Below are 55,264 nucleotides of genomic sequence, written 5' to 3'. Positions count from 1 at the left end.
CAGCATCTGCAGTTCCTACTATCTCTTATATGAAATCAAGTTCATTATTTGTTCCTTTCAGAATAAAAGTGATAGAAAAGCAAATTGGATAGAAAGTGAATGATAATTGGTTCAAAGAGTGTTCCAGGAAGGAGTTTAAAATCTGGGGTTTTCTGGCAATTATGAAGAAATCTAATTTCCTTTTCAAAGACACACACTTGACTGAATTATTGCTTTGTAATTTTCAGGCAGCCATCTGTCTTCTCCTTTGCATTAGATGAATGATGGTTCCTATCTTAAGTATGCATGCTGACAAGAAAAAACTGTTGATAGAAAGAAAATATAAAACCCACATTACAAATCGTACCTTTCCTTATGCTTGGTATTTTAATATTTGTACATAAGTTACTTGCCTAGAACAAAGAACATTTCTCAAAGGGTATGACCAATATACAGGATATCAGGGTATGGATTAGGTGGAAATGAACCAGGATAGTACATAATCTTTGAGTTAGTGCTGAGATTATGTTCTCTGTCTTTTTACTTTGGAGAAGCATTGGCTTGGGAGGGACATAGTAAAGGTTTTAAAATGATGAAATATTGGGATAGATCCAATTAGTTTGGCTATTTGAAACAGCAAGAGATGTTAGCCCTGGAAATCAAACACATAGGGCTACTGTTAACTCAGAAATGACTGGGCAGCGGGAAGGCTCCTCTGAGGCTCAGGGACCAGGAGGAAAGGGGTTTCCCAAAGTCATATAGTTTTTTTTAACATGGCTTCTCTCTTTTCTCAAAGGGTTGTGAGTCGTTGTCATTGCCACAAGGAGCTGTGCGGACAGAGTCCTTGTGTATATTTAAGCCTGAGATAATTAGGTTCTTGATCACTAGGGAATTCAAAGTTTATGGGAAAAGGGCAGGAAAGTGGACAGGAGGAATGTTGGATCAGCTATGATCCTATTGAATGGCAGAGCAGGCTTGAGAGGCTGAATGGCCTACTCCTGTTTCTTTTTTTAATCATAGAATCCCTACAGTGTGGAAACAGGCCCTTCGGCCCAACAAGTCCACACCGCCCCTCAGAGCATCCCACCCAGACCCATCCCCCTAATCCACACATCCCTGAATACCACGGGCAATTTAGCATGGCCAATCCACCTAGCCTGCACATCTTTGGACTGTGGGAGGAGACCAGAGCACCCGGAGGAAACCCAAGCAGACATGGGGAGAATGGACAAACTTCACACAGATAGTCGCCCGAGAGTGGAATCAAACCCAGGTCCCTGGCGCTGTGAGGCAGCAGTACTAACCACTGTGCTGCCGTGCCATCCCAAATTTCTTATGGTCTTGTGGTCTTATACCTTGACTTAACAGTATTTCTATTTTTAACTAGAGTTGACAGAGTTTGTATAGCCCAGTTAACAGATCAACACACACCACCATTTGCTCATCTACCTGCATGAACACACAGATCACCACCCAGCCCCAGTGATCAAATTCTTTTGACAATTGGAATCTTCCCCTTCCCCATTCAATCTGATGGCCTCTGTAATCAGCTGTCCTGACCACCATAACCTGCCCAATGATCCCTCCCACTACCGACTACCTTTCCAGTTCCCATTTGAAAACCACAAATGAATCTGCCTCCACCACATTCTTAGGTAGCATTATCCGGAGCCCACCATCTCAAGAAAACTCTTCCTGGTGTTGCATTTGCTTCTGCAGCCAATCACCATAAGTTCGTAGTCTTTTACTCTCGATCCTTCCACCAATGGAACCAATTTATCTTTGCCCACAATGGGTGCATTGCTCATGATTTTGAGCATCTCAACTCAATTTCCTCTCAACCTTCCTCTCTAATCCCCGCTTCTCCAAACTGTCCACATAGAGGGAATTCCTTATCCATGGAAACATTCTTATGAATCTTTCTGTACCATCTCTGAAGACTTTCCATTTTTCCTAAAACAAGACACCCAGAATTGGACATTATCCAATTGAGGCCCAGCCAGATTTTTTTTAAAGGTGCATTGTAACTTCTTTGCTTTCAAGTTCAATGCTTCTATTTATTAAATCCAAAATCCTGTATGTTCTAACTTTCTAACCTTTCCTGCCAACTGCAATGATTTGTGAACATATTTTCCCGAGTGTCTCTTGTTCTGCATCCATTTTAGTATTGGGTCGAGGCCCGAAACGTCAGCCTCTCTGCTCCTATGATGCTGCTTGGCCTGCTGTGTTCATCCAGCCCTGCACCTTGTTGTCTCGGATTCTCCAGCATCTGCAGTTCCTACTCTCTCTTAGTATTATAATTTGTTGGTTTATATTTCCTTTTAATTTTCTTTTCAAAATGTTCACTTACCTTATCTGTCACTGACCATATGTCTACAAATTACCCAGCCTACATCTTTTTTCATGCAAAAGTTATGTTCACAGTTCAGAATATTTAATGTCATATGCAAATTTTGAAAGATGTGCCTCATTCACTAAAGTCTAAACTATTAAAATATACCAAGATAAATAGTGGTTCAAGTGCTGACACATGGGGGACTCAACTGTATATTTTTCTCCAGACAAAAAAATCATTAACCTCCTTTGTATTTCTTGTCACTTTCCTGTTCAACCAACTTTGAATTTATGCTGCAACTGTCTCTTTTATTCCATCAAGTTTATTATTTTACACTTTATCAAAAGTCTTTTGGAACTCCATGCACGTTACATTAACAGCTTCAGCCTCATCAACCTTATCACTTCATCAAAAAAAACTCATAAAAATTAAACACAATTTACTTTTAAGAAATCTAGCTTTCCTTAATTAATAGGTGAGGTGATGGCTGAGTGTATTATTGCTGGACCGTTAACCCAGAGACCTAGGTTATGTTCTGGGGACCCAGGTTTGAATCCTGCCATGGCAGATGGTAGAATTTGAATTCAATAAACATCTGGATCTAAGAGTCTAATGGTGACCATGAAGCCAGTGTCAATTGTCAGGAAAACCCATCTGGTTCACTAATGTCCTTTGGGGAAGGAAATCTGCTGCCCTTACCTGGTCTGACCTACATTTGACTCCAGACCCACAGCAATGTGGTTGACACTTAACTGCCCTCTGGGCAATTGGGATGCTGTCTGGCCAGCGATGCCCTCATCCTGTGATGAACGAAGAAAAAGAAAATCCACATATGCCCAAATGGCTGTTAATTTTATCCTGATTAATGTTTCTGAAAGTTTTCCCAGCACTGAAGTTAAATTAGCTGGTTTTTAGATGCTGGATGTATCCTTACATGCTCTTGTGAACAAATGTGTCACATTCTTATTGTTCTGGCACCACCTCTGTACTTCAGATATATTAGGATATTATGATCAGTACGTCCACAAGTCCCATCTTTATTTCCATCAGGTTCCTTAGATGCAACCCTTCTGGTGCTGGTGACTCATCAACTTCAAGGAAAGATAAACTTTCTAATATCTCATCCAGTATCTCAACGACTACCTCATTCACTGTGATTACAGCAATGCCTTCTTTGATGAAGTTGCAAAATATTCACTTCACAATTCAGCTGTAGTTTCTGTATCAATCAGGAGATCTCATTTTTTAATAGATCCTGTTTTTGTCTCTAGTCAGCCTTCTAACCTCTGACCTGTCATTAAAATATTTGGATTCCCTTTAATGTTTGTGGCTGTTCTTTCCTCATACACTTTCTTTTGCCTCTCTATTTCACTTCTCAACATGCCACTTGGCAAACAATCTGTTAATCAGCTAGCTGTAGCTGGGATACCAACTGAAAAAAAACAAAAAGTACTGGATTCTGGAGGTTTGAAACGAATACAGAAATTGATGGCAAAACTCAGCAGTTCTGTCAGCGTCTGTGGAAATAAAAAGTAAAGTTAACATTTCAATTCTCCAGTTCTGATGAAGAGTCACTGGACTCAAAGTATTAACTGCGTAAATCTTCCTACAAATGCTACCAGACCTGCTGAATTTTGCCAGCAATTTTTGTCTTGGTTTTGTGAAGAAAATTAAAGATGGCATCCTGATCTCAAAACAGCAGTTCCCTGACCACTCCTACCCCATTTTCTCCCTGCCTCAGAGCAAATATTTACTTGTTTTATGATTTAAAATTCCCTCCACTAAATTGGTTGGTATTTCTAAGGTTAGATTAGGTTAAATCCTGTTGGTTTTTTTTGTATCAGTATTTTATGATCTTTGTAACAAACTTTAGAGATATGTGATAGGAAAAATATTATTAAAGTCCTTTGAAGAGGAACCTTGACATGTTTCAGAAAAGAGAAAATTGCTTTATTGCTTTAAGCAGTGACAACGTTATTGTTGAATGGAAGTAAGAATACAGGAGGTAGGGCGACTGTTCATGTGGACGTTAAACACCAGTACAGAATGGTAGATTGAATGTCAGTTTCCTTGTTGTGACTTCTATATAATTTGATTATTGAGGTAGAAGTCTCATAGAGTTCTTCTGAGCAGGCAAATACTTTTTATTCTCTTTAATTTTCAGCAGCAAGCATGTTTAGAAGATTTATTTAAGATAGGAAATTGAAATACACAAATAAAAGAAATCGTTATGTTCTTTATATATGATTCCTAAAGGATTGTGACAGAAAATAATGCAGTAACTGGTGAAGACAAAGGCTTCTAGTAGATATTAGGTATATCTAAGTGAAAAAAGAATCCCTCAAATGAAAGTAAAAAACGTTTTCAATGCTTAAAGAATCAGTTAAAGACATCTAAAATAAGTATAGTGAGTAATTACAAATCAATCTTATTGATTGCTGCAGTTTGTGAATTGGCAAATTCTAATATATATCTATGTCAGTAAAACAAAAAACAAAATCAGCAATATGATCGAGCATTTTTGGTATTTCAGTTGATGTATTGTTAGCCCAGCTTTTATCAGTAACAGCCGAGTCTAGCTCTTTGTAATTTGAAACAACTTGTTTTAAGTCTTTTCTACTTGCATTTCGTGTTCACATTCTCACATTTGCATGAATTCTCCAGTGCATGGAGTTAAAATGAGAAATTTAAACATTAGTATTAAAATCAAATCAGAAGTTTAATGAACCACTGAGTATTGCTTGTAATCAAAAATTATCTTTGATTCATTTAAATGTAAATAACCAGATTTCTTTCAGAAAATAGCAATTTGGGATTCAGTTTATGGGCTTCAAGATGTGTTTAAGGATAGCATATTTGTGAGGAAAAGCTGTGTTTGAAGCTATGTATCTCACAACTCCCCACTGTTGGGGTTTTCCTTGTGTCATGTCTCAGTCAATTGTAGACTAATTGATAAAGATTGCTTCTGCAACCAGCAGCATGTGAGGTGGTGGACTGGATTCACATTGATCTTTCCATCCACAAATTGCTATGTTCAATAGTTCCTATGAAAGTTGCATCATAATTTAGTGTGGATGTAAATACCTATATAAAATATTAAAGGCCATGCAAAATATGCATTCTTCCTGCAAATGTAGCACTTTCTTAGAATCAAACTTTTCTCATCAGTTACTGTTATAATTTGTTACTATTTTTAGCTCAATTTCTTTTACATACCTATGGCCGACTCAGTCTTGCCTTCAAAGCTATTATCTTTTAAGTTTATACTAAATGATTAATAGTGCATTCACATTTCTTTCAGCTGATTGCTTGACACACAAATGAATTTCTTTTCAAGCAAGTTTTTGCCATGTTCTTGGGTATTGTAGAAATACGTTTACCTGGGATTGACTGATATCTCAAATTTCTGAAAAAAAACTTCCAGTTCCTTTCTACTGGCATTCAGATCCTTAATTACTATTAATTATCAATTTATAGAATTATTTTCTTAAGAATTAACATTTACAGTATTAAAACCATAACTTAGCTTTAATGGAACCATTACGGCCTCAAAATGTTAACATTAGCAGATGTGCAGGTGAACATCTGCTTGATGTGGAAAGTCTTCTTGGGGCCTGGGATGGGGGTGAGGGAGGAGGTGTGGGGACAGGTTTGGGACAAATAAACCTCTCCCTTACTGAGGACAAACGGTCAGTTCTCAGTAAAGGGCTCACCTTTGTCCCCCTCCATCCACACATCAACGAATACCGGTCACATTTGGCCATTGAGCAGTTTTTCCGCCGCCTCCGCCTCCACGCTTACTTCTTCAACCGTGAACCTAACCCTCGCTCTACTGACCCCTTCTCCCGCCTCCAACACACCCCCTCCTCCTGGACACCACCCCAAGGCCTCCTACTCTCCCTCGACCTCTTCATCTCCAAGTGCTGTCGTGACATCAATTGCCGCAACCTCTCCACCCCTCTCACCCACTCCACCCTCTCCCCCACAGAACGTGCAGCCCTCCGCTCCCTCCGCTCCAATCCCAACCTCACCATAAGCCCCGCGGACAAGGGAGGCGCAGTTGTAGTATGGCGCACTGACCTCTACATTGCCAAGGCCAGACGGCAAGTCTCCGACACCTCCTCCTACCGCCCCCTCGATCATGACCCCACCCCCGAGCACCAAACCATCATCTCCCAAACCATCCACAACCTCATCACCTCAGGTGACCTCCCACCCACGGCCTCCAACCTCATCGTTCCCCAACCCCGCACCGCCTGCTTCTATCTCCTTCCCAAAATCCACAAACCTGACTGCCCTGGTCGACCCATTGTCTCCGCCTGCTCCTGCCCCACCGAACTTATCTCCACCTATCTTGACTCCATTTTCTCCCCCTTGGTCCAGGAACTCCCTACCTACGTCCGTGACACCACCCACGCCCTCCACCTCCTCCAAAACTTCCAATTCCCCGGTCCCCAACACCTCATCTTTACCATGGACGTCCAGTCCCTATACACCTGCATTCCCCATACAGATGGCCTAAAGGCCCTCTGCTTCTTCCTGTCCCGCAGGCCCGACCAGTCCCCCTCCACTGACACCCTCATCCGCTTAGCCAAACTCGTCCTCACCCTCAACAACTTCTCTTTCAATTCCTCCCACTTCCTACAGACAAAGGGGGTGGCCATGGGTACCCGCATGGGCCCAAGCTATGCCTACCTCTTTGTAGGTTACGTGGAACAATCCCTCTTCTGTACCTACACTGGCCCTAAACCCCACCTCTTCCTCCGTTACATTGATGACTGTATCGACGCCGCTTCGTGCTCCCACGAGGAGCTCGAACAGTTCATCCACTTCACCAACACCTTCCACCCCAACCTTAAGTTCACCTGGACCATCTCTAACACCTCCCTCACCTTCCTGGACCTCTCTGTCTCCATCTCGGGCAACCACCTAGAAACTGATATCCATTTCAAGCCCATCGACTCCCACAGCTACCTAGAATACACCTCCTCCCACCCACCTTCCTGCAAAAATGCATCCCCTATTCCCAATTCCTTCGCCTCCACCGCATCTGCTCCCAGGATGAGGCATTCCACTCCCGTACATCTCAGATGTTCTCGTTTTTCAAGGACCGCTACTTCCCCCCCTCAGTGGTCGAGAACGCCCTCGACCGTATCTCCCGCATTTCCCGCAACTTATCCCTCACACCCCGTCCCCACAATAACAACCCAAAAAGAATCCCCCTCATCCCCACGTACCACCCCACCAACCTCCGGATCCAACGCATCATCCTCCGACACTTCCGCCATCTGCAATCCGACCCCACCACCAAAGACATTTTCCCTCCCCACCCTTACCTGCTTTCCAGAGGGACCACTCTCCCTGTGACTCCCTTGTCCGCTCCACACTCCCCTCCAGCCCCACCACACCCGGCACTTTTCCCTGCAACCACAGGAAGTGCTACACCTGCCCCTACACCTCCTCCCTCACCGCCATCCCAGGCCCCAAGAAGACTTTCCACATCAAGCAGATGTTCACCTGCACATCTGCTAATGTGGTATACTGCATCCGCTGTACCCGTTGTGGCCTCCTCTACATCGGGGAAACCTTGGGGACCGCTTTGCAGAACACCTATGCTTGGTTCGCAATAAACAACTGCACCTCCCAGTCGCGAACCATTTCAACTCCCCCTCCCATTCCTCAGACGACATGTCCATCCTGGGCCTCCTGCAGTGCCACAACGATGCCACCCGAAGGTTGCAGGAACAGCAACTCATATTCCGCTTGGGAACCCTGCAGCCCAATGGCATCAATGTGGATTTCACAAGCTTCAAAATCTCCCCTCCCCCTACCGCATCCCAAAACCAGCCCAGCTCGTCCCCACCTCCCTAACCTGTCCTTCCTCCCACCTCTCCCCTCCTCACGCCTCAAGCCCCACCCCCATCTCCTACCTATTAACCTCATCCCGCCCCCTTGACCTGTCCGTCCTCCCTGGACTGACCTATCTCCTCCCTACCTCCCTACCTACACTCACCTTTACTGGCTCCATCCCCGCCTCTTTGACCTGTCTGTTTCCTCTCCACCTATCTTCTCCTCTATCCATCTTCTATCCGCCTCCCCCTCTCTCCCTATTTATTTCAGAGCCCCCTTCCCCTCCCCCTTTTCTGATGAAGGGTCTAGGCCCGAAATGTCAGCCTTCCTGCTCCTATGATGCTGCTTGGCCTGCTGTGTTCATCCAGCTCTACACCTTGTTATCTCAGATTTTCCAGCATCTGCAGTTCCTACTATCTCTGGCTTTTTCTGGAGTCGAGTCCCATTTAGCATGGAAAGTAGAGTCCTATGGTGGAGAAATAACATGGAAGCTTGACAGAGGATGGAAATAATGACTTTCATTGTCCTGATGTTCAGTCAGAGGTACTTTTATCAATCAATCACTTGGTATCAGGGTAGATGTGAAAACATGGTGAAGTGAGATGATGGATAAGTTGGAGCTGGGAATAGAATTTCTTTCAGTGTGAGATGAGATGCAAGAGGCAACATGACCAATGAAGTTAAAATGAAAGCTGCTGCCATGACTAAAACAAATAGTTTTTCGTAACCAAGCTTTTGGACACCATCTGAATTAAATGTGCAAACATTATTAATTGAAGTAAACATTTTTCTTTGCAATGCAATAAATAAGATTCTTTTGTTCACTGAGTTGACAATGTTTGCCAGGAACATAGCACAATGCACTCACTTTTATTTATGTGGAGAATATATGGTTTATTTTAAAGACTTGGATGTTAAATGTCAGCTGTCAATTATAGAAGGATTTAATGAGGTTCTTGTGCAGTGGTAGTGTCCTGATCTCTGGATCAGGAGAGCTGAGTTCGGATCTCACTGAGATGTGTAGCGACATCTGTGAGTAGGTTGATTTTAAAAAAAATCCTAGAAGAATTTAATACAGTCAGTATACTGGTTTCTCAAATTTGTCTTTTGTAGTTCGCATCAATTTATAACTAAGGTGAAAAAATATTTTTGCTCATGCTGATTAATGGAATTTTCTATATTTTCCACATCCCACATGAGCATTAAGAACTTACAGTTTTTTGGGAGGGGTCAGTTAGCTCAGGCTGGACAGCTGGTTTTCAATGCAGAGTAATGCCATCAGCATGTGTTCAATACCCATCGCAGCTGAGGTTATTATGAAGGCCTTTCCTTGCCTGAGCTATGGTGACCCTTGGGTAAACCACCATTAGTTATCTCTCCCACTGCAGCCCTATCGTTTAGTGGGACCGTGGTGATCCTACCATTTAGAGACAACACTGGTTAGGCACTAATTAAAATTTTCAGTTCATTACTCCAATAATCCAATTTTACTTCAACTTCTTCAGGATACCGTGTGATAGTCATTCTTCTTTTGGAATGGCCGATGGATCGTAGAAATCTACAGCAATGAAGGAGGCCATTTGGCCTATCATGTTTGTGCAGGCAGTTTGAAAGAGGAGTTATGCTTAGATGTACTCTGTTTTTTTGTCTGCAAATCAGTCAGTACCTCATGGTCAAATATCTATACGACAACCTTCCAAAATTATTCAGGGAACAAACCTCTATCACCTCTTCGGGTACAGCATTCAGATCCTCACAACTCTCTAAATGAAAAAAAATTCTAATTTCCTTGCTAAATCTGTTTCCAATATTTATGAATCTATGACTTCAAGCTATTATCCATTACCCAATAACCATTTACTTACTATTTATTTCACAAAAATCTCTCACCATCTTGAAAACATCTTTTAGTCCAAAGAATTCCATGCAATTGATTTCTGGGATGAGGGGTTTGTCTTACGAGGAGGATTCGGGCAGGCTGGGCTCATATTCATTGGAGTTCAGAAGAAATATAATATGCTGAGGGGACCTAACTGGATGGGTCTTGGAAGGATGTTTCATCTTGTGGGAGAAATTAGAACTCGGGGACACAGTTTAAAAATAAGGGGTCTCCCATTAAAGTGGGGTTGAGGATTTTTTTCTCTCACAGAGGCCATAAGCCAGTGGATTTCCTTTCCCCAGAGAACAGTGGAGGCGGGATCATTGAGTGGCAGAGGAAGATAGATTCTTGACTAACAAGGGATCAACGGTATTGACAGTCAGCAGAAAAGTGGATTTGAGGGCACAATCCAATCAGCCACAATCTTTTTGAATGGCAGAACAATGACCTACTTCAGTTCCTAATTAGTACGTATGCACTAAGTCTTCTTTTATCACTCCCTAAAAGTTTGATAAGAGGAGGACGCAAAGAGACTGCAAAAGAATATACACAATTTAATTCCACAGGCTCACCACTCTCTGGGTGAAGAAATTTCTCTTCATCTCAGTCTTAAATAGTTTACCCATACATAGGAGATGGGAGAGTTACCTGGACACTGTGTTTCAGTCACAACTCTTAGATTAATTACTGGTTACCCTGCAGTAAGAAGGATATTATTAAATTGGAGTGGGTTCAGAAAAGATTTGCCAAGATATTGCCCGGACCGGAGGGTTTAAGTTGTAAGAAGAGGCTGTATAGGCTGGGTATTTTTTCACTGGAGCATAGGAGGTTGAGGAGTGACCTTACAGAGGCTTATAAAATCATGAGGGGCATAGGTAAGGTGAATAGCAAAGATATTTTCCGTGGGGTGGTGGAATTCAAAACTAGGGAGCATATTTTTAAGAAGAAAGATTTATAAGGGATGTGAGGGTGATTTGTATGTGGAATGAACTGCCAGACGAACTGGTATATGCAGGTAGAGTTACAACATACGAAAGATATTTGGATAGGTACACGAATAGGAAAGGTTCAGGGGGATATGGACCAAACACAGACAAGTGGAACTAGTTTAGCTTGGCATGGACAAGTTGGACCAAAGGGTCTGTTTCCATGCTATATAACTCTATGATGAAATTAATGGGCAGTAACATAGCAATTGGGATGTCATTTGGGGTAATTGTGTAGTTATCCTTTTGGATGGAAAATAGAAAAGTAGAATTTTAGGTTAGCTTTTGTTATAAAAGGAATAGAGTATAGAAATAAAAAAACTCTTAGAACAATTATTTAAAGCCATGGTGAGACCACATATAAAAAATGTGTATCATTTTGGTCTCTTACCTTATAAGGATATATTCATCGAAGAGAAAGCACAACAAAGATTCACTAGACTGATTACTAGGATGATGGAATTGTCACATTAGGTAATACTGAGTAGACTAGGCCTTGAGTTTCAAAGATTGAGAGCTGATCTCATTATAAATTATAATATTTTTAAGGGCACAACAAGCTAAATACTAGGTACTTGTTTCCCCTAACGTGAGAATGAAGCACAAGGGAACACAGTTTCAGAATAACATTTAGGACTAACACAAAGAAATATATCTTAATATAATGATTGTAGGTTTTCAGAATTTGCTACCTCAGAGACCTGTGAATACTCAGTTTTTGAGAATATATAGATGTTACCATTAAGAGAAGTAAGTTATGGACAATGTGCCAGAAGGTAAAGCACAAGATCAGCCATGATCAGCTGAGTGGTGGAGCTGTCTTGAAAGCTGAATAGCTGATTCCTGCTGCTATGTCTTATTTTCTTTTGTCCTTATTCCTGGTGACATCCTGGCAAACTTCCTCTACATTCTTTGAATGCCTTTACATTTTTCCTGAAGTGCGGTTACCAGAATTGGGCACAATACATCCAGCTAAGATCTAACTAGTGATTTTTAAGTTCCTACTGTGATGTTAGCATTTATATCACATTCCTCTGTTCGTAAACCCATGTGTTCATATGCCCTTTTAAGCTCATCATCAACATGCTCCAACTCCGTTAAGGATATGTGTATGGAGTTAACAATGTCTCTTTGCTCATCTACACCATTCAAAAATATGGTTTGTTGTCTTTCCATTTTAGTCCTAACAAAGCACATCACTTCACACTTCTCCACTTTGAACTCCATTAGACATACTTCTGTCCATTTTATCATTTCTATGCCAATCTAAAGTCTGTAACTATCCTCATTATGATTTAGTTTGTTAAGTTCAATATCATCGGCAAACTTTATAATACTAATTCATACCTCAAACCCTAGATTGTTTCCCAAAAATGACTAATGGGCCCAAAACTAATTATTGGGGAATACAACAGCAAATATCATCTGGAAAAGATCTATCTACATCTACCCTTTTCTTCCTTTTACTGAGCTAAATTTACATCAATTGTTCTTGTTTGATTGTTTGATTAGATTGTTCATATGCTTCCATCTTCTTAATAAGCCTTCTGTATGGCACTTTGTAAATCCCTTCCGAAACATTTAAATCTACATCACCTTCCACATTGCCTTCATAAACCTTCTCTGTCACCTCAATGAATTCAGTCAAGTTAATTGGTAAGAAATTACAGTTAACAAATCCATGTTGGCTCTCCTTGATTAACACATGCCTTTCCAAATAGAAGTTAATTTCATTCCAGATAATGGTTTCAATAACTTCTTTACCCAGCCAATGAGAAATGAAGGATTCCTCTGTAATTTTTATCTTTGCTTCTTTCAGCAATTTATGATTAGATTGCATTCCAACTGCATCCTTACTATTAATATTATTATTAATGCCCTTATCATAACTTCAGTGTCCTTTCGTGTGACTTTCACATCATCTGCTTTCTTTGTATAGACTCATTTAATATCTTTGTCATGTCCTTTGCCTTCATATAAAGATTTTCGTGCAACATTTTCCCTGGTAAAGTCACTTACATTTTAAATGTTTACAAAAATGTTTTGTGGCTCAATTTAGTGTTGTCTGCTAATTGATTCTCATAACCACCCTTTGTATCCTCTATACACTTGTAAAATACCCTCTTGTACTTTTATTTAAATTTCCCCCTGTATATTCTTACTTAATCTTCCTGGTTACTCACTGAATTTTGCTCCTGACATTTGGTGCAAGTCTCACTTTTGTTTACTTTGGCATTTATTTCCTTTGTCTTCGAGGTCAAATTATATTTGGATGCTCTAGCATTTAGTTTTTCAAGGAAGATGCCTTCTATCTGAGCTATCTATCTCCTGAATGCTTTCCATTAGTGCCGTACCCTGAAACTGTCTTTTCCAACCTCTCCTGTATTAGGCTTCTTAATTTGAAAATATCTCTTCTCAAATCGAACTCTTTGTATTAGAGATAGCCTATCTATAATTATTTTATGTCAAATGCTGTGGACACCTTTTGCTAGACGACCTCTTATTTCATTTTCTCAACTTGATTTCACATGACCAAATCAAAAATTCCTAAGCATGTATCAGACAATCTTGTCCTTCACTTCCCTTCACAGTGTCTTTTTCCTAATCTAAACTAGGGTAATTAAAAACTCCCAAGATTACTACTCTATTTTTATTACATGCTTTTGAAATTTGCTGATTAATTTTCTCATCTATTTTCTCAATATTCCGGACTTTATAGAAAATCCCCATTAATGTAACATTTCCCCTTCCTTTCTTCAACTGGAGTCTAGTATACTCAGCCCTAGAGCTATTTATTAAATCCCCTTTATTTAGATCTGTAACACGATTCTTAATCAATATTGTCTCTCCTACCCAAAAACCTTTTACCTTCTCTATCATTTCTGAATGCTTGGTAGTAAGCAGAAATGTTAGGAATTTATTCCTAGCCTTTATTTCAGCCATTAATCCTCATCAGATCCCCATCCACTAAGCATATCTGATATTAAAAACAAATAGCCTTATGTAGGGACCAGCTAGAGCCATTGGTGAAATGCCCTAAACATTTTTTCATCTAGAGATTTATACTTCACCCCAACAACTTCCCTGTCATAATCTTATTTTTTATCAACGCACTGCGAACCATCACTTCCTTCATTCCTAACCTTCTCAAGAATTTCCAAATCACTGATTCCAGAAATCTCCAATTCCATGTACTTTTACCCCTCTGTCTAATTGTCAGGCTGTTTATGCTCACCCAGTAACAGATAAATTACCTCCAACTGATTAGGAATATTAAAGCCACCATCTTTGTTCCCTGCCTTCCTTCCTCCTGGCAACTGTCTGAGACTGAAATAGATTTTTGCAAATTTGGGGCCATTTTTAAGCTCAATATGTGACTCGAATCCACACCATCACTAGGAGCACCTACTTCTATAATTCCCTGCCTCAGCTCATTTGCTGCTGAAACCCTTATCTAAGCCTTTGATAAATCCAAACTTGACAATTCTGCTACTGTCCTCTTCCTTTGTAAACTTAAGGTTCCAATGACACTTGACCGACCACCCCCAAGCTTCGTAGCATGTAGATTTATCGTGACAATTGTGACAAGAATGTGTAGCAAAATCTGCTCTGCTCTCTGTGACCTAACTCGCACCAAGTTCCAGCTACTATCACGTCTGTGTTCGCAAGTTGTCATGGGCTCATGGTTAAGCAATAGTCTTAATTTTGAAATTCTCACCCTTGCCTTCAGAACCCTCAGTGACCTTTCTAAATAAAACATTCATATGATCCTCTGTGGGCTACAACCTGACCCCGTCTCCACAGTGAACATGATACTCTACCCCTGTATCTGCCCATTGCACCCAGAAGCTCTCACTAGTGTTCTCTGTTGGATGTGTCAGATGGCCCATCCTTATACTGTTTCCATGCCAGCCGTGTTCTGTCAATTCCATATGGCACTCTAACACCACATGCTGCGTTAATAGTTTCTGAAAGACACTATTTCCTTGCAGCTGACTTAAATCAGTGACTGAAGACAGTTAATGGATGATCCCTCACCATGTCTGTGTGTAGCCGGATGAGCTTTATATAACATGGTGATCCAGGCAAACAGGGAAGTTTAAATAGAGTCAGAATCTTGTGCTGATTTTTGTCAGCAAATAAAAAGGACCAAACATGCTTTAAGCGAATGGTTTATGTGGATGTAACAGGGGAGACCACCATGTAGAGATCATTTCACTGGACTAGTAATTCAGAACACCATGTTGATGCTGCAGGGAAAAGGATTCAAATCCAATCATGGCAGATGGTGAAATTTGAATTGAATAAAAATCTACAAAACAAAGCTAACCTAATGGTGACCAATATGTTGATTGTCAAAAAAAAATCCATCTGACTCATTAATGTCCTTGGAGGAAGGAAATCTGTGGCCCTTCCCTGGTCTGGCCTACAGTTAACTCCAACCTCGTACCAATGTAATTGTTTCTCACTGTTCTCTGGGCAATTAGGGATGAGTAATAAATGGGAGCTTAGCCAGCGACACCCACATCCCATGGATGAATTTAAAAATGTCCAGGTAATGTCCTTGTTCTAAGTCATAACTCTTTAATTTCTTGACACTTTGTCTTGTTGCTTCTGAGGACACTTTAGAATGATATAGATACATATGCTGCTGGAGGGATAGAAGAAAACAATTTGGTGAGAAAATATTTAAATGGAAATATTGCCTTTAAAATGCTGACTGGACCATTGGCACCTGAACTTTTTTAATGTCATCATCAACCATTCCCTAATCAAAACGATTGGCAAGTGACCTTTTGTGGTGACTTTACTGATGACACCCAGTAAAAATCCCAGCAGTTCGGAAGGAAAGATCTTACAACATAAGAACAAAGCTTCATATCTGGCTCAATTCCTCTCCCCCCAGAGCCCCACCTCCCCAATGCCAACACACAAACATAGCACCCAGAACAAACATCTCTGTAAGGCTGTTTCTGGTAGTATTAAATTTCTGCTTTCTTGAGGTCCAAGCTAACATCTTTTGACGTATATAAGATTAGTATATTTTGGAATTACTGCTTTAAATGAAGACCTGATCGAAAGTTTACCTCACAGCAGGATGGCTTCTTTGTCAGATAGCATCGGAGGACTTGGATTATTTTGCTGAGAAGATGGTGCGACAAATGTACACCGAGAGAAAATGCCAGCGGGCTCTAGGTTTGCCATGGGTTCACTCAAGTTTCCCACGGCCCCAGGAAGGGGTTAGAGGTATTTAGTTTTAAAAAATTGCCTGTAGCCTGCCCATTTACTTCTAAACTGAAAGAGAACCAGGATCAGTGATAGCTATTTAGCAATTCTACTGAGATGTAAGGCTAATTTGTTTCACATCTCCATGGGGACGAAGTCGGGGAAAGTTATTTTTAAGATCAAGTGATCCATTTCTTTACAAACCAAATAATATCCTGGACAGACACCTGAAGTTCTGTGCAATCAGCGGTGAGAAAAGATTGCTTAACTTTGAAGGATACCACAAGCAGATGTAGAAAGAGTCAGCCTTAATTCAAATAGAAGCACCCTGCAGCCTTCTATGGATTCTGTGAGATTTGGTCTGACATAAGCAGAGGGAAAAATAATTATCAGAGTCTTTTCTGTTGGTTGTGGATTTAAAGAAGTCTCTGAAAACTGAGAAAAACTGATACAGTCAATTAACATAATTTTTGGAAAAATTGTGGCACAGGGAACTCAGTGGAAGCTGGAAGCTACTGTGAACTGCTTGCCAGAAGGATTGTAATGCCATGCAGAGTGCAATGGGTGAGAAATATATAATGCAATGCCACCTTCTGTAACTTAAAGTATAAGTTGCCTAATGAAAGCAAAGTTGAGTCAATAGTTTTTTTTCGTCATTTGCTACAGTAAAAGTTTTAAAATGAGTTATCTTACAAGATTATTCTTGCAGCTATTAACTAGAAGTTAGAATTTCTTTTTAAAAAGTAATCAGTGTCTACAGCAATTATAAACTTCAATTAACTTTCAGACCTCTTCCCCGCAACATGTCCTCTGATGGCCCTAATGCATACCGAGCTACGGTAAATGCAGGGTTGAGTTTCAAATACAAGGTTGTGATGGGTATTTTCTTTGCGTATAACTTTGAGGCCTGGATCTTTTTGACATGTTGAGTGGGCCGGCGGATATACTGAAAGGACATGAAACATCCCTTTGGAGATGGGACAACTGGCCCATGTTTGGCCAACTGGCCAATTAGATTTTCACAGACCAGATGCCCAGCCAATTTTGTGGGATAACAGACAGCGAGTTGACAACTCTACCATTCCCTCAGTAGGTGAGGCCGAATGGGATTTATCTGCACCCCTGTAGGAAACCCTGGGCTGGCCAGAGCCCTCGAGATCTCAGATCACCAGAGTGGAGTTGCCCAGTTCATCTCAGGCGATGAGCATAGCACTCAGCAGGCTCCTTCCATATCAACTGTGGATATTGGGGTTGTGCCAAAGCCTAGTGTTAGGAAACATGAATTGAAAAATTCAAATGGCAATGGTGACTGTTCTTTCTATGAATATTATAAGTCATGTGTAAATACATGTTTGGATCACTATACTTATGCATGTTGAATGATCTGTATGTTGGGAGTTGTACAAACTAATAAGTTCTTTTAAAGGCTTAACTCTTCATTGACTATCAATAATGGCACCGTTTATTGTGTGGCCTTGGAAGTAGTGGTACCTGCGTAGCTTTCTAATTGAGGAATCTTTGTAAGGTTTGGATCCTGGTTATCAAACCAGTATATGGTGTTTATCATCCACCAGAAGCTGTTGTTTAAACATTCAAAGCTGGGCCATTCTATTTATTGCAGGTGCGCACATAGAGCTCTGGACCAGGCCTCACTAGCTTGTGCAGCATGTGTCACTGAGATATGTGCAACTTCCTTCCGAATCACAAATTTGCATGGCTTTGACAAAACCATGCATATAGGTTTTCACATTCCAATGGCCTCCAGCCATTTTCTTTCTGGGTGCTAAATGTCATGGGAATGTTGGTTGACATGAATGAAATCTGCTGTATCTCCTGGCACTTCCAGCATGACATTTACTGAAGAGGACAGCACCTTGCAGGGGACTCACTTTTGTTGGAGTCAAGTTTCAATGTGGGTGTCATGGGGAACCTGGTGCATTGCTCCATTGTCCTGGTATCTGCAGGAATAATAGCACTGGGCATTCCCTCAGGGTCACCAGGCTCCTCCGCTTCTTACTCCAGAGATCTGCAGCTCCTCCATTTCCTGCTCACAAATTGCTCATGTCTTTGCTGCACGTGTTTTTGTAGGAGACAGCAGATCACAACGAGCCAGAGACTATCTGTAGTGCATCGTGCAGCCCTCCACCCAATCAGTCCAGACAGAGGATTGTCATCTTCCACAATCCAGTGGTTCAGTTGTTGCCCTTGTTGAGGCAGAGGCAGCTTTGCACTTCTCCTTACTGGGCTTGCTTGTTCCACGCAGGTATCATGAGAAGGTCTTCTTTGGATATCCCATGTCCCATGTAGAGGGGAGCCATCCCTGTAGTTGCTGAGCAAACAGTTCCAGCACCTGAGAGTCAGTTGGGATGTAAAAAACAAGCATACACTTGCAGGATTCAATTCCAGTGACCGAAAACCAGCTACAAATTGAGAAAGTTAATGAGTGTGCAGAGGAACTCATAGCCCAATATATGGGGAATGATTTGCCCCTTATAACTGTTGAAATTCATTAACGTTACCCAAACCCACAAGTCCAGCTGCCTGGATCTTAGGATCAATGATGAATCTCATAAAATTAATTTGAGCTGTTCTGAACAGGGCACTGGTGATCTCCCTGATGTATTTGTGAGTGGCTGACTCCAAGATGCCACACATGCCATCAGTGAAATCCTGGAATGATCCAGTGACACAGAAATTCAATGCTGCTCTTACTTTTAAAGCAAATGGCATCAAATTACTTCCCAGACCACAAGAACCTAGGTCTTCCTGAAGTAGCTGACATAGGCGAGTAACAGAATCCCTTGATATCATCAGCCATCTCCTACATTGGCTCCACCTCCAGTTTATTTAATTAAATGCATTGCTTGACATCTCACTGGTCCCTGATTTCCATCATCCTAAACAGCCTGGCCCTTTGCTTGCATCCCTTTTGCTATTCTGGTCATTGTTGCGTCTGGTCCTGGCCTTCCAAATTGCCGTTTCCTGTCCAGGTGGACCAGAGCTTAGAGAAGCACTCGGTCCACTTGATGCATCTTGTCTGTTTGAGCTGAACTGCTCATACAAAGGAGGCAAAAATCTGGTCAGCACAATCCTTAGGGACCTCCCTTCTGACTTGAGTGTTTTCAATTAGTGTTAAGCCCTGTGCTTTGTTTCAGCCAAACCCTGGCCTCCACAGCACTGTGTACATCTCTATCCTTGACCTACACTGCAGATCTTCATGTTATTCCAGCTCAGTCCCTGGATACTCCAACATTGACCTCAGAGGTAGAAGTCAATCGTCTTGCATACTCATTCAGTCACCTTTAACCCATGCTGCGTAATCCTTACCTTGGCTTTGTTGACCTTTGAGTTAGCATCACCATGCTAGATTAACTTTCATTTATTATCGATTTGCCTCAACAGCCCATCTTTGGGAATCTGGATTGCACCTCCCCCATCCTCCATTGTCCTTGACCTGCTACCTACCATTATCGAACCTTCCATCGTGACACATCACTTGTCCTCCGTTACAATCAACTCTTAAGACCCCATTATTTATCTTCCCTTTACACCCTAGGATCTCACCCACGATCATGCTTGGCCTACTGTCCGTGGGACATGACACACCCTTTGAAATTCAGCTTCTTCCCTCTGCCACTGTGACACCGTAGGTGCGCCATGAAACCTCCAACCCTCTTTGGTCTGTTCTGTGTTGATCCGCTTGCATTGCCACCAATGGCTGCTCTGTTGTGGGTTAACAAAGCTCCCATTGAATGAAAAGGCCTCCTACTCAGTTCAATATCACTAGAAAGACTACCTCACCTGCTGAGCACCACCTTTAACCAGTTCTGAGTCTGAAGGCATGTTTCGCTTTTGCTGCAGAGTTAATTGCAGAGGAATTATTTAATCTGCTGCAATGGTGTTTTAATAAGTGTTCATCAAATGCTGATATATTAAAACTAGTCTCCCGCCACTGTCATCAAGAAATCCTGATCAACTACAGTTATAATTCTCTGCTTTAAAAATTCTAACTCTCCCCACCTTCACCATTAAATGCACACACCTGCCTTGTTTCCTGCTGCCGCTAGCAGCACAAACTTCCGGCTACAGAATATTATGGCAAACCCTATTAACTCTAAGCGCAATTGTGGACCATTAAGCCACAGCCATTCTTTTTTGTTGTTGTTGTTGTGACACTTTAACTAATAACTCTGAACTTAGCTTGGAGGAAAGATTTTATATTAAATCCAAGGACAAATAAACCCTTGATGTGGATCTGTTTCTTACAAAAGTTTTATTTTAAAAAAATCACTTCTGCTGTTTGTTCCAGCAGATTCAAAGTGATATTTACGACTTATTAATATCTTAAATTAACTAAAACAAAGAACTGTGGATGCTGGAAATCTGGTAACAGAAACAGAAATTGCTAGAGAAACTCAGCAGGTTTGGCAGCATCTGTGGAGAGAGAACAGAGTTGACATTTCAGGCCCAGTCACCCTTCTTCAGAACTGAAAATATGTCGTCCCTAAAATTCATTGAAGCGGGGCTGCAGAGGGATTAAATTAAGACCTTTGCTGAGTACAGAACAGTCAGCATCAGAGACTGGAAGGTCAGAAGTGATAGTAAATAACCAACAAGAGGTGAGCTTATGAGAAGGGATGGAGACAGAGGGAAGGGGAGGGAAGGAAGGTTTCAGATGGGCATGGATACATCCGAGTTGTTGCAGCTTGTGCTCCTTATTGCCTGAAAGGAAGAGAAAAAGTTTCTTGTATTAACGTCAAATGAGCCAGAGAATGAAGTGGAACTGTGGGGTAGGGCAGCTCTGGGATAGTATGAGGCAGTGCTGATGGAGAGAGAGGTTGAGAGTGTGCATATGATGACGCATGACACTGAGTGTGGATCTCAGAATACAATGAGAACAGCTGTCTGAAGAATATTGTACACCACAGAGATTCCTGTGATCCTGGCTGGATTTGAAACACCAAGGCTGAAACTTCAGCTGGAATCCACATGGAATGAGTCAGAGCTGTAAACTGTCACTGAGGTCAGTTCTCAAGAAGGGACACTGGATCTGAAATTTTTCTTCTGCTTTTTCTCCACAGATGTTGCCAGACCTGCTGAGTTTCTCCAGCAATTTCTGCTTTAGTCTGAAATTAACTATCTTGATTTGATCCTAAGGACTGTAGTCTGTTGTCAGGAAAGGATAATCAGGGATATTATTCATTGGAGAGAATTCCTTATCATCTCTGGTTATCCTACTTCAGTTTCATTTTAAATTCAAAAATTAATGTTAGCTTTAATTTAATTCACTTTGATACTGTAATTGGCCTAAGGATATTACAGTATGTTACTACTAAGACTTGAATGATCAATTAAACTAATGCCTTAACAACCTATACAGTAACTCAGGATTATAGAATCATAGAGCTGTACAGCATGGAAACAGACTCCTCGGTCCAACTTGTCCATGCCAACCAGGTATCCTCAATTAATCTAGTCCCATTTGATGGCATTTGGCCCATGTCCCTCTAAACCCTTCCTATTCAATACCCATCCAGATACCTTTTAAATGTTGTAATTGTACCAGCCTCACCACTTCCTCTGGCAGCTCATTCCATAAATGCATGAAAACTATGCCCCTTAGGTCCCATTTAAAGTTTACCCCTCACCTTGAACCTATGCCCTCTAGATTTGGACACCTCCAACCTGGGAAAAAGACCTTGGCTATTGACCCTATTCATGCCCCTCAAGATTTCATAAATCTCAATAAGGTCACCCCTCAGCCTACGACACTCCAGGGAAAATAGCCCCAGCCTATTCAGCCTCTCCCTATATCTCAAATCTTTCCTGAACCCTTTCAAGTTTCACAACATCCTTCCTATATCAGGGAGACCAGAATTGCATGCAATATTCCAAAAGTGGCCTAACCATGTCCTGCACAGTCGCAACATGACCTCCCAACTCCTATACTCAATGCACTGACCAATAAAGGCAAGCATACCAAACACCTTCTTCACTATTCTGTCTACCTGCAACTCCACTTTCAGGGAACTACTGAAATACCAAGTGATAGTGCATGATACTGGAAAATACACGGAAGCCAAAAAGTGTTATTCAATTGAATTACCTTTGTGCAAACCATTTTTACTAATGTTATTGATGTCAAAACTTCCAAAATAAATGGCATTGGACAAGTTTAAGTTAATAGACCACAAATACAGGTGCGCCTTAAGGGAAACCAATCATATTGAATGGTCTCTAAAAGTGCAATTACAGCTCTTATTTGTATGCAGAAGGGGTTTATGTTGTGACCAATATACAGTTTTTTGATGACTTTACCAAAATGACACTCCTAGCTAGTAATGAGCTTCCACTCCTGCCCAACATAGTAGAGGTTTGGGCAGGGGCCACTTTGCACCCAAGCAATGGCTGTTATTGCAGCCAAGTTTCTTGGCCTACATGTCTCATCAAAAATATTTAAAGATATATTCTAGTCTGATCTCCTTTGGGCCACATAGTTATTCTAACTGCAGACCCCATGTTGCAGTTGGTGTTAAATAATTTTCCTATGGATTGAATAAATAATGCAATTTATTTCAAGTTCCTTCTTAACTCTGGCAAAAAAATGCGACCGAAATGAAGTTAATAACGCTATTTTATGGTATTTAGAACTTCATAGACCAGGATGAAAGGGAACATTCCCAGATAGGATGTGGGAGGAAAGAATGTAGAGAAAAGTGTTAGGTATTTGCATTTCAGTCTCCTAAGATGCTATTTAAAAAGTGAGAGTGTCAGAGAAAATAACCCAAACTCAGTGTTGGGGCTAGGGTCTTTTAGAAGCAATTGGAAATAGCTCTTCATTTTCAAGTCGTGTGGGGTAGTAAACAGCATAAAAATGCTTAATGCCTCAGCACCTCTGATCTGAAACTATGCAGAAAGAAGATGCTGCTAAAAATAAAATCAACAATACATGTTAAGGCCCTCAAGGTGCTGTTCCAACAGCTTTTAATGGAGCTTATGGATATAACCAACTGTAAATTTAATTGGCATGATGTGTTTTCATGTTCAAATAATTTTACCATGTATGTGGAGCTATTTATCAGTATAAAATATTGTATGTTAAAGTTGCTTCAAACTTATGAAAGGAGCACTTATGTTTGAAAATGTCACTGCATCCCATGCAATGGTTACTTACCACAGTAGTTTAACTGTAATTTGGTGAACTAATTATAATCAAAACAAACCTAGCTTATTCTCAGAAAGTGAGAAAAGGCATTTATCACCTCAGCTGATTGTAAGCTCAATAAAGTATATTATTTTACAAATTAAAAATTGTTAGCAGCGCAGGTAAATATCACATTTTATAAACACAGTTCTCCATTGTACATCTAAGATTTCTTAGGCAGATTTCACAAGCCTGTTTCTTAAGAAAATGGGTCTTGTTTATAAAAATCACGTGTCAATTCTTTTGCAGTAAGAAATCTATTTTCAGGCTCTGCACAAGCCTGTTTGGAGTTTTATAACGACTATTCTAAGTGTGGTCTGCTGATACTGAGAGGGCCTGTAAACAGTATGACAACAGAATTAGTTTTATGCAAAATAACAGGTGGTTTAAGATAAAGAGATAGCAGAAAATATTTTGCTTTGGATTTACCAGGGAGTTATAACAGGTGAACATGACATTAAATGATGAGTAATGAGGGAAGTGCATTTGATTTTTTTTTAAAGGATGTATTAAATAAACTATTCAGCCTCAAAGTAAATAAAATCCCTGGTTTGTATGGATTATCTCTGTTCATTTTAAATAATTTAGTAAATTATTAGGAGGGAAATTTGTTAGAAAACAAGCTTTGTGCTGTGGACTGGAAGATAGCTATCTATATATCCAGATTTATATATCAAATCCCTACAGTGCAGATAGAGGCCATTTGGCTCATCGTGTATGCAGTGACCCTCTGAAGGGTATCCTGGCACTGTGAGGCAACAGTGCTAACTACTGTACCACCGTATCATTCTATAAATGTACAGATATATAAAAGAGCGGGAAGACAACATGTCTAGAAAATTAGAGATCAGCCAGCTTTATATAAGCAGTAGGAAAAATAATGGAATCCCTACTTAGAATAGAATAAGGTGTAGAAATGAAAAATATAACAATTAATGCATGAATATCAAAAGGGAAAATCTTACTTGACCAGCCTGATTGAATGTTTTGAGCCCAGAAAATATACATGATATTGCAATAAATATAATTTGCTCAGAGATAGTAAGAAGAACTGCTGATGCTTGGGTCAGAGATAACACGGTGTGGAGCTGGAAATTTCTGAAGAACGGTCCCGACCCGAAACGTCAGCCTTCCTGCTCCTCTGATGCTGCCTGGCCTGCTGTGTTCCTGCAGCTCCACTCTGTGTTATCTCTAAATATAATTGGCCTGGTTTTTCAAATGACCTTAGATAAGATATTCCATAATAAACTGATTGATAAGATTAGAGAGTGTATAGTTAGAGATAAGTAGCAAAATGGATTGCTAACTGGCTTTAAGATGTTGAGTGGGGAAGATTTGAGTGATAAAGAAGGGCTGTATAGGCTAGGACCTTTTCACTGGAGCATAGGAAGTTGTGAGGTGACCTTATAGAGGTTTATAAAATCATGAACAGTAGAGATAGGGTTAATGGTCTGCGTCTTTTACTTAGGGGAATTTCAAGACATGAGGGGCATATTTTTAAGGTGAGAGGAGAGAGATTTAAAAAAGACATGCGGGGCAAATCTTTTACACAGAGTGGTTCGCATGATTTTGAAATGTCTCTGGAATACTAGTTCCCATTCTACTGTCAAGAGGCTGCCTTTCTTCCCAGGTTGTGTTTAGGTCACCACTGGGCACCTGCTGTTCAGAGTTGGAAAGAGCCCTTAATAAATCCCATTATAAAAGTGTTCTCTTTATATGCCGTCTGCCATCAGACCTGCTTGGCTTGGGATGGGGCCATTTTTGAATGCCGCAAAAGACTGCAGAATACCAAGCCATACTCCAGTTCTAAGTTTTCAAGCTTTCAAGGGGAGAGACTATTTCCACTGACTGGGAGTCAAGAATGAATGGGTAAAATCTAAAGATTAAAACCAGACATAGTGGACTGAATTTTCCCAAAAATTGGCAGCGTGCCAATTTTGGCAAGTACCCTCCCACAACTTGCACTGTGAAAGGCACTTCCTGTTGGGCAGTTCTTGACTTGGTGGATGGCTTGGCTATAAAAATGGCAGTGGGTAATCCTGGCACTGGTGAGTACTTCAGCCACTGGCAAGAGGGAAGACAGTGTGAGTGAGGCACCGTACAGGCATGGTGCATAGCTAGTGAGGTGGGCTGTGGTGAATAACATGAAAAAAAACTCGAGATTTTCTCGAGGAGTGAGGGGAACGAAAAAATTCTCCTGAGGGCGCACAAATGACACTTCTTTGCAAATACAAATGTCACATTCATTAATACAACGCTATTTGAGAACGAAACTACAGGTTATGCATACTTAGCATCATCCCATCGGAGAACCCTGTCTAAGGGAGTGATACTCTTTCCCTGATGCCCAGGGTAGTCTCACACCTTCTCATTGAACAATGTGGGGCTATCAGCTACTGGAAAGTTTTCAAATGATTGAAAATGTTCACTTCTGCTCAGCAACAGCAAAAGTGAAGAAAAATCAAATAAACAAAAGCTGTATTTGATTTGGAGAATATGCAGGGACTGCTTGCCTCTCAAGCGCCAACAATTTTACAGTCAACAAATGAGTGATCACTGCACCCAGCTCACATCTATTGGAAATGGGAGTCAATTAAGTCCTGTTGGACTTAGTGTGCCTGACACTACAGTGCTCTATCATGCAGAAGGTAATGTTCCTCTTGCTCATTGTCCTCCTCAGAAGAGTACTGCTAATCTCCAAGCTCTTTAGTGGCCATCATATCCCCTCTGTGGCTGCTCCTGTTGTACACTCTGTCTAGAGTGCCAGACCTCTTGTCCCATCTCTACCCCCGACATCAACGAAAAAAGCAATGTTGCAGATAGAAGCATGTTGGTGAGTACTTTCAGTTCAAGAGTAGAGAAAATCTGGGCCTTTGTGCAGCCTATGAGATCTTGGATTGTCTTTGTGAACTGTGACCTGCAGGGACCATTTTTAAGGTCACCTGTGATCACTTCCAATTCCCAGAGATGACTGTGATCAAACTACAGTGAGCAATGACATGACAAGGTTGATTGTGACCAGGCCTTGTATCCCACACAGTTGGACACTGCATCCACTTCATACATGGGGTACTATGATTACCAATGACCTCAAGCTTCAAGTGAAAGTGCCAGATCAATGCATTTGCCCTTTGAAGGGCCTCACATGAATCACAAGTAGAACCTGTGTTCAGAAAGAAAAGGACATTTATTCCACACCAGGTGCAGTTGCAACTATTTTTCATTTCCATTGCATATGTATAATTTGCATGAGTATGGAAGGCAGGTCATTGTTTGACATAGTGAGTCACAGTCTCAGTCGAGTAATCATGAGGCCCTCCCAAACCTCCATGTGTTTTTGCTTCCCCACACTCCCCGTCAAAGCACATGTTCTACATGTTCCCACGCACCTCTGTCAATTATCACTTCTCCCAACATCAGTTCCTGAGCATCGGCCGTACCACTCAGTCAAGCTAACCATCAAGCTGCACTTCCCCAATGAGGCCAGGATGGCCATGACTGATGACCCTCTGTCCTGTATTAACCCATGTCCTCCAGTGCATTATAGTCCCCCTTTTTCTGTTGAGATTCCCTTTTTGTCCTTTCTGTGTCCCAGCAAGCTGCCTCAAATTGTCAGAACTAACTTCCCCAAGTTTCCTACCACAGCAATAGCTTCTGATAGCCTGCCTTGGCTTTCATTGAACTGACTCCCAGGATTGACCATGGCTTGACCCCTCACCTATTTGAACAGACAACCCCAACTATTCAGTGACTGGGCCTTTGACTGACCTCCGTAAAGCTCCCCAGCTGACTTATCAGTAATCCACAGACCTGTCATGAGGCACTTGCCATGTGGGATAATCATACAGCAAATCCCATTGGGTTTACATGCGGATGCTCCCTTGTCCTCAGAGACTCTGTATGGTTTGATTTGAATGATTTATTGTCCCTTGTATTTTGCAAATAAATACAGTGAAAAGTATAATATGTGGTCACGCTCCGGCCGTTTCCCTTGGAGGGATCTAGCACCATTAAAGAGGGGCCCAGCAAGAAGGAATGTCTCTGCCCTTGCTGTGATCTAGATAAGGACCACAATTGGATTAATTTCTATCAGGCCACCTGAATGTGGCCAAGGCAGTGTTGCCATTGGTTATTGGCAAATAGACAGGCAGGCTGCTGCTGTTACTAAATTCTTCTCAATTAACATCTTTGAAGTGCAGAGACTAGCTTTATGTAAACTTACTGTGAAAGACAATAATGGATTCTATCTGTCCACTATTGGGGAGATCAAAACAAGGACTTTGTTGAAGAACATTTGTTTAAATGATTGTCCTGTCCTCAGTCCTGAATGTAGTGTATAAATTTATATCCATTATCACTCATTTTACATGTGATTTTCACACATCAACAATAATATCACAAAGAAAAAAAATCAATCTATTCATATTATTTGGCACTGCATGTGAATATGTTCCTTCCCTATGAAATAGAAGCAGCCTTTCTAAGATCTAAGCTGATATTCTGTCCCTCATGATTTGGCTAATTGAAAGTCTATTATATTTTGACAAGCTGACTTGCAGGAAGCTTTAAAGTTCATATTGTCTCACCTGACAATTGGCAACAGGAAGTTGAAGAGACAATTGAGACTTGAGCAGTGGAAGGGTTTAACTGAAATTCACAGAGTATGTAGATGACAGTTTATCTCCTTACTGGATACTGTTAATGTTAATATTGCCAGCATCAATTGCAGTGCTCTACTTGGTATTCATGAGAGGTGGAAATCAATTTTAAGTACTAGAGGGAGTTTGTCATGTTGAATCTGGATGCAATTAGACCTCTACTACTTAGCATATGGTTTAAACTGCATTGAGACTTACAACTGAGGTATGGATTTAGACTTGTTGCCATGAGGATCTAAGGGTCAGTAGTATTGTTAGGCACGATGATGGCCTTTTCCTTTTGATGGCACACTGTAGAAGCAGGACTGGACTGCTGCCTGCTCCTTTGACACTCTCATAAACCCAATGCATTTTCATGCATTGGGGAGGTAATTTTGCCTGTGAGGCAGATTTTTATCAGGAGTTCTGCCACGAAGAAGGAGCTTGCAAGTTCTGGAAACTGGAGCAAGGAAAGCTGTTGGTGGAATAGACCCGTGCTGCAATATCAAACCTGAAGGCAAGCAAATGCAGAAAAGAGTTTTAAAGATAGAGAAACATAGTTCTTTTGTAGGCCTCATCCTTCATTAACATAACACGGGGCCTTACCAGTCATTGGACATTTTCTAGCAAATAGCTAGAGAGGGCAGTGAAAATAATGGCAGATGGGAGGAAAATGGAGCAGAAAACTGCGGTCTGTCTATTTAAATTCAGGGAAGGGAAAGCCAACAGTAGTCCCAGAGGAATGGAAGGTCACTGGCCAGATACCATGTGGTATTACAGAGTGAAATCCAGACCTCTGTACATATTTCAGAAACTTTGGTTAAAAATAAATTTCCTAAAGTTTGCTCTGGTTAAATTTTAATCAAGAAACTTTGTGATATAATTCTTACACAAATTATGTTTTTTTTAAAGCAAAGAGAACCTGGAAACACCTGATGATGATGGCTGTACATTGGTACGAAGTACTGAAGGTATAAATTATTCCTTTTTAAGCCTCATCCATCTATGATACAATAAAGTAAAGAGCTGCCCATGGTAAATATTGATATTGTTCTGAATTTACCCAGACACAGCCCAGCAGGAAAGTAGAGAGACAGTTTTGGAAACATCTGTGCAATTGAATACCGAAAACATGTATGATGATAATTCAGAACAAAAAGAAGAAAGAAGTAAACAACTGGACACACAGGTATGAAATAGTCATTCACTGCTCTTTGTGTATTACATTTTGATCCAATTTTACCTTTTTCTCCTTCCCCCAGACATGATCTGTTGTTTTCAGCAAGGAAAGTTGACAAAGGAGTCATTACCTCTTCAACTGCTCAGGCCTAGATTTTCACAGCAGAATTGGTGGTCTCAATGCTGGGAATTCTTTCCCCATTTCCAGCATCAGCTATTTTTGCTGGGGCAGGATAAGTGCGCAGATAGCAATCCCACACCATGTACCCAACATGGCCAGCTCCATTACATGCTTAGGCATATCCCAATTCCCACCCCATACACAATAATCGAGGAAATGGGCCAGCTTCTGGATGAATCAAAGTTCACAACCCCTTAGAGGAGTCGTGACCCATAGTCGGGATTTGGGAAATTTATAAGGGCTATGTTGAAAAGGTCTTACATATGCTCTTCTTTCATAATAAACAAAATGCCTGGCCGTCTGCTTCTACTGAAACATTTCTCAGCTGGCCTCATTATGAATGTTTGGCTGAACTCCAAGACACTCAAACTCATCAGCTCAGCAAGGTGTCCTGTTTTGGCAACCAAGAGAAGTGTTTACTTTTGCTTGATTGCCATCTTTATGTGGTTATAATAAATTATTTTTATTGTGCTCTTCTCTCAATGTTGAAGATTTATTTGGATAATATTAAAGAAATATGAAGTGCTTAAAGCTTCTGTTACTAATACTAAATTTGGCTTACCTGATTGACACATTTACAGAAGGTGCAGATACAGTAGATTTTTATCAAAGAAGATTGTCAAATTGGTGTTTTGTTTCTCAGCATTTCAATACTTGCCATTGTTATTATGTGGACAATGATTCTCCACGTAGAGCAACATTGGTGAATGGGTGTGTAGGGAGCATGGAGGACACATTGGGAGCAATGTGAGTGAGTGGGGGTGAGGGTGGGTGAGGGCTAAAGGATATAATCACTTTTAATGCAATTGGAACAAAGCCCCAGATAACTGAAGAGCCCTTTCTAACCAACTTGACTTGGCACCTGCCATCCATGTGGCTGCCTACAACCTACTTGCTGGGTCAGTGGAATTGACTGTATCCTGTCCCAACCTTTCCTGAATGAAGAATGGAAATAATGGTACCTTCTAAAGTGAAACAGATCTGTCGAGTCAGAAAACCTGGCCAGCTCAAGCTACCCACCTCGGTAGCAAAAATCTAGCCACCAGTTTCTCCGCAACAAAGTGATACGTATCTTGTTTCACCTGATGTTATTCCTGAAAATGTCATAACCCAGACTGAAATTTGGTTTGAAAGATTTTTTTTTAATTTAACAAAGTGATCTTACACTGAAATGCAAACATGCAATGATTGAAATTCAAATTTAACAATAAAATATAACTTTATTAGACAAAAGAAATGAAGATAAAATAGAGGAAAACAAACTATTTACACAAAGTTAAAGATTTTGAACAAAGAGTGAAATACAATCCCATATATTCCAAAAAAGCACTCATTTAACATACTCACACCACAGGTTAGTTCTCTTCTGTGTTGTATCTGGGGAGCTAAATGTAAAAAACACAGAGTATACTGAAAAAACTCAGCATGTCTGGCAGCATCTGTGGAGAGAGAAAAACAGTGTTAACATTTCAAGTCCAGTATGACCCTTCTTCTGAGCTTAATTTTACTGCGGCTTTAATTCTCCCTTTTGAAAATCTGATCATCTCTTCCTAGAACCTTCATAAAGCTAAGCTTTGACTTTCTCAGCATGATGTAAGAATTAGAAATGGATTAGCTTTGTTGTCACATTTACTCAAATGAGTACAGTGAAAAGTGTATAAGTCATCACTTATGGAGCCATCTAATGTACCTAGGTACAAATTCTTAAATTACAAATTCTTAGGGGAAAAAAATTAGAAAAATAAAGAAATAAAACATCCAGCAGAATTATAATCAAACACTTCTGGTCTAGAACTTCTAAACTAAACATGTTACACTGAGATAACCAATTTCTTAAGAGTTCTAAACTTCCTTCTTTTCTCAGGAGCAACTGTTTTACACTTTCATCTTCAGCCAAGACTTCTGCAAACTGCCCAAGCTATAACTGGAAAGCTCTGGGGGTCTCTCATAAACTCCAAAAAAATCCAGAATCCTTTTACAGCTGAATGTACTACACTGTTTATTTTATTTTCTTGTATTCTCTCCTAATGTAAACAAAAAACAATTATTCCCCAGGAAGTCTCTCCAATACTGTATTTAAAAGAAATCACCGTGACTACAGAAATATTTACAAGTTAATCATTAAACCCCCTTAAACACAGATAGATCTTATATACCATTACTTTAAAATTCAAAAATACACTGTAACTGATATTAAAATATATGTCAATCGCACAACTTACATCACAGTGGGCAATCCATGACTGTGAAACTTTCCTATAAAATAGTGAAACACATTAAATGTCATTAATAACAGCTGTTTGTTGAGGTTTTTCAAGTGACATTCAACTGTACTAGGGGTCCAAACAAAGTGAAGATTTTTATCTACTATATGCACATGGAAATACAGCTCGAGAGAGACTGTTCAGTAAGTGAAGATTTCTTTACATCTTACACACCATAGTCCCCCATTTGTCACATGACCATAAACAGTAGAAGACATGATAGCGTTGATGTCTTATTTGGAGGCTGGACCGGTCCTGAGTTAAGTTAAATGCTTAAGTTCTGATGAACAGTCATCTTGAAATATTAACTTGGCTTTCTATCCACAGATGCTGCCAGACCAGCTGTGTTTCTCCAGCAATATCTGTTTATGTTTCAGATCTCCAGTATCTGCAGTTCTTTGTTTTGAGTTAAATGCTTTCCATTTTAATGCTAATCAGGTTCTGCTGTAGCAATGCCCATTGAAGTTTGTAAACAGGTTCCCATTTGCAGTAATTGTCTCTCTTTACTGTTAACGAGTTTCTATATTTAGATACATTATCATGGGCTTGACTCTTCGTGTAGCTAAATGGCTCATGTCTGTGTAGCAGTGTCTGTGCAATTTTGGATTAAGCTTACTTTGGATATGTATTGTTTTACCTTTAAAGCCTCAACTCAGGATCACCCTCGGGCAACCCTCACAGCCTGTGTGGACATTTATATATTTCTCTAGTTGTCTGATTAATTCCTGATTAATAGGCACCCACAATTCCTTCCCTTTCTGAGGCTGTGACCAAGGAAGCCACTATTATTGGTGGTTCTTGGTCCTGGCCCTAGTTTCCAGTGGCCAGTCAGTAAATTAGATTCTAACAGCTAAACTATGTACTTCCCTATGAAACCGCTGCCTGTTTTCCTGCCAGCCTTCAGATAGCATTTTTACCTGGACTCATTGGCATCCATACAGGCAGTGAGCTTCACATTCAGTAGTCTAACCAATATTAACAAGTGCATCACTACAAATACATGGGAATCAATTCTAATCTAAGGATCAGTATCCACCCTAATACCACAGTCCCAAACAGACTGCCATCACTATGCATCTTTCAGTTCAGCTTCACTGGGATTTACTTCCCCTTGGGAAGCAGGTATCTCAGCAAATCCTTGTTAGATCATTGCTTATCTTAATCCATTCCCAACAGGGAGTGCAGATGCTAGTTATCACCGCATGTCTGATTATCAGTGGGGCCCCAGGGATAAAAGCCGAAACTCACGTGTTATTCACTGGATAATGAATATGACTGCACTGGTATGAGTTTCACTAGTGGGCACAAAGTAATCTCCTTCCTCTTCCATCTATGTCATTGGTTCATGGAAAGTGCTGGGCAAAATGGTACGATTTAGGGTGGTATTAAAACTGTACTCATCCCTATCCATAATGAGTGTGGACATTCTCTATACTCAAGCACCAACCTGTATGTTTGGACATGTAAAACTCCTTTATTGCAATCTATTCTCTCCTTGATCTCTGTATTCTTAACTGTTTTGCTGTCATGATGATTTAATTCACATTGAATTTAAAATTCCATTTGAGCATTGCTTTGCTCAAAATCGTTTAGAAGTCAACAAGCTTCTTATAGCTAACAATTGTAATTTATTAATAAACACTGATTTGCACTAAAAATTGTTCCAGCAATTGAAAATCCTAATTTTAAAACCAAATGTTAAAAATGAATCAGTGAGATTTCTCTGTGCTGCTCATGTCCTTTAACACTTCACATTCCTGACTGCAAGTAGCATCACTTGAGTTCTTATAGAACAGGTATTGTTGGATCCATTGTCAACTGACTTGATTCCTCAGAATTGTGGTTGCCAAACATATCAGTAATATTACAGTTTCCATGATCCTGAAAAGAGAGAGCATGGTGGGCACTGGTTGTCACCCATTAGTCCTTATTATCCTTTGTGTTCCCATACTTTTTGATCTGTGACCAGTGTTTCAACTGCCTTTCCTTTCCATATCCCAGTGCAATGTCACTGGGTACCAGGAGCCTTACATTAAAATGCCAAGCCTGATTTTGCAAGGAGGACCTAGCCATTCCTCAATTTTCCTGAGATGGTTGCAAATAGGATAATAATCAATCAGCCTTTGCTTTGGCTACTGCAACTTCCTGGTGCCATGATGAGGTTTCAAGTTATTTTTTTGAGTTGGATATGACCTCCCTCTGAGGTAATGTGCATTCTTGCCTGCTGCAGCCAATCATGTAATAGTGCACTGTTCCAAATGCAAACCTACTTTACAAGTATATATCGATTTGCTTTCCTTCCCCTTTCGGGCTTTAGCTGTGCTACAAATTCTGTGACCTGGCCAACTAGCTTTTAAAAATGATTATCTAAGACCAAACAATGTTCAGGATACTCGGTTTGTTCAAAGTATACATTGTTTGAATAACTCACTGTAATTATTTCATGAAAGCAGACTGTGTGTTTCTTGGGACTCCCTAGGCTACTGGGTTCTCTGGGAGTTGACCACATTGAAATTGCTTGTTATTTAACTTTACTATGAGAATTTGAAATTTAAATATGTAGAGAGCTTCATCCGGAGTTGTCACAGTGTCTTTTAATGTTAAAATCACTCCGTCATTCTTAACAATAACTTGAATTATTAAATCTAGATATTTACCCTTGGTTCTGTGTCTTACTGGTAGGCCTTCAGATTAATTGTCAAGTTTCTCCAAACTGAGTTTCTTTCTTTTCTTTGGAATTCAGATCACTTGAAATATTGTTTCTAAATCCCAATTAGCAACGTCTGATATTAAAATAAATTTCCCCTAGTCTTTTGAGATCTATGGCAGAAACCAGAATCTTTAAACTATGCAGCACAACTTTAACTCAGAGGTCTGTACAATCCAATGTAGAATCTGTTATAATTACTTTAAAAATTAAAACTTAATATACTCCTCCTTTAATCTAAATCATAAATCACTCTTCAAGTGCACACAAAAAGTTTGTTTGGCCAGAAAATAGCACCTGCTCTTAAGAAGAAGAAAACAGAAAGAAATAAATTATGACACAAACAGCAATAAAACCATATACAAAACAAACATAAGGTGTCAAACTAACACAAGGTGTCAAACTACAACTACTTTTATGTGACATAGATTCTGGCTTGGAACCCACACAATTCCAGGGCTGCTTGCCCAGTGTATCTCTTTCTCACTTATTCCAGAACAGAACAAAGAATAGTTTTAACAGTGTTACAAATTCATTAGCAGCCTTTCACAGAATCAGGCCAATATTCTAAACTAGTTAATTTTTGATTCCTTTGCTGATGTCCAGGTCTGCATGATATTCAGGTCTGCATTTCATCCCAGGCCTTGAGCCCTTCTGTTTCCCTCTGATTGGACTGACTAAGCTTCTGGTGGCCAGCAACAAATCATTCGCTTCTGTCTCATCAAAACCATGGGCAGTTGCACCTTCGGGTCAATCTGAAATGTGACCACATAGCTCTTGCCCTTGTGTCAGTTTCCCATTGTTAAGTCTGGCTTCTCCAGTTTTTTGGAAGTGAATGGGGACACAAATTCCTTTCCAAGCCCTGTCATCTGTCCTGGATACAGAGCCCTTTTCCCCCTTTGTGGAATGTGGAATACGTAACGAGTTCTAGTCCAAAACACTATCAACAAAATTCATTCTGTTATTAATTTCAAAAAACATGTATCAAGGAACAAAATGAGTCATCTGTAATAACATAATTCCTATTATATGCACTTTCATACATACATTAAGTGTATGTTGTCGTCCCTCAGACTCATGGCAAGAACCTGCATATGGAGTCTTTAATGTAGTTTCCGACAATAATATGGTTCTGCTAGTATGCTACCTCCTTTTGAAGTATTGGTAAGCAAACAGTTGAGCAGCCCCTTTAAACAGGTTTTGTTATTGCAAATAAAACCAAAAACATTAAAGGAAACATACTGTATTAAAATGTTGAAGTTGGGAGTGATGATGCACTTCAGCCAGTGTGGGTCCTGCTGGTCACTTAAGGCTTCAAGGGTTTCATTGACTTAGGAGAAAATATGTAATCAGAATTCTATCCACTCCCCTTGTTTATAATATGATCAAACATTCAACATTTGATGTTCCTGTTCACTTAACTCTTTGTCCAACAGCACCTTAGCAAAAAAAATTCTTCAAATGTGGGATCACAATTTTTGTTTTTTAAAGCCACACGGATCATCTTCTGTTTTGATGCCAAATGTTATTAGGCATTCATCTGCTCACACTGCTAAGTGTTTACAGATTTTTTTTGAAAGTTACTCTACTTATCAAGCATGCTGGTTATCCAAAGTTTTTATGACATCCTTTCACTTAGTGGGTATGCTGCATGTATCTCATCAAAGTCATAACAATCAGGGTCTAAGGCCTGATCACTGGGGGCACTTTATTCATCACTACTTGCCAATTAGAACAATTATCAATGATAAATGCCCTCTGTTTTCTATTATCTGAACAATTAAATTTTGAACTGCCTGAATTATAACAGATCTTGAAATAACAGGCAATGACCCATTTGGAGCCCAGTGGGTAATAACAACATGTGACAAAATGCAGGAAACGGCTGTGACTAATTAAATTATGGATAAAATAAACAAAATAAAATAGAAATTTATTGGAAGTATGTTATATCAGATACCTCATTTTGTTTTTTGATACACGTTTTGTGAAATAAACCTTAATATTTTTAAAGAAGGAATGAATTCTTCTGGTAGTGTTTTGGACTGGAACTCATTATGTATTTTATTACCTTGAAACTTCTTGATTTGTAATGTGATATATTGGGGATGGGGAATATGATATTGGAAGTCAGCCCTCCACAATTTTAGATGTAGAAGCAGGCAATTGTGTTGTATGTGGGAGAACAGATATTTCTGCGGATTTGTCATGATAATGTACTAAAAAGATTTATAGAAATCTCATTTTTGCATTAGTTTCAAAACTCTATGTTAATCTGCATAACATATACCGCAGATGGTTGGGTTCTGTTGAATCAGATAACTTGAAGTTTATTTATAGCACTATTTATATAACTATTTACGAGGCTACAATATTACAGACCTTACACATATAATCTGGGTTCTATGCTTACTAATGCTATCGTACATTACATAAAACCACGTGACTACATTGGCTGTATTACACAAAAAGAGTGACTGAAGGTGAGACAGATATCTATAAACTGGAATGTTACACAACATTACATTGTGTGACTATCTTGAATTACAGATCTGGCTGGTCTGGAAGCTATGGCATTACATAATATTCCACTTCTTTCCGTTTAAAGAATGGGAAGCTTTTCTCAATAAGATGTACAAGGATGCATTTTTTATAATTCTCTCTATACATTCAGATCATGCTTCAGTAGATGTATGACACAATCAGAGCTAGGCCTTCGATAGTTATCCTGACTTGGTGGTGTATCTTTGTTTCTGGGTGTCCTATCTGTCATTTTGGATAATTGCGTATCATTTATTATAGCTGTTTGGTTACTTTCCAGCATGACATCTTCTCAATCCAAGTCATCATCCTTTGTAACAGTGGTTGATTATATGCAGTAACTGGAAGAGGTACTGGATAGGCTGGGACTTTTTTTTCCTGGATCATCAGAGGCTGAGGGGTGATCTTATCGAGATTTATTAAATCATGAGGGCATATATAAGGTGAATAGCCAAGGTCTTTTCCCTAGGCTAGGGGAGTCTAAAACTAGAGGACGCAGGTTTAAGTTGAGAGGAGAAAGATTTAAAAAGGACCTGAGGGCCAATTTGTTCACACAGATAGCGGAGCATGTATGGAATGAGCTGCCAGAGGAAGTGGTAGAGGCGAGTACAGTTATAACATTTAAGAGACATTTGGACAGGTCATGAATCAGAAGGCTTTAGAGGAATATGGTCCAAATGCAGGCAAATTAGGTTTGGGATATCTGATCGATATGGATGAGTTGGGCCGAGGGTCTGCTTCTATGCTGTATGACTCTACGACTCTGTGATTGGATATGTCACCTATTTCTTTGCAGCAGGTGACCACTGTGTATGAATGTAACGTGACCTGGGCTGGACACAATGTCAGAATACCTTCTCACAAACCCAAGTACTTGTATGAAAGTCTCAAACTCAGCAGCTTTGTCCTCATTCAAGTTAGGACAGCTGTCTGTACAGTCATTGATTTATGCATGTGCTTGTACCATTTTCTCTTTTCTTTCCAACAATGTGTCATGCACATATGATTAGGTGGTCAGATTGTAGAAGGGATGAAATGTAAGGATCTGTCTCCTGAACATGAGAGCCTCTGATGATGACAAACTGGTGACTAGAGGAGCAGCATGTAGAATTAACATAGCTATCTGAAAATCTTGACAAGTCGCTTTACATTGAATGACCATGGACGTTTCAGCATGAACGGTGTGTTCTCTGCAACCAATTTGCTGTATATAGTGAGTAGAAGAGGTAATATGTTGACACATCTTGGAAAGATGCACAAGTATACTATGAAATATTGTCAGGCACAATTTGCTGAGGTACACTGAACAAGCTGAATATAATGGTCAACGTGCCAAAGCTGATTCATCAATCAAAAGGAAATTTGATGAAATAGTCGGTCACTAGAAGGTGATTGTGTCCTTTGACATGGAAAATATCAGTCACAATCTTCTACAGTTGTTCAGAAGGAATCTCATTTAAAAGGAAAGGTTCTCTTGATTGTTGAGGTTGATGGAATGGAAATGTGGCACAGTGGCTCAGTTGTTAACACAGATGCCTCACAGCATCAGGGACCCAGGTTCAATTCCAGCCTTGGGTGACTGTCTGTGTGGAGTTTGCATGTTCTCCCCATGACTGTGTGGGTTTCCTCTGTGTGCTCCAAATTCCTCCCACAGTCCAAAGATGTGCAGGCTAGGTGGATTGGCCATGTTAAATTGCCCATAGTGCCCAGGGATGTTTAGATTAGGTGGGTTAGACATGGGAAATGCAGGGGTAGAGGGGTGGGATGCTCTTTGGAGGGGCAGTGTGGACTTGTTGGGCCAAATGGCCTATTTCCACACTGTATGAACTCTATGATAAATAACTTTATTGACTAATCAATGTCCTCATTGATGCCAGGCCACAAATGGATTCATGTGCCAATCTCTTGTTTTATTTCCATCCATGGACTTAAGTTATGTGATCTACCATGTCTTGACATAGATCTTATCAAATTATGATTTTGTTTTGCATTCTTGGAGAGCGTTAGTTCATCACTGAATGACTGGAATGAATGTACTAGTTCAGAGACCTGTTTTCCGTGTTAATGCCATGTGTTGATGATCTTCTTGAGATGTTGCAGTTGCTTATCATCTGATGAATCTACTCTGTTTGGCTGTGACAAAATGCATGAGATCAGTATTAAGACCATCTTGCAGTTCATATTCAATAAAACCACTTGCAGGTGTAAAGGAACATCTTTGTTCCTAGCAGAGCTTGCAGTCAGCTAATAGCATCAGACATAGTCATTTGGGAACCTGGTTTGTATTGTATTTCTACATTTTACTATTGGATCTGTAAAATTGGACAACGTAGTCATACAGGTGCATTTGTGAGAGCTTTTTGAAAGATGATTTCTAATGGTTTGTCGTCACTATAAAGTGCTTGCCAAATAGGTTTGTATGAAACCATCACATTCTGAAAACTACAGCAAGAGTCTCTCTTTTAACATTGGAGCAGTTAACCTGAGCTGTCATAAGGACCGTATAACCAAATACAATAGGCTTCTTATGATGTGTTAGAGTGTATAAGGCCTTTCTGGGATGCATTTACTCTCAAAGTGGTAATTATGGAGCAATTGTAATATGGAAATGCACCCTCACAGGATAATGTAACATTTTTGAGAGATTGGAAAAATGAAATGTCTGGAGTTACAGCTGACAGATTTGGTACCTCATGGGTCCTGATAATATGTAGATCTGGGCATCTTCATAAACTTACAGTAACTAAACCATCTGTTTTCACATGGTAAATATTGATGTGCCCCACTGAAAATCTGTGTATGCATTCAAGATGGATAATGCTAATGCATGGGATGTTGAACTATGCAAGTAGTTAGCATATCCTGTAGGGATAACATTATGCTATGCCAGTCCCTTGAGTACAACTTGTTTAAGATGCATAAAGGGAAAATATTTGCATTTGCACAAGTGTTGATTTTGGCATACAGTCCATGTTGTCTTTTGGGGTATAACTCTCGGATTGAGGTAATAGGCTTCAGTTTTTATTGATGGCATCCATGTGGAATGTCAAGTTTACCAATTGTACCATCTGACTGCAGTCTGCACAATAACATCACAGTTACCTCTTTTTGACATGCTTATGTATAGCAGATGGAACTTTGGAAGTTTCTTTAGCACTGTCCTTAGTTGGCTGTTCTTCATAAGCTGCTATAGAGCATTTTGTTGCAGTTCGGGTTTCTCTGGGTGATTAAGGTAAAATGTGCAAGAAATACAATGTCTTCTTGTAGCCTGCATATGTTACAAAATGCTGGACACTGTCTTGGGCATGAGACAAGCCACATCTCATGGAAGATTTGGATGTCCCGCTGAATCTGTTGATGGCTGTAATAGTTATTCCAGAATCAAACACTTGTTGCTGGCCTGATGCAAATACATTGAACTTTGTGTCTCTCTTCCAGTAGAGCGCCAATGATATATTCTTTTGGTTTGGACAGAAGAGCTTTTCTGAAAGATTTGATACCTGTAGCTGCAATGACTAGTTCCATAAGCTTCTTAGCCAAGTCAGCTTTAGTAAAATTATGTTCTGTACCTTGGGTCAATATAATGGTTAATTCTCTCCAAAAACACAATGGTGCAGTTCATATTCTTCACTTTATACAGGTCACCAGACTCCCAGATGACAGCTGTAAATCAAAGTCTCACAGCTCCTTACAGTGCTACACCTAGCACACATCTCAGCCTTTAGACTTATCATAGCCCCTCCACATTGTCTGCAATGAGATTATGAACAATTATAACTTTTCAAAGTTTGAATGAGAGCTCAGAAATGTGGGCAAAAGAGATCATTAAATAGTAGTACTCTATATAGATTTCACACCCGTTTACCAAAGTGATTTAAAAATACTTTTCTCTTTCTTGCTCTAACACTACCATAAGATGACATCGGGGTGGAAGTGTACTGACTGGATTGTCAGCTTGCCTTCAATGATTTTGGTGCAGTCCCCTGGTAAATTGGAGCCCAGGTGGCCACGCCCTGCTGGGATCTGCCACTCAGATATAGATGCAACCTCCTCAAGTCCTCCTGACCTGATGGAGGCATGGCAGGGCACCTCTGGAGTATCCAGAGATAGCAATCCATGGTGTGGTCTGTCTCTCATCCTCCCTGGTGATGGGCAATGGCCCTTACTCATCCCTTGAGCAGGTGGGTAGCAGGTCAAAATCCCTAGGCCTGGTCTTGTTGAGCAAATGAATGAGTACATCAATAGCTAGTCTGGTTGAGTGATGATCTGAGCACGTTTCTGTTGGAGACTGCCTGTTTGTACTGGACCCAGCTCCCCACTGCAGCCACCAGGCAGTCCACGGAGGCAGCCATATGCTCGCATTGCCAGATACATAACATCAGCCAGACTTCCTGCCCTTCTCCCCAGTCTACACCATGTGTCAGCCAGCCCAGCCAGATGATCCACTAGATGCCTATGCATATCTGTTAATCATTTATAAGCCAGTATGCAGATTCATCACTTGTACTGGGGTCAGCAGCGGCCTGTTCACGAGCAGTCCTTCAATTGTCAAAGGTCTCAGCCATTCTTCTTTTTTGGACTGTGGGCCTGTTCCAATGCTGTGCCCACTAGTCTGGGACTCCAAGTCCACTATAAATTACGCACCAGGGAGAATGTCAATGCTGGTAGTCGGGGGGCAAGAATGCATTGGCGAAGCATCCTCTGAGGGTCCAGGCTGTTATAGTGTCATAGAGTCATACAGCATGGAGACAAACCTTTTGGTCCAACCAGTCCATGTCAAACGTAATCACAAACTGGTCCCACCTGCCTGCTCCTGGCCTATATCCTTCCAAACCTTTCCTATTCACGTACTTATCCAAATACCTTTTACATGTTGTAGTTGTACCCACATCCAGCAATTCCTCAGGAAGTTCATTCCACAAGTGAACCACACTCTATGTAAAAAAATTGCCCCTCATGTCTTTTTTAAATCTCTCTCCTCTCACCTTAAAAATGTGTCCCCTAATCTTGAAATCCTCCATCCTAGGGAAATAACATCTACAATTAACCCTATCTATGCCCCTCATGTTTTTATAAATTTCTATAAGGTCACCTCTCAACGTACAATGCTCCAGTGAAAAAAGTCCCAGCATGTCCAGCCTTTCTGTATAACTCAAATCTTCCATAACTGGCAACATCCTGGTAAATCTCTTCAAAACTCTTGCCAGCTTAATAATATCCTTCCTATAACTGGGTAACCAGAACTGCACACTGTACTCCAGAAGAGGCCTCACCAATGTCCTGTACAACCTCAACATGACTTCCAAACTCCTATACTCAAAGGACTGAGCAATGAAGGCAAGTGTGCTAAACACCTTTTTAACCACCCTGTCTACGTGTGACACAAACTTCAAAGAATTATTTACCTGAACCCCTCGGTTCCTCTCATCTACAACACTACACAAGGCCTGACCATTAACTATATAAGTCTTAACTCTGTTTGTTGTACCAAAATGCAATACCTCGCATTTATCCAGATTGAACTCCATCTGTCATTTTTGCCCATTGACCCATTTGATCAAGATCCCTTTGTAATTCTAGAAAACCTTCTTCATTTTCTACTATACCACCAATTTTGGTGTCATCCGCGCACTTACTAACCATGCCTTCTATATTCTCATCCAAATCATTTATATAAATGACAAACAAAAGAGGACCCAGAAATGATCCCTTTGGAACACTGCTGGTCACAGGCTTCCAGTCTGAAAAGCAACCCTCCATCTTTACTCTGTCTCTTGTTGTTAAGCCAATTATGTATCCAATTAGCAAGCTCACACTAAATCCAAACTTTTCTAATTAGTCTACCATGCAGAACCTTATTGAAGTCTAAACTAAAGTCCAAGTAAACCATGTCAACTGCTCTGCCTTCATCAATTTTTTTGGTAACTTCCTCAAAAAATTCAATCAAGTTTGTGAGACATGATTTTCCTCTCACAAAACCATGCTGACTATCCCGAATCAATTTTTGCCTCTCTAAATGTTCATAAATCCTACCTTTTAGAATCACCTCCAACAACTTACCCACAACCGAAGTCAGATTCAAACGTCTTTAGTTCCGTGGTTTCTTCTTACAACCTTTCTTAAACAGAGGTACAACATTAGCCATCCTTCAGTCATCAGGCACCTCACCCATAATTATAGATGATGCAAATGTTTCTGCAAGGGGTCTGACAATTTCCTCCTTTACTTCCCACAACATTGTGGGATTCATCAGATCAGATCCCTGTGATTTATCCACCTTTATATTCTCTAAGACATCCAGAATGTCCTCTTCCTGTAATTCTTTCTCAGCGGACTGTTTGCTGGAGTTTGATGAAGTTAGCCTGGGGACACATATTCTCCTAAAGAGCCTTGTCATTCCTTATCCCTATGTTGTGGAGCCTGTAGAGAAAAAGACAAAAGATTGGATAATATAGCACTATCTGTCCCCAAACTTTAATTCAGATGTACCTCTTTCATGAATGGCACTTATTGGTTGTGCGAAGGTTATCTTATGAGATGGTTGAGTCTATCTAGTTTTCTCTTCAGTACAATCGCGGACCCATATTCTCTAGCAATCCCTGAAGTCTACTCCTGAAAAGTCTTGATGACCCTCATGGCAGGCATTCCACCCCTAGTCCGTGATCTCTTATGTTGGTTTTGCACATTCCTCTCCTGCAGAACAACAAATAAATTACGAAACATTCACATGGGTCCGTGAGCACTGTTCCTGCATTCATAGATACAGACAGAGATACAGACAGAGAATCCTCGGGGAGACTGCACTCACAGATGCAGTGTCACACCCAATGAGGCATTGCTAAAATGCAGAGCAGCCTTTTAACTTATCTCAGACATGCCCAGGTTTCAGTTGGTATTACTATGCAACATCGACAGGTGCTCCTTGGTTGAAGATAGTAGAATTTTGTCAAGTGTCTTCCAAATATGATGCCCAGAAATTGGAGTTTGGCAGGTTCTGACAGGAGACATATACATGCACAGGAAAGACAAGTTATGTAATGAGCTAAAAATAACAAAAATTCTGTAAAAGAACCCAACGCTGTTATAAATGGAGCCAATGGTGATACTGGACAAGTCGGATCCCAGAGTGAAACCTAGAAATACTGATCTGAGTTTGTGGATTGCTGCATAAAAAGAGCTCTGACTAATTAAGTTGGCACCTCTAAATTGATTATTGTTGCACCTATTACTTTGTAACATTTATTTATCCGTTAGATAATACATAGTAGGCCTGCAAAATAAACACAGCATTAAACCTAGATCACACTACATCTCACAAAGTCTCACCAGCAGCAGAGTTTTGAATGAATGATCATTATGTGCCTTAGAACACTTTCACTGGCAAATTTTGGACATGAATGACCCAACTTTCAGTTTGCCTGTTGAGTTTGCATGTTTTTCCAGAAGTAAATCTATAATTTTGACATAACAGCTATTTTTTATGTAAATAAACAACCTGAGATTGTCATTAATTTTACACTTTGTACAATTGCCTTCTCCACTGTCAATTCATAGTCATTAACGTTTCAAATTAGCTATTCCAGCTTGTGGGTAATTTCTATAAGCAGTCTGGGCTTCCTTGGAATCAAAGCTCTGACCTTGTCTAAATTATCTATTATAATTATCATTTATATTCAAAGCACTACTATTATTATAATTGTACATTCTTCTTGTAAAGTGGTAAGCATTGTTTGTCAGAAGTATGCTATTCAATGGAAAACAGTACAATCACATTACCATGAGCCCTACCAATCACTTTTGGTGATATCAGATCAGGGATAAACGTTGGCCAACAAAACTGGGAAAACCTTCCTTCATTTTTTTCAAATAGTGACATGGGATTTTTCTCTCCATCAAAGAGGGCAGATGGGACTTCTTTATAAAGTCTCATCTGTTAGAAAGTGTATCTGACAGTAAAGCATTCCCATTGTGCTGCACTGGAATGTCGGCTGTGATTAATATTCAAGTACTGGAATGGTACTTGAACCAATAATACTCTGATACAGAGGTTAGGATTCTGCCACTGTGCAAAAAGGTTAACATGGTAATTTAGCATCTTCACTGTAAAGTATCTATGAAAGTTTGATTCCAAATAAAAATGAGTACAGTGTGTTGATTAAAGGTTTTTATTCTTAAGAGCCTGTCAAATAGACGGTACATCTTAGGTGAAATGGCCTTTTAAATCCCCTTTTCATACTGGAATTATAAATAATATATTAGCTATGCAAATTTTTGTCTCTTTTAAATGTTACAGTCAGTTAAAACTAAATAATGCAATAAGTTTATGCTTTATTTTGTTCATTTTTGAAATATTTGCTGCAAAGCAATAGATTAATTCAGGTGAACAAAAGTTGGGTTTTTTTCCTGATTTGTGGCTTTTATCAACATTCAAATTTGAAATCTTTCAATGTCTGTTCATCATCCACTTAAGTAACATGAAAGCTTTAACCTTTTTGCACAGTGGCAGAATCCTAACCTCTGTATCAGAGTATTATTGGTTCAAGTACCATTCCAGGACTTGAATGTTAATCACAGCCGACACTCCAGTGCAGCACAATGGGAATGCTTTACTGTCAGATACACTTTCTAACAGATGAGACTTTATAAAGAAGTCCCATCTGCCCTCTTTGATGGAGAGAAAAATCCCATGTCACTATTTGAAAAAAATGAAGGAAGGTTTTCCCAGTTTTGTTGGCCAACGTTTATCCCTGATCTGATATCACTAAAAGTGATTGGTAGGGCTCAGTTCATTTCTGTTTATGAGTCCTTGCAGTATCTGAAGTAACAGCCTACAGTTTTCCTACATTACAACAATGGTTACTTCATGAGGGCTTAGTTCTGAAATGCTTTGGGTGTCTGTGATCGTTAAAGGCACAATATAACACAAGTATTTCCTTTCTTCTAAAGTACTGAACCAGGGAAGCATACTTGAAAATAATGTACCGCTTCATTTAACATTCAGTAGATTTCAGTATGCATCAGATGCCATACATTAACCTCTTCAACAAGTCACAAAATCAGATTTACAAGTGAGCAAGTAAAATGGTTTGATGAGCTATGAGTTAGTGTTCAGTTAGATAGTTTAATTCAATTAAGTTGAGACATAAATAAATGATTAATGAATGAATTATATATCATTAATTCTAATCAGTTATCGAATATCCTTTTCAATCTTTCCCTTGTTGAAATATATTCTTGAAGATCAATTTTATCCCTCCCCACCAGGCAGAAACAGGTCAGTGTGAAGGCATAAAGTTTACGTGACCTTTTTAGACTACTTTTGGCTTTTATTTTGCTGGTTCAGTAGTCGTTGGGAAGAGGCACTTTCTGAATTTTTCTTTACTCTCTCATGGATTGTGGGTGTCACTGGCTGGATGAACTAGATTTGATTAAGTCAATGATGCCGTGATAAAATTTTAATTGGGGTTTCGGTGGGCTAGTCAAGGGAAAGAGGTTGCTGGCTGGGCTGCAGACAAAAGAAGTTCTCCCAACGCAAACCTTTATCTTGTGACATCAGAAAGAGTAGGGATTTTCTTCAGGCCCCACAGGAAAGCCACATCTTCCCTGCCAAGATATCATTGCCACATCACCTCCTTTGCCATGACACCATAACAAACGTCCTCCCACTATTTAGTTGATTACTGGGGAGGCTTCACTTTGTTCTGACCACCTGAACTTCCTTTCGCACCCGCTAACCACCTGCTGTTTTCTGCTCAAGTTGACTAGCAGCTGATCAGTGACTTGTAAATGTGCTGGACTCAGCAAGTTAATTTTGCACTCACTCAACTCCCATCCACCTGAAACCAGCTTAGAATTAAATTCAACCACTTGGGGTTCTGTTAACTCTAATTAATGTTTCAAACCTTTCTCTATCTTTTTCATCATGTGTGATGCAAAGACATTTTTAAAAGAATGAATACATTATTTTTATACTTCCCAGTGCACTTTACAAATGTTTCTTTTGAGCCCATTGGCCACAGCTGATTTTTTTTACTGACACACACATTGTCATAAGTTAGATGTCACAGTGAGAGAGTGTTTTCTTGATGTATTTGAAACTTTTTCACAGAAGAAGCAGTCATGGTGTTTAAAGAAATCTTGGGTGGGGCACTGATTAATAGGTTATACCTGACATGGAGCATAGGGTCATTTTGTTCATGCTGTTAGACTGTAATATGTAATATTGAAATATTTTGTTTGTACATGTGGATTTAAATTTTCCAAAACTGTTTTTGTTCTTCTGGGCTGAGAACATACTCATACCTCCATTATAATTGGATCCAGCAATTGTTTTAAATGTCATTTATTTCAGGAGCATTCTATTTTCATAGCTGTGCTTGTAGGTATTCACAAATGTTACATGTTAAATGTGTGGAAATTATTTTGATGAAGGCATAACTATGTGCAGCTAAATTTGTTACGGTTTATCTATCATCTAACTATACAAATTTATTTTCACAGATGAATCCTCCATTCCATATATCATTGACCACCCCAAGAGGTCAGGAAACTGATTTAATACCTGTGGGAGGATCACATACTCATGTTATGGAAGAACATGAGAAGAATGCCAGTAGGACCAGTGAGTCATCAGTTAATCAGCAGAATGATGTAGAAGTTGAACATAATAAGTTTGCAAGTATAAATAACTATATGGTGAACGAAGTAAAGCAAGACAAAGAACCTGTGTGGATTGGGATTCTATTGGACAGTAACAAAGATACATCCAATTTGCCAACTCAGAGTCATGAGGAATGTGCAGCACTACAAACAGAGAGTGTTAATGTTGCAGCAAGCAATGGCAACAGAATGATCCAGTCTTCTACATTCTCTTATGATGAAGCAGATTTACATCATGAAAGCTGCCTTCCTGTCTCTCAGGTAAGAGATGAACTTGTTCCATCACATGGAAGTGATACATCAGCTAAATCTGGACTAGAATTGAATAATTTCTCAGGCAACAGCAGAGACAGTGTCTTTGCTAGTAATATGCAAGATAAGGTAATCATTCAGGGGGCTATTAATGAATGTGATAAGCTCCCTAATAATACACAAAATCCTATGCAGTTTCAACAAGAGAGCACAAGTGCTGCAAATGGAAGTGATGTATATGATTATTTAACTGACAACACAATAGCAAGTAGTGAATCAGAGTCCACTCTTGTCTGTGCAGTACGCACCAACACTGATTTGGAATCTGAGTCAGATAGAAAGAGTGCTACAGCTCCTGGTTCAATCTTATCAAAGGAAGAAAAGGTTTGCAGTGTAAAAGCAAGTGACACACAAGAACCACCCCAATATTACAGTAAAGCTGAGAAATTGGAAGATGTAAAGCATGGTAATGATTTTTCTGAGAAATCTAATTTAACAAACCAAGAAGCAGAAAATATGCAAGAGCAAATCTCAATTAAACAAGATCTCAAAGTTAGTGCAAAGGAGACATTCAGTGATCTTTTAGAAGTTACACAAATTGGAAAAGAAATGGTCATCAAATTTGAATTTGCTGCAAACAACCAAAGTTCTTGTGATGTGTGTTCAAATAACAAAATTGAAAAAGACACTGCAGGGATCATGGAATTCATGCAACATACAGATATGCACAGTGATTCGTGTAATGGGAAGTATCAAAATACAAGAAAGGAGTTTGGTACTTGTCTCCAGATCACACCTAGTAAACAGCTGGAATTTGCAAATATATCAAATAATGAGACTGCCATGATGCCTGCAGAAATCCCTAAGCTGCAGGGTTCTTTAGAAAAAGAAAAATACCAAGACTCTTGTGAAGTAGATAACATTCTGACACAATTACCAGAGACAAAATCAACAAAAGAGGATATTGTAAATGAGCAAAATAAAAATATAATTCCAGCCACACAAACTGTAGAGCTAAGCACGAGTGCTCCGTCATGTGTTTTAGTGGATACAGTGGTAAAAGAAGCAATAGAAGCAGCTTTGTTTGAAATTAGTGGAGATGAAGGAAGAAGTACAACATTTGTATCAGAAAAAGGGAGAGCCATCCAAAATTTGCCAAGTGAAGATCAATTTTCAATGTCAATTCAGAAGGCGTCCACATCTTTTCATTTAACATCAAAACATGAACAACCTTCCAAAATTCACGATACTCATGAACAAATTGCAAAAGATGCTTCACAGCTTCGTGAATATGTAACTGAAACAAATACAATGTGTGTACAAATGGGGAAGGATGCATGTGATGCTTCTCAGAAAAATACAGAAGAAATAGCTTCATCAATAAGTCTGCAAACAAAGACATCTGTACCAATTTCAGAAGACATAAAACCTCCAGATGTACCTTTTAATTATAGCCAATCTGTAGAAGTTGCAAACAATTTGACTGCAGATTTTCAAGTGGAGAATCAAAGTGAAGCCAAAATTGCAGCAGAAGTTGGGCAAGATGTTAGTAATTCAATGAAGGTGCTTCCTGATTTGCAGGAAGAAGCCGACGGAAGAATTTCTTGCAAAATCACTGATACAAGTGAGAGAATTATTGAAAATATTTTTGAATCTTTGGATCTTAAAATAACAGACAATTATGAAGTTAAACAGACACATCCAGAGGTTGTAAAGGAGTTGTCTAGTAATACTACTGAGCTCCCAGAAGAAAATGTACATTACAAAGAGAGGGAAAAGAATATAGACTTCACACAGAGATGTCATGTTTCAGAATTGGACTTTAAACAAAATTACAGTGCACCAGATCTTAAAGAGTCCATAGAGGTAGGAAAAACAGAACTTAAGGGAGAAGAGGCATCGAGCATAAAGAACATTTTGCAACACTATGGTGAAAAAAATGAACCCAGATCAATGGGAGTTACGCAATTACATAAATTTACTGATATGTCTAAAGCTACAAATGAAGTTGTGCCTGTTACTGGGCAGATTGTAGTAGAAGAAGCTGACCATGAAACCAGTATAAAGAATGAGGCAGTTAATAAGCAAAAATGTGGAACAGTCAATGAAGTTATTATGGACAGTGAAAGAGAAAGAGCATCAGTAGGTGCCCATTATCTGGAAAATATGGAAATGTGTCATGACACTCAACTGATGCAAGTAAATGAGAGCAAAAATCAAAATGCAGTAAGGCCTAAAAACATTGCAAAATTTGGTTCAAGCTCATACATTTCTAGCGATACAACAGAGAAGAAAATTGGAGCTGAAACTCCACCACAGAATTCTGAGCCGTGTAGCTATCACAAATATGTAGGTCCAGTCATATTGATTAGCAAACCAATTGAAGGGGATGAGGGAAAGGTGACAATCAGTGATATCTACAGTAATATCCATCCCTGTTCAGAAAGGTTAGAATTTGAGGAATGTAATGAGAAAATATTTGAGAATGAGCAGGCAGGTGAAGCTTATGATGGTAATGTTAAGAGTGAGGAATTACAGTTACAGAGTGAACCATTTGCAGATGAAGTTAATTTGAAAAACACAGTATGGAAAGCTTACTATTTTGTTTTATTCATTGTGTTTCTAGTTACTGTTTATCATTATGACTTTATAGGATGTTTTGCATTATATCTGTTTTCATTGTATTGGTTGTATTGTGAAGGAGAAACAAGCAATGATTCTGTCAAAAAGAAATGATGTAAGTAATAGTATCTTAATGAATGATGCGAGGAAAGGCAATGGTTGTATATATGAAGAACTGAAATTGGGTTTTGGAATTGTTAACCATTTGAGTACTGAAAGAACCATTGCTTTTCAGAATACATACATTGTTTGTTTCACACATCTACAAAATGATTACCCACGTCTACCAATATTACAAGGTAGAATTAATCACATTTTCAAAATACATAATATTTTATAATTTATAACATTCTTAGAATAAACCAAAATAGCCTTATTTTATTTTTATGATGCTAAACAATACTAGTTAACAGTTAATGTGACAACAATGCCATCAAAATGCCTTACTATAAGTTTTTAAAAAGTGCCTAGTTGAGAAAGCTTTACAGAAAATTGACTTTATGGCCTATTTTGTTCGTATAAAGTAATGTGATTGACATTTACTTTTTAAAGAAACTTTGGCTTAAAATATTCTTTGTGAAGTTCATATGACCATTTTATCTCTTATTTGAGTGCAGTTCAGATAATTTCAGACCAAATTTTTTTGTGCTGTAATAAATTTGTATAATAAACTAGGGTAACATCTACTAAATACTTCAAGTCATATAACTTTAGCCTGTTTTATAGTCAATGAGTGGAAATTTAGTTTGATCTTCTGAATGGTAAAGCATTAAAGTTGTTACAAATGATATAAAACACATATTTTATTTCTCCTGCCATTTTTAAACATGGTGTTTGTTAGTTAGTTCAGAATTGTCTTTTTGCCTGGTGCTACTCAAATGGCTTTCAGTTGTATGTGGAAAAATGAAGTAGAAGTTGTCTTGGAAGAAAGGGAGAAGCAAATCAGAAATAATAACTTTTTTTCATAATATCTATACGGCTATAAAAGATTATGCTGAAGAACACCTTCAAAAAAGTAATCTTTAAGTGTAAACATTGGGACAATATGATATCACTTGCTAAGATATATGTTTCTCATTTATTTAGACGCCTCACAGAATTTGAAATTTTCCTCATCCTGGAGAAGTTAATAATCAATTGTCTCTGGGTCTTTAAAAATTTTGTGCTATTAGTTGCTGTTTTTGTTATTTTCTTCACTTTGTTGTGCACTTGTTCTTTGGAGGAACACCTTCAGTTTTTACTTCCCTATTAGCAGATTGCCTATGCTGTATTGCACCCTCCAGAGAAGGTTTGTTATTTAGTACTTTTCTTCACTGCATCTGATGTATAATTTTGTTAATAAATATAGTTTCTTGCTACACCTTCAGCAATTATTTCTTCAGGCTTTATGTCTTGTTATGTAAAATATTGCCTCCCAGCTTCTCCACCATGTCACTTCTCTCCTTGCTTTCAGAAATGTTCTTAATGTTTCCTCATTTTTTCCTCTTATTTGAATATTTGTGAATGATATGGGGCATGGTGTCAGATACCATTATATTTGCCAATTACATATACATTCACATGGGCAGACAGTGCAGGAAATGAATAGAAAGTTCAGAGCTTTCCTTTTATTTGTTGCATCACTGAAAATGTGATAGATTGATTATGCATTTTAGAAAGGGCATCTGTGATCTGCCTTATGCAGCAATGCACAGCAAATTGACTAATGTTGCTAATGTCATCAGTTTCTACCTGGAATGTTCTGAAGGCATATTAAAAAAAAGGCACCACACTGACCTTTATAATAAAATACATATCCTGATGCTGCAAGAAATGACATCCTATCATAGCCTCATTAGTGAAGCAGAGTTTTGACCACATTGGTCCTCATTAAAGTTGAGGTAGGAAATTTGGTTACATACAGTTGTATGGCATAGATTACTTGCATGCCCCTCCTTCTACCAGCTGCACATCTTGGTTCTCTTCATTGCTGTTATGCTCAATAATCACTCAAACTGCTGTGGTGATAATGAGCTGCTTTTATTTCCAGACCTTCTGGACTATAACATCAAGGAATGTAAAAGTAACAAAGAGAAGACAGTGTAAATGCAACAGTGGCATTTATTAGTTGAATTAGGTGCTTCTCAGAAAATAATTATCTCCAAGGGTGAGCTTCGTTAACAGTTGCAAAGCATTAAGACATTCAGCAACCATAATAACACTGTAAAACTGTAATACCTTCCACTAACCAGGTGTTAGAAGGCATTTGTGAGGGCAGGGTTAGTGCTAGAGGTATTATCATCCTATTCGATAATAATGTTAGACAAATCAGACCCTAGAGTGGAACCTGGCCCTATAGACCATAAATTTTAATTTTCTTTTTATTTACTATTTGGGGATCAAGGGTTACAGAGAGAAAGCAGGAGAATGGCGTTGAGGAACTTATCGGCCATGATTGAATGGCGGAGCAGACTTGATGGGCCGAATGGCCTAATTTCTGCTCCTATGTCTTATGTCTTACTATGGAAATCCGTCACTGGTCAAATTCACAAGAGGCTGCCAATATACTTTTAACAAAAGAACAAAAGAACTATTTGATCAAACCCATTACAAATATAGAAAACAAAGATTTGTCCTTTTTATCGCAGCGATAACATTACAGATTCTAAACCTCAGTGAATTGTGACCAAGCTAAAGCTTCTTGCTCAATTGGCATGATAGTAATTTGTTTCTTTCTTAGTAATTTCTGGGCATAACTCGATGTTTTTTTCAATTAAAGCCTCTCCCTATGACCTATGAACAAGTTGCTAATTCAACTTACAATTACTATTAAACCTGAGTTCCTTAAACTCAAATCTTCAATTGTAGGATCTCCTCAATCTGACAATCTGCAGCTTTTTGCTTCTGGATAGTTCTTCTGAGCAACTCAGGAGTTCTCACCAGAGAAATTACTATTTCCTGTTCTGGATTCTGCAACTAAAGCACCTCTTCTGTTGTGAATATTTTTCTAAATGAAACTGTTTCTGGCATCACCCTTTCCTTCACCACCCTCCATCCACCTCATGATTCTTTTGATGTTGTATAACTCATGGCAGCAAACTCCTTAGCAATTAACTTCCATGAAGCTTGCTAAAATCATATACTTTCTTGGAAATGCTGTTTTCAACTCTCTATTCAAAGTTACTTGCTGAACTTACTTTAAAAAGTTGGATCTTTACAGTACTAAAAAGTCAAATCCATTTTTCTTCCACTTTAAAAGTTGCCAAATAACATATTATGATCTTTCATCACACAAGGTGCCCTCCTCCAAGTCTGTGAGGAATTCACTTGAATATGCACGGTGATCTCCCCATGTAGAAAAGAAGCAAGGGGCAGGAGGTCTTACTCACTGATCTAAGGGCCTCAATTGGCCCAATGGCAGGAGGACAATCTGCCACTTTCGCTGCCAATAGTGAATGCTAATGGTGATGGCTATTCAAATACACATCATTGCCATCCCACACGTTTTTTCACCCTTCCACCCCACCAACTCCCAGTACACTCATTGGGGCTCATCAAGACCCCAGGTTTATGTAAATAAAGTGTAAAATCAACTATATAAAGAAAGTCAAAACGTATAACATTTCACCATTGTACAGACTTCCTGTTTTGTTAGTGTTTTAAGGTTAAAATACTAAACAGAAAATATAGCAAACAAATGTATTGTAAACCTCTTGCTAATGCATGAAACTGGTCCCTAATGTGGATTTTCCCTCCTGCCTTGGGAATGGCACTGTGTATGGAGTAGTATCAACACACTTTCGAGCCACAGATTGATACATGATTGCCAAGGCATTATTCAAGATAACCACAATGAGTACAGGGGACTGAAATGTTACTAAATGGCTCTAAAAGACATGGGTTACAATGTTTTGTTGTTTCACTCCTTAGGGCAACTGTATAAGGATGTTAATGGATTAAGGTATTAACCATTTGCACAAGAAAGTATTACATACCACTTAAAAATCCATATTTTTAATATTCCCTACCACTTCCTTATGGTGATAAGATATGTTTTTCCATGCACAATATGTATGGAACAGTTCAAGTGGAGGATTATAGTTCCATCTGTATCTGAAACACGGGGAAGAGTTGAGCACACAGGCTGTGGCGGTACAATACAATTTTAGCAAATTCATTTTAAGATTTCAAATTTCGTTGTTTGATCTTTAATTAAATGTGTCAGAGACAGTGAAGCAATTAATACTTGGTAAAAACTGACATTAATTAAACTAAAAGGAGAATCTCAACAGCAAGAACAGAGGGCAGCAATGGAAGCAAGCATGGAACTGCTGCAGAAATTTTAGTACAATGTATGGACATAGACGATCAATTGTTAGCCCGACCTGATAAAAGAACTTGGAGGACATTTACAAGGAGCTGTGCTTGATTTATGCAAGGATATTTTTGCAGCAACGTTGAGAAGGTGAGCTTGTCATTGCTACACTTATGTTAGTTTTTTTTTGAAAATGACCACAGTGTACAACTTTTATGCCACTGGCTTTTACAGGCAGTCACTGGGGATTCTGCAAGCATCAGCTAGTTTGTCATGTGTAACACCATTAGTCAAGTTGTGGCTACATTGATCAGTCAGGCTGATCATCAGTTTTTCTTCTGTTTGATCTCAGGAGCAAAAGTAACTCAAAAAGCTATTACAACAAGGTGCAGGGCTGGATGAACACAGCAGGCCAAGCAGCATCTCTGCTCCTATGATGCTGCTTGGCCTGCTGTGTTCATCCAGCCCT

The 55,264-nt window shown here is 39.4% G+C and overlaps 1 protein-coding gene across 1 annotated transcript; it reads left to right on the top strand.

The window, feature by feature from the left end:
• The first annotated feature begins 29,009 nt into the window (after window positions 1-29,009).
• On the top strand, window positions 29,010-51,861 carry LOC109930968. Its single transcript, XM_048607395.1, has 3 exons — window positions 29,010-29,067; window positions 29,164-29,285; window positions 47,469-51,861. The coding sequence occupies exons 2-3, from the start codon at window positions 29,229-29,231 to the stop codon at window positions 50,613-50,615; spliced, it is 3,204 nt and encodes a 1,067-aa protein (XP_048463352.1). The 5' UTR covers window positions 29,010-29,067; window positions 29,164-29,228; the 3' UTR covers window positions 50,616-51,861.
• Window positions 51,862-55,264: the final 3,403 nt, after the last annotated feature.

This window comes from Rhincodon typus, chromosome 18, assembly GCF_021869965.1.
Source record: "Rhincodon typus isolate 14 chromosome 18, sRhiTyp1.1, whole genome shotgun sequence".
Taxonomy (NCBI): Eukaryota; Metazoa; Chordata; class Chondrichthyes; order Orectolobiformes; family Rhincodontidae; genus Rhincodon; species Rhincodon typus.
Note: the sequence above shows the minus strand (reverse complement) of the source record. Positions and strands in the feature narration are given on the sequence as shown.

What these genes read in the sequence shown, in the direction of transcription:
- LOC109930968 (XM_048607395.1), top strand. Translation starts at nt 29,229, where the DNA reads ATGTATGATGATAATTCAGAACAAAAAGAAGAAAGAAGTAAACAACTG. An exon ending in GTAAACAACTGGACACACAG is followed by an intron (nt 29,286 to 47,468) that starts GTATGAAATAGT and finishes TTATTTTCACAG; the next exon opens with ATGAATCCTCCATTCCATAT.